Raw genomic sequence first — 72089 nt, 5'->3', positions numbered from 1 at the left:
ACTCTCGAAGTGAACTTTATGGTCGCACACACTGGGCCACAGATAAAACTGATATATATACAGGGGCAGCTCCTCCATTAGGGCAGAGGAGCGTCGCCCCACTGCTTTCTCGCAGTGCGAGAAGCAGAAACATAAAATGGTATTTAAAATACCATTTTATGTTTCTACTTCTCGCACTGCGAGAAAGCAGAAGGCAGGGTATGCCTGGTTGGAGGCCGGCGGGAGGGTATGCCTAGTTGGGAAGGGTGGGTTGGGGAGGAGTGGCTTACCCACTGTTGTGGGTCCTGACTGTTTGGTCGGCCCTTAGGGGCTGACCAAACCAGTCATGCGCACTATATTTTCTCTATGTAGGCTGTATGCAGCCTACATAGAGAAAATGGCCTCCCTACAAACTCCCGGCTGGGTGCTGTCCGCACCAATCACAACGCTGCCATTGCAGCGTTGTGATTGGCTTATGGGAGAGGAGGGAGAATGCCTGTTTCTGTTCCTGTTCAAGAGCAGGAAAACGCCAAACGTGGGACCCGGCCCAGGAGCAGAGGCGGCGAGGGACCCGGTCAGGTAAGTTTTAAATTATGTTTCTTTTGCGCCCCCCGCGCGATCCTCCCACACGGTCGGGATACAAATTAAATCGCTGCGAGTGTGGTGAAAGACTAATGCTGCTTGTTCCCCCCTCCGAGATACCAGTGAACAAGGGGTAAGGAAGCCCGAAACGCGTTTGGTTTTTATTTTTGCTGGAAAGGTGATGCTGTTGTCCCGCTTACCTGCCAAATGAAAGGTGAGTGACACGCCGTGTGTAGCGGCCTGCTAGGACCGCGAGGTGCCCTGCTGCGGATGTTTACGCTCCTAAACGCCGAATGAACTATGAGGCATGAAAGGAACGATGTGACCGATTTGGCGAGGAGAAAATGAAACGGGCCCCAGCCTCACCTGGCTTCAGCGACCCACTGTGGTACTTAAAGACAATTGGGGGTATGGCAGCATCCCACTATGGATGAAAAAACTTTGAAAAGAACTCGTGAGACCACAATGCAGTTAGCGCATACGCCCATCGGGGCGGGATACAAATTGAATCGCTGCAAGTGCGGTGAAAGACTCTTGCTGCTAATTCCCCCTCCGGGATACCAGTGAACAAGGGCTAAGCAAGCCCGAAACGCGTTTGGTTTTTATTTTTGCTGGAAAGGTGATTCTGTTGTCCCACTTACCTGCCAAATAAAAGGTGAATGACACGCCGTCTGTGGCGCCTCAATTGGGAGCTTTTTTCATATGGATGTGTAGCGGCCTGCTCGGACCGCGAAGTGCCCTGCTGCGGATGTTGCAGCTCCTAAACGCCGAATGAACTACGAGGCCTCAATTGGGAGCTTTTTTCATATGGATATATATATATATATATATATATATATATATATATATATATATCCATATGAAAATATATATATACCACCTCCAAATTGTTCTGTGAAAGAGGCCTCTTACTCTGGCAGGGCGGCTTCAATGTGGCAGGCACGGAACTCCTGCCTTCAATCCAACCAAACCTTTCTCTGCAGCAGAAAAAGCCATTGATGCCATGATTCTTGGTAATCCAAAGTGCTTTATTTAAACACAGTATTCAAACTGCCTGCAAACATTATCTGTCCCAATGCGTTTCAGCTCTGGTATCAAGCCTTGCTCACGGAAAATAACAAGCATTGATTCCGGAAATGACCATGTTCATATATAATATTCCTTAATGGCATGATTTACAATGCCAGAGTGTCATTTCATTGGCGCCTGCGTAGTGAATTGAAATCGTCACTTAACCTTTTTTTGCAGCACATTGCTTTCAAATTTTTCATTCCATGCCACTTCAGTACGCAAAAAAAACGAGAAAAAAATAAAAATAAAATATATATATATATATATATAAATATATATATATATATAGGACCTAGTTTCTATAGGAAAAGCGTTTCTTGTTTTGCTAAAAACTTTGGCGCCGTTTGACGAATCTTTATGACCTTTTCAAAACTTGTTTGCCAGTCACTTCAGCTGCTCTCTGGAAAGTTTTGGGGTGATCCGTCAAGTGGGGGATGAGAAAACGGGGGCATCCCAAAATGCATTTTCCCATGTAGTTTCCCATAGGGGTTTTAGACATGACTACAGCCCGAACCACTGAATGTAATTACACCAAATGTGACAAAAAGCTAACTATTGGCCCAGAAAGAAATTTTGTGTAAATCTTTTCAGTAGTTTTGTAGCTATTAAAGAAAAAGATTTATGTATATTTAGATAACTACAAAACTACAAAACTACTGAAAAGATGACTTTGCAACACATACACACTCATGAACATGAACAGTAGCCCTCAAAACACCTCCTACCTCCGACGTTCAAACCGATCAAAATGAACCGCCTCTTCCTTAGTCATCTATGTTTCAAAACGAGTGCACCAACTGCCCTTTATAACGTGAATGTAACCCTCAATCAAAACACGTGCTACTTAACTGGATGCACGTATAGAAATAAACAAAATATGTAAGGGTGGACAGATTAAGAGTACAACACAGTATGGATAATACATACATTACAGTAAATCATACTAAAATGAACTGAACTTAAAATAGTGCTCAAATGAAAAACATAAAAATTGACATTTCAGAACCCTAACCCCTCCAGGTTTTCAACACTTGTGCAATGGTCTTCTCAAGAGTTCAAAGATTGCTCCCCTTGGTATGTTTAAAAAGGTCCATAAATTGACGGATATTTCATTAGTTAAGTGTAATCCACGGGTGCTGGGTACCCGGTGGGACAGACGAGTAGGTCGGTAACCCGCACTTTAGTTTTACTCCAAGTTTTTCACATAATTATTAATTTTAGGGTGCTATCCTGAAGAGTGCTCCGTCCCATGGCACCAAGAAACATTCCATTGTGAAGCTGATGAATGAACATGTATCAGTCCCAGGATGCAACCACAAACAAATAAGATGAAAAAATCATCGTAGGCCAAAGTTTATCCAATTTAAACCATTTTATTCAATCCATAGAAATGCACTGAAAAAAATCAAAGGTTACGGCGACATTATAGTTAGAAAATAGAACTAAAACAACCTTAGCAATTCACTGAAAACAACAAAGGTTACAGGGACTTTATATTTAGGTTCAGATTTTACACACCCAAAACCATAGCTACCAAAAAAAGTTGCGTCAGTTGCCGGTCTACAGGCTGGCGGTGCCTTGACTGGGCGCTTAGACGCAGTGCGCCTCCCCACTCCTCACTCTCCAAGATGAAAAGGCATTTAAGGGTGTTAATCCAATAACAATGGTTTATTCCAGGAGCACTAGAAGTACGTTGCATTTCGGCAGTAGCCTTCCTCAGTCTTGATCCAAACAACACTGCTTTTCAGTAAAAGGTGGTGGGACAAATGAATGTATATGGCAAGGTACAGTGTCAGTTTTTGCTGTGTCGCCGCCTAGTAAATCCAGCAGCTGTGGTGGAGGGGCCTAAGTGGGGGAAGAACAAATAGAGCTCTGGTACAGGCCCCATCTGCCCCCTCTAAAGACGCCACTGTGGGTTCCCCTCACTAAGCCTACAATTCTAATGCCTCTGCTGGATCTGGTCTGTTTCAAGTGAAGTTTGCACGGATGCTGCATGGTGTACAAGATACCAATGGACATCTCACCCCCTCAGTGTGTAATGGGGTGTTCAGACTCCATACCCATTTACATATTTAAATAATGATCTCTGTGCTAAGCCTGACAGCAAAATGCAGTTCCTGTGCTACTGTAAAGTACCTGTTCTGTCTCAATAAAAGTATAGCTGCAGGTCTGAGAAGTGGTATTATATATGGGATAAATTAAGCCCATCAAACATTATAAGGATATTGAAAGTCACTGAGGAGTTCTGTGACCATATAGAGGAATGAGACTGAAGGCTGAGTTCTTTTGTAAGGTCATGGAACTCCAGGGTGACTTGCAATATCCTTATAATGTACCACAGGGGTGCTTTATTTTTAGGTCTCGTCTGAGACAGAGCATACACTGTCCCTTACAAGACATTTTGTTTGCTAAGAGGGAGCATAGAGCCCACCCATTGATTACCACTGGTCTGCTCTGGGAAAAAACCTTTTCAACGCGGATTTTACACTGCAATACAATCACAACGCGGTTGTTACAGCAACCACATTGTTACAACGCAGTGCCATTACTACGCAAGTCGTTACAACGACTTGCACTAGATGACGCTCTAGACTAAGGAATAGTATGATTTACTATTCCAACACCTTCCCTACTGTTGCACACACTGGAGTTGGAAAAGTAAATCATACTATTCCTAAGTCCAGCGCGCCATCTAGCGCAAGTCGTTGTAATGGCACTGTGTTGTAACAACACGGTTTTTGTAATGACTGCGTTGTGATTGTATCGCAGTGTGAAATCCGCGTGGTAAAGTACTATATTTGTTGGCTCCATCATCACTCTTATTTGTTTTCACCTCTTTGGATAGTGTGTCCCGTCTTGACTTCGTCGTCTTGTGTGAGAGGGGGACAAGCATACAATCTTATGGAGTTCTTCAACAATAAGAGTATTTGCAGAAGCGCATGCAGTAAAAGGATATTGGGTTTCGCCATCGACCTTTCAAGCCTAGGGCCCTTAACTAGGACTGTCGATGAATTTTGACCACTGTATTTTTGGCCAATTTGTGCTAGAGGGGCACTGGTGTGGAAACTCATTGAAAGGGATTGAATGTAATGACAGGGTTTAAAAATGAACTATGCCATAGCCCCCTGCTCATCCCTCTTTGATATAGGGAATGGAGCACATCTTCAAAATAGTTTTCATGGACAGTAATCGTGCTGTCAATCCAAGAGATGGAACTGGAAATATGAGTGTGACAGTATACATACATACATATATTTCTCATGTATTGCAAAAGTATTATTTTGCACTAATTTACGTGACGGTAATAACATTTTGCACTGATATGTTCCTTTTGTAAAATAAGTGCGCTTGAGTTCAAGGCATTTTTTTATTTAAATTATGTTATTATTGATTACATGTGCATGATAACTAAAAAATCGCAGGATTGGTTGTAAAATTGTTTAAAAGCAGAAATAAACTTCTTTTTTTGATCATCTCATACATTTACTTTGACCCTGATGATATATAAATAATAAATATTTTCCCCAGAGACTATAACTGTTGTGTTTGTTAATAGTGGTTAAACCTCGCATAAATTTAGGAACCCAACCCCCCCTTGTGTGTCATGTTTATAATACATGGTCACACCATACCCCTTCCAAAAACCCCTAAATCCTTGGTGTCTTGCTCTTTAATATGAAAGAGAAAGGATGTTTGTAACACGAAAAATAAAGGTATTATCTCTGGTCATGCACTGTTTTTTTTTTCAATGAGCACCAGTTACATTACACAAGGTCACATTCCTGTTTTTTTTTTGGCCACTGGGAGATTAGGATCGTAGAGCTGTTGCTGAGACTGGAACCAGGGTCCACAATTTCAAAGTCGGTGCAAAATTAAACACACCAAATCTGTTACATATTTGTTGCAAAAAGATAGAAGAATCAATTTAATACAATTCAGATTAAAAATAAACCTGCAGCTCACAATGTGTAGAAACATGCAGAAACACTTTATCTTTCTTATAATTACCTAAAGTGTGGAAAAAAGAAATATGTTGCCATAAATATCTCCTTTCTACTTATCATTGTTCATGAGCAGAAGAAGGAAAACCCACGTCTGGTTTTCGTCTTTTAAAGTAAAGCCGTAATTATGCTCCGAACCCTTCCTCTCCCCTCCACAGCTGGCTCTGGCAGGAGGCATGGCGATGACGAAATTCAGCTGTAATAAGCTTTTACAGTTGAGCAGCTAGGTCATTTCTTTATTACAAATTACTAGGGAGGCCATAAGTAGCCTGTAGCGTGGAAATTATAGATGGGATTTTAGACATGGATTTCAGGCTCCCCGGTATTATTCTGTTATTAAAATTATGGTGGTGCTGCAATTTTTCTAAATGTCTCAGCTGTAGCACATCATTTAAAATATAGCAGTGATAGTTTTGTTCCCTCAAAGATATATCCACCCTACTGTGATAGTACTGCCCCATGAAAAGTATAGCAGACCTGCCATGAAGTACTGTAATTATCCTATTAAATGTACAGTCGCCCTTCTGGGTAGTGCTGGTGTTGCCCAGTTAAAGGTATAGGAGCCCTGCTGAGAAGGGAAAGTACTGTCCCATTAATGGTATAGCGGACCGTAGGGAGGTGTGTCTACTGTCCCATTGGAAGTGTAGCAGCCTGCTGGGAAGTACTAGTACTGTACAGTTGAAAGTATAGCTGCCCTAATGAGGAATTATAACATTGTCCCACCGATAGGGCAGCGGCCTTGCTCAGAGCTGCTGGATCTGTCCATTTGAAAGTATAGCAGGCCTACTGAGGGCGATAGCACTGTCGCAATGATAGTACCGCATCCCTCCTAGAAAGTAAAGGTACAGTCCAGTTGAAAGTACATCAGCCCTCCTGAGAAGTGACTTCACCGTCCCCCTGATAGTGCAACATCCCTACTGAGAAGTGCAGGTGCTGAGACATTGAAATGACAGCAGCCCTGCTGAGAAGTGATAGCTCTGTCCCACTGATAACAACATCGCTGCTGAGAAGTGCAGGTACTGTCTCCATTAATGAATAGCAGCCCTGCTGAGAGGTTTTGTCAGCTTCTCATTCTACCCACTTGCATACAGCATGCCTGCTCATGAGGTTAGAGGGTGACTACAGGCTTATGGAGTTTTCACTACTAGCAGGTGCCAGTTTCTTGCACACACAGACACACTCTCTCAAACACACACACACACACTTCTACAATTGTTCACATAATACACCTTCATAGTTAAAACACAAAAACGGTCAGTGCTTAGTTTCCTCGTATGCTGAATTCTACAAGAGGCAGGGAGATTGTGTGCTCTCTCAGCTGGCAAACACCGGGAACAAAACTGAGTTTACTTAGCCGGGCTGCCATGAACTGCTGAGATTTGACAAAATATCTTGGAGCGAGGGTTGGTTTGTAGTTGCAAGTTATGTGCAAGAGAGGGATTACAGTAGACCTACTTGATTCATCGGTAAGCTCCAGTGAGAGAAGATCGTTGAATCTGGGGTAGTTTGATGTTATTGACACCGAAGCCTCGAGACCCACACACTTAGGGGTTCACCAGGAGCCCATTTGGGTTAATCAATGGGTCAAAGTAGAAGTGATGGTCTCTGTTGCAATCTGACCACTGGCCAGTACTACAAGAGCCATATACTGTCCTTACTCACTCTCTCCCTGAACTATGCCTACGCTGGTGAGTTATTTTAAATAGACTGTTTGTGAAGTGCAGGCATCACTGTCCTATATTAGCTGCTTTCTACTGTGACGTGTCAGGTTCACTGCCATAATATCGAGAACACCAATATCGTGATACATAAATATCATGTAAAAAATATTATTAGAATGGGCAGTTCTATTCCGTTGTGGTATAGAACCGGTGGTTCCGACTGCACTATTACGATGCGACCGCCCATAGGGTGGTCGCAAACATCCATTTCACAAGGGAAGCTTAGGGGCGGGCGGAAAAGCCCTCATGGTGACTGCCACACGGTGCAGGGATGTCTATGGGGGTGCACTGGAGGGGCGTTCCCAGCCTGCCCCCAGCAGAGTTTTAAAACGTGGTGTAGGAGAAGGTGAGGCAGTGGGGAGCGAGTATACCGAACGCTACGTGAGAGGTCCGGTAAGCGGTAGAATGAATGGCGGATCGGCTGTGGACACACGGGGGGTATGCCAGCAGGAGGCTAGCTTTTACTCCCCCGTGGTCTGGTTAAGCGAGTGTCATTTGGAAATATATCGATGCGGGTGACAGTCGAGTAAAATTCCCGAAGTAGAGGGAAGTAATGAGCCACATTAGGTTCAGCTAACCGTGCGTACGCTTGATGGGGCAGTTGCTTATTTTTAACCAGGAGAGAAATATGAGTGGGCATGCATGCAATGAGGCAGGTGCTCGCTAAAGCCATTACGAGAGAGCCATTGGCTGTTGTTAATGGGTGTATAAAAGTATATTTTGCCTGCAGGTTGACACGGCGCAATTGAGACCTGAATATTGGGAGACTTGGATGCGCACACATTGTCTGAACTGGTGGCTGTTGGTATGCCAGAAGTTGGCAACCACCAGGTAATTTACAATGTCCAATGAGCAATTACAAATGGAATTAACGGCTGTTCATAGAGCAATTACTGATGGGTCTCTCTGTGTTTGTCTTTGTTTATATTGTCTGTGTCTGTGTTCCGCAGGTATTAAGCTGTGAAGTCACAGTGTGGCGTGGACTGACCCCTAGCCCTGAAGAAGTTTCCGATAATTAGTGTTAGGCAATGAAACATGTTGGCTTCATATAAATTAAAACGAAGTACGACAGTAGCTCTTTGTTTTTAATGTGAGCAGACATCCAGCAGTGAATAAATTTGACCGTAATGCCAGGGGTTGTCTAGCTCAGTGGTTACCAAACTTTTGACTCCTGAGGACCCCCATTAAGTCACCACTGAAAGCCGGGGACCCCCAAACAATTTGTAGGATTTAAATTTCAAACATTAAAACAGTAATTAAAAAAAAAAACACGTGTGCACACAAAACAAATACTCAAATTACTAAGGATTTCAGGGACATATTTACAAGTCCCTATCGCCATGGGAACGTCACTTTTAGCGATGTTCCTGTGGCAATAGGGGCTTCACCTTATTTACAAGGCAGCGTTAAGCCACTTATTGTGGCTTAAGCTGCATTGTAAATAAGGCCCCCTATCACGCAATGCTTAGCGTGAAAAAGGTGGGCAGTGGGAGTTACAGTGGGCGTTTCACTCCAACACCCATTGATTTTGACGCTGCCCTCTATTTACAAGGTCAGCTTAAATAGGAGACAGCACCCAAATTAAGACCATGAAAAACCTGGTCTTAACTATGCGAAATGAGGAGAAATGCCTTATTTCTTCCCGTTTTTACTTTTTCCAACGGAAAAAGCAAAACACCTTTGATTGTTTATGTTCAGAAAGGTGACCCTTCCTGCACATAAACAATCTTTAATAAAAATGACGTTTTGTAACTTCCATGTGTGCTGCATTAGGCAGCACACATAGAAGTGACAAAACAGCATTACAAAATTGTTCATGTGCAAGAAGTGGGAACATAGCAGCATCAGGATAATGATAGACTGGGAATAAACATATGTTGCTAACTTTTACCATGCAGTTTGCAAGCAGCTCTTTGATGACAGTTTATAGGACGCTCCTAGATTACGATTGTCCCTTATGAATTGCACAGTGACGAAAGAATCTCTTTGACCTATGCACATAAAATACTGTTTTTTAAAATGCATTGTACACGTTCTTTGCAGTAGGCATATTAACTCTGTGTGTCACATTAGATAAGTCAAAGCTGCCACTGGACAAAACTCTCATCTCTCTCCAGCAGGTACATTAATCACTGGCATTTTCTTGACACTTTTATAGTTGCTCGAAAACTGCTAATTTCACAAAGAACTTTGCAGTGCTTTTAAAATTGCTGGCTGAGGACCCCCTGGGAATGTGCCACGGACCCCTGGGGGTCCTCGGACCCCAGTTTGGGAAACACTGGTCTAGCTCGTTTTTAGTGGCTTAGAACCATACAATTCATGTTGGGAGTTCTAACTCAGGGGTCAGGTTTTTTCAGATTTTTCACTAATTGAGTTGGACACATTATTTGCACATTTATTTGTCAGTGGAAATGTACCAATGATGATAAGTGGAACACACTGATGAGTACCTATCAGTAGTTCCCTGGCGGTTGTTTTCGTGAGGTTCCTTCCTACTTTTCACACATTTTTTCACACACTCTTCACGATGAATGGGTGTTAGGAACCGGTGGTGGAGTCACAGACACAGGCAGGATTGTGTTTTAGAAAGGAGGTAGGAACACCCTGTAAGTACAGCAGGAGTATCGCGTGTACTATAAGTATCCTCACCAGGAAGGGCGACAGGTGATGTTCAGGCCATTCTATCTATTAGATATAGAGCAGGTTTCTTTGTTATGAATGTCTAGGGGGGCACCATAGGAAAAGGCCGACCTGGAATGGCTGTCGGAAACTGAAATCACAATCCCAACAGTGGAGCCGCCGTCATTATGGGATTATGCAGACTTGAGCCCGTTGGAACCACATCAGAATCCCCCTGCAGGTTTAAACTCTGACCCCGTCATCCTAATATGGCAGTCGGACTTTTAATCTACCATGTCGGGAAAAAAACTTCTGACCACTGGTCGAGGCTTTCCACCCAACATCGTAATCAGGCTCTATGTCTGAGCTTGCTTTTAACCCTTTAACTGCTGGGTCTTTTCCCCGTGGCGCTGAGCCCTTTTTTTGGGCTATTTGGGGTAGTTTGCTCTCAGGGCTCCAAACTCTTTTTCCTCATAAGGTATCCACTCCAAATTTGCTTCCCTTTTTTTCCAACATGCTGGGGATTCTGAAGATACTCAAGGTTTGTAGATTCCCCTGGAGGGGTCCGAGAAAATTGGTAAAATATAACTAAATTTTTAGGGTTTTTTCTAAAAAAAGCACCAAAGAACGATTTGCTGTGCGAAAGTCGTCAGCGTTCCAACTTTTAGGAACATGTCAAGCTGAATAAAAAAGACTAACTTTTTACCAGTTTTACAATTTTTCAACAAGGTAATCAATTTTCGCTATTTTTTGTTGATCTTAGCCTAATTCCAGTTTGTGGTGGAAACCAGTGTGAAACCCCTGGGTGATCCAGAAAATCTATAGGTTTCTGAAAAGTAAACAGAATTCCAAATTCAGCAAAGGGTTATCTGTGCAGATCGCAATGGACGATTTACAAAAGCAATATACCATTACATCCCCTATACCCTTCTTGTTGTGGGGATATATAGGGGTTGTAGGTTTTCTAAGAACCCAAGGTACCCAGAGATAACAACTAAGCTGTGTTTCTGTAATGGAAAGGTCTGGAATGTGCAGGCAGCCACAAACTTACTTCCACCCAGCATTCCCCCAAATCTCCTGATAAAAATGGTACCTCACTTGCATGGGTAGGCAGGAAACAGCCCTAAAAGCAAAATGGATACATCAAAGTTTTCCACTCAAAATGAACCCTTTTTTGCAAAGTCGGTAACCGTGTATCTTTGGCCCAAACTTAGGGACCCAGGGAAACCTAGCAAGCTGGTACATTTTTTAAAACTAGATAACCAGGAGAGGATAGAGGCGTGTGACTTGTGTGACTCTCACTGGGTTAACCCAGAAGCCTCAAAGTTTGCCTGAAATCACAAAATGTCCTTACATTTCTGTGATTGAAACTTCTGGAATCTGCAGGAATGCCTAAAATCGTACCACGATACCTCTCCTACCCCAGTCAGTGCTCAGGGGCTGAGATATCCCCTCCATGCACGGCTCATTTTACTTTCACTGCATCAGTGCTATGGGGGAGTTATTTCAGACCCTTGAGCACTGATTGGAGTAGATGAGATATTGTGGTATCTCTGTCCAGTGGATCCCTGCTTCGCGATTGCCATGGGAGACACAAGCGATAAGGGGGAGCAGCCCCTTGGGCAAGACTGGTTCTCCCCCATCCCAATCAGCTCGTTTTACTTTGACTTTAGAGTGATGACATCAGTGCTCCCTGTGTGCTGATCGTTATTACACTAAAATGTAAATAAAACTCAGGCTACTCTGGAAGCTTCTCCCGAGCAGGCTGGATTTAAAATTCAATAAAGGAATACCTCTTGTGCTCTGCACCGGAGGGGATTTTATGTGCCTCCCCAGTGTTGACCAATGGCCAACAGATGCACTGGGGAGGTACTGCGCACTTAATGGGTTAAATAAAGCAATGCTCTTTTAAATGCAGTCCTTCTTAAAGGAAAAAGCGATGCGTTTTTAAAAAAAGATATGTTTTGCAAACATTTTTTAAGATTAAGCAGCGGGGCGCACATAATTTCTTTTTTTAATCAACATTCACAAAGGGGAAAGGGTACCTTGAGGGCTCCTTCCTATTTGTGAATGGTTCAATGCTTTTGTGTAGTTGGCAAAATATGAATGTGTTGCAACTGGATTTCAGTCACAAAACATGCATCCTTCTGAATCTCATTTTGCATGGGGGTATCCTAAATACGCCCCTTCCAAATACCTATTTGGTGTGCAGTCGGAAACCCAAATTGCGATTTGGTAACGTGTTATAGAATTACAATTTGTGATTGATACATATAAAAAGGGCATATTTAGCTGTGGCAAATTGCTGGATTTTGCAAATTGGACCATTTGCAACTGCAATAGGGGTCATATTTACAAGCCCCTATCGCCACCACAATGTCACTCTCAGTGGCGTTGTGGTGGCGATAGGGGCCTCGCCTTATTTACAAGGCAGCGTTAAGCCACTTAACATGGCTTAACACTGCCTTGTAAATAAGGCACCCTTTCACGCTGTGTTTAGTGTGAAAGGGGAGATCAATGGGTGTTGTGGTGGGCATTCCACTGCAACACCCATTGATTTTTACGCTGCCCCCTATTAACAAGGACAGCGCGAATAGGAGGCAGTTCCAAAATTAAGACCAGGGGAAACCTGGTCTTAAACAGGCGAACTAAAAGAAAGGATTAATTTCTCCTCATTTTTCCATGTGTTCTTCCTTGTGCAGCACACATAGAAACAGCAAATTGCTTATGATTGTTTATATGCAGGAAGATCCCCCTTCCTGCACATAAACAATCATTTTAAAAAAATGCAGTTGTGCAACTTCAATGTGTGCTGCATTAAGCAGCAAACATAGAAGTTACAAAACGGCATTCAAAGATTGTTTATGTGCAGGAAGGCCCCCCTTCCTGCACATAGGAAGGGGGGCCTTCCTGCACATAGGAAGGGGGGCTTCCCTGCAAAGCAGACACCCTTGCAGTATGGTGCACGGTGCCTGCGTTTGCACTAGGCAGCTGAACTCAGCGCCAGCGCTAGGGGAAACGCAGGGGTGCGCTGCATTGTTGTGAACGCGGCACATCCCTGCATTTTCAGAATGGAGAAGTGGGGCGTTAGCAATGTTTGCTGCCTCGCTTCTCCATTCTGCTGTAAATAAGTCTCTTAGTTCATCTGGCCTGAGTGCAGCATCCACGTTATCTCACAGGAGGCTTACCGACACCAAATCTCTCCACACCGCACTGCCTCAGTCCCTCCCTCTCTTCTCCTCCCCCTCGAAAGTTGACGGGCAGCGCAGAAAGCCGCGTGCCCCTCTGGTTACAAACAGTGCAATTGTTCAAGTACACGAGACTGCTCATTAAGTTGAACACAATATAATCAGGGTAATGCGGATCAACAAAATAGAGCGCGATTCAAATGATACAACAACTCAGCTGTTTAAAGAGTTTATCAGCGGAGCCTGCTGTAAATGAGTGCCCCAGCGTGGAAACAACCTACGAGTGCCAATGAGTGATTCGACGTCAGTGCTCTGTTTGTGCTTCTGTCTCTGCACACAGACTGGCAGTAGCATAGACAATCATCAGGGCTCTGCCAGCGCTGAGTGCTGCATTTGTCTTTCCTCTGGTTTCCTAGCAGCAACCAATAGGAGAATGTGGAGGTATAAGGCTGGCATGAGGAGCCAACCCTGTTAAGTCATTGGTGGTCAAGGTGTGTGTGTTGGGGTTTCAGCTACCTCTGGCATTCTAGTGAACTGATATCCTTGTTCTTTATTGGTGTGGTGTCACACCCAGGGCAGACATATATACCTAGGCTAACTTTGTGCAGAGGCACACTTCATGTCTTCCTGGCAGGGCACTAGCTCGTGTGTGCTGAGTTGTGATGGCCCTACCCTTAGACGATGTGAGATGTCATTAGGGCCACGCGTCATCAGTAGGCGCCAACAGGGAAAGAGCCATAATAAACTTGTGTATTAATGCATCTCTTGATTCTGCTTGTTTTGTGTTTCACAGCACTGTAACGCGTGTTACTGTAGCACAACTCAGTGGTACTCGCTTTATCAACCTCAGAAACATGAATGTCTGACTCAGCCTCACTGTGATTCGAGCCTGCAAACTTCAGATTTCAGTAAGATATAACTAGACAGATGCATACATTTATAACGCACCCATAAAATGTGGCTGCTATATCTGCAGGTGCTGTACTATCCCATTGTCTCGTGGTAGACTACAGCCAACAGGAGATGATAGATTAATGGTGGGGCATTTGCTCCTGTGGAGGTGGGGGTGCTATCAGCTGAGTGGGACTGGTAGCACAACTGTGTGATGAGGGATTATAGGTAGCATCTGATGGAGATGATGTGACAGGCGAGGGAACATTATTTCACAACAGTGCCTCATGGGAAAAGGCAGACCAGGTCTGTAGAAAGATATATGAAAATCTGCAGAAATGTTTTCTAATTACCCCAGGCAAATAAGGAAAATCTTCTGAACCTATGGAGGAAATCCCAGTGCTTTTAAGCTAATGCTTCATTGCCAAAAGTAATAATAAAAGTACTTCATACTGCACTCTCTGGGCCTTATTAAGAGTTTGGAGGTCCTCAAGCGGTGCCACCACCGATCCGTCTGCTGGAGGACCGCCAAACCGTAGTGTGCCTGCCTGTCAGATTACCAGTTAAATCCTGTTTGGGTGGGCGGTGCTGCAGCGATCTCACAGCGGTGGTATTGTTGGGCTCATAGGAGGGCCTAACAGGTAGACCACCATTGCGAAAGTGCCTGCAGCACCTTCCTGCACGGTGTGGCATGCACCATGTCATACATGCCACACTGTGCAGGAAAAGGGGTGTGACTCCAAAGGGGCACAACATGTGCACCTCTGCATGCACCCCCAGGCCTGGAGTGGCAGCGGATCCTGTTAGGCCCCCCCTTAGTTGCCTCTCCACTAAGAAAAGGGTGGTGGACAGGCAACTCAGAATATGCTTGGCAGTGCCGCAGTGGCCCTGCTAGCCTATTTCTGCTCTTGACCGATGCACGAACGATGCAAGATCCTGAATCCCTAGCAGATTCAGCGGTCTTGTGGCAGTCTGACCGCCACACTCATAATACTGTGGGTGGGCCCGCAGTGATAGTGGTCAAACCGCCACCGTAAGTGCGGCGATCGTATGGACGGCCGTACTCGTAATAAGGCACTCTGCTCTTATTTGCCACTATCTTAAATCCTTAGAAACAAGCATATTGATTCTGAAGGTTTTCAGCTCTCGTTGTGCACATTTCTCCACAGCTTCAGCTTGTGAATCGTTCTCCCTCGCACACACCTCTCCAAAGCTTCAACTTGTGAATCTGTCTGCATTGTGCATATCTCTCCACAACTTCAGTTTGTGAATCTGTCTCCCTCATGTACATCTCTCCACAGCGTCAGTTTGTGAATACGTCTCCCACGCACACATCTATTCACGGGAAACTTCCATTACAACGCAGTCATGACAACGACCTACCTTTACAACGCAATTGTTACAATGCCACTGGCTCTACATCGCATGCCATTACAATGCATGCCATTTTAACTCATCTTACTACAAAGCAGTTCTTACAACGACCTACCTTTACAACGCAACTGTTACAACGCAACTGCCTTTACATCGCATGCCATTAAATGCATGCCATTACAACGCTTGTCACTACAATGCATGCCATTACAACGCATACCATTACAAGCCATGCCGTTACAACGCATTATAAGGTAAGTATTGGAGATTTTTTTAGTATTAGGGTGGGTATGGGCTTTGGGGTATATGGAATAATAAATTGTACCCCTACACTATCCAACACTTTCCCTACTATTGCACTCACTGGAGTGGGAATAGTAATTTTTACGCCTACACTATCAAACAATTACCCTACTGTTGCCCTAAAAGTATTATGCCTTGTAATGCTATGCGTTGTAATGGTATGCATTGTAGTGGAGGTTTTTAAAATGTTTTTTAATGTCATGCATTGTAAAATCATGTAATGTAATGGTAGTTGCGATGTAAAGACTGCGCTGTAAAAGCATGCGTTGTAATTTCATGCGTTGTAAAGTCATATATATTCCTCTTTACAGCTTCAGTTTGTGAATACGTCTCCCTCGTGCACATCTGTCCACAGCTTCAGTTTGTAAATAAGTCTCACCCACGCACATCTCTCCACAGCTTCAGTTTGCAAATGCGTCTCCCTCATGCACATTTATCCCCTGCTTCAGTTTGTGAATCCCTCTCTCTCTCACACATCCCTCCACAGCGTCAGTTTGTGAATATATCTCCCTCATGCACATCTCACCACAGCTTCAGTTTGTAAATAGTACATCTCCCTCACGCACATATCCACAGCTACAGTTTGTAAATACGTCTCACCCACGCACATCTCTCCACAGCTTCAGTTTGCAAATGCGTCTCCCTCACGCACATTTATCCCCAGCTTCAGTTTGTGAATCCGTCTCTCTCTCTCACACATCCCTCCACAGCGCCAGTTTGTGAATATATCTCCCTCACGCACATCTCCACAGCTACAGTTTGTAAATACATCTCCCTCATGCACATTTCTCCACAGCTTCAGTTTGTGAATCCGTCCCTCTCACACATCCCTCCACAGTGTCAGTTTGTGAATAGGACTCCCTTGCGCCCATCTCTCCACAGCTATAGTTTGCGAATCTGTTTCCCTCCTGCACATCCCTCCACAGCGTCCACTTGTGAATATGTTTCCCTCGTGCACATCTCTTCACAGGTTCAGTTTGTGAATCCGTCTTACCTCACATAGAACCCTGTTGTATCACTTAGTAGCAGTGGCGGCTCCCCCATTGGGCCGTTGACCCACTGCTTTTTCGCCGTGCGAGAAGGCAGAAACATAAATGGTAATAACTACCATTTATGTTTCTGCCTTCTCGCACGGCGAGAAAGCAGAAGTGCCTGGTTGGGGGTGGGCGGTCCTGCTCGAGGGCACGGGGGGGAGTGGCTTGCACACTGTTGTGCTTACTGCATATTTGGTCGGCCCCAGGGCCGACCAAACAGTCAGTATGCACAACAGTGGGCAAGCCACTCCCCCCGCCCTCAAGCAGGACCACCCACTCGGCCTTTTTCTCTATGTAGGCTGCTGCATGTAGCAGTCTACATAGAGAAAATGGCCCGGGTGGGGCGCGCTCCCCTGCGCCTCACCAATCACAACGCTGCCATTGCAGCGTTGTGGTTGGCGGAGGGGAGGGAGGGAGACTGCATTTCCTGGCTGATGACGATGCAGGAATTCAATTCGGAAAAGGCAGGACGGCGGTAGTCGGACGGTGGGCCCATCCAGAAGCTGAGGTGGCAGCGGCGCAGGATGGTAAGTTACGTTTTAAATTATTTTATATATTTTTTTTAATTAAACAAACCCCTCCTGCCTCCCCCATGCCCCCAGGACGACCCGATTTCCACCCCCTCCCCCCCACCCGCCCGTCATGCCGGCTGCATCTGAAGTCTGTGTTTGTAGTCTAGTGTGAGACGTAGGGGGTGATTTGTAGCACACTGCTTCTGCGTTTAATGAGATCATCGTGTTTACTGTTGGTGGGGACGTACATGATGTATACAGTTTTGGCTTCTGTCGTGCACAACGTGTGGGGTGCGCGTGTTGGTGGTTTGCACATCAGTCCTGGTTCTGCACCGTGTGCTGTATGAGGCACTAAACAGGATTTCAACATCTTTGTGTGCCTAATCAACGAGTCAGATTTGGGAATCAAACTGTGGTGCGATTTATTTTGGTGCAGCATGTGACGTGTGGTTTATTCTGCACTGTACGTGAGGGGTCTGTGTGCCCTTTGTGTGTCTTCCCTGCAGTGTGTTGCACTCCATTTGTGCCGACGCCGCAGCGTCTCATCTGCCTGTCTCACCCTCCCTTTTATGTTGCCTGTAAACTCGTTTAATATGGGCACAGTCTCCTGCCTCCCCACTGGCACTTTTGTGTCTCTTTTTTTGATAGCTCCACTTCAACAGGAGATGTAAAGTGCTGCAGAAATTCACACTGGAAAAGGGGTAGGGGCAGGCCCGGCTCCAGGAACTTTTATTTGGGTGGGCCAAGGGTGTATTTGGGTGGGCCACTGCAGGCCCGATTTGTCGCTTATATGTCTAGCCAGGCCGGCTTCCTGGCCCTCCTTTATGTCTTCTTAGTCTTACAAGGCCCAGTAAAACGCACTCTTTTCTAAATCTCTTTCTAAATGTTATCACTCTCAAAAAGTTTTTTTTTCATGTACTGTCCCTTACAAGGGTTTTGTCTGGAGAAGCACCAACTCAGGAATTGAAGAGTCAGTGGTTGAGGGTTGGCTTTACTGATAAAAATGTATAACTGCCCAAACAAACTCTTTTTAGCAACAAAAGAATAATGAAAGACTGGAGAAGTTCTAACTTTTTCACAACACAAAAAAGGTGAAGTTTGTATGCAGCTCTTTGATGACAATTCATAGGTCACTGTCCTATGTTAGGATAGTAACATCTGAACTGCAAGTACCACAAGGATATCTGTGACAAAGGCAGTAACCCACTGAGCTATCAACTTAAAATTCAGTTTATCTGCATTTAAAAACTACCAACAGACAAATGATTGCTCTCCAGCAGGATCATAAATCACCAGTTATCTAACCATTTTTTATTGTTGTACATCGGTGGCAGATTCATTGCCAGGGCCAAGGCTCATGTTTGGGTGGGCCTGGCCCACCCGGCCCACCCCCTAGAACCGGGCCTGGGTAGGGGGCTAACATGCCAGCTTTAGGAACACTCACACTCATTTACAGAAAACAGTTGTGGTTGTAGATTCCTCCCATCCATACGTTTCCATCAATGGACTTCGAACTTGGGACGGAGGAGTCAGAAGCAAAGCTGATCTTTAGCTCTGAGACATTCTTCGCTCACGTGACGTGTTATATAGCTCTATTCCTGTACCGGCAGAGCGTCACAGTCTCGTTCAGTACTGGTGAGTGTTCTGACCTTTGTTGTCGTGCATGCCCCAGTCCTTTTTGCTCTGGGCTCGCTGTGAAACACATTCGGGTCATCCGCCGCAGTCAGTCTTTCAGTTCACTGCTGCAGCAACAGGTGCCCGCCTCTTCCCCTAAATGACTGCAGCATGGAGGGCGACGAGGTAACAACGAACACTGCAATCTGTGGCGAGGCGCTTTCTGGTGTTGTAGGCCTGGAGTCCGCTTAGCCTTCGTTATCTGGGCAACTAACAATCTCCTTCACCTAAAAAGGTTCACATTTAAAGCGCTACAATGCCATCTAGTCGAGTTTGCGCTGTATAAAACTGTCAAAAACAAACACAAGAGCCTGCCGTGCCTCAGTGAATTGGACGGCACGGCTGATTGGTGTTGATGTGTATGTGTGTGCGCAAGTGTTTCAGCTAGTGTGCGTGTGCGTGTGTGTAGACTGCATCTCAGTGAGTGTCTTGGAAGGAGGAGGTGGGCTGACTGAGAAAAAGGCCTCTGGCACAGAACTGCCCACCTGAAACGGACACACTGCCTCTTAATCTAATGCAGAATCGAGGATTTAACCATGGAGAACGTGTAGTGTTTCTTTTTCTATATTCTAGTAAACCGTTAAAATAATTTGGAGTTATCACTTAAAATGCAGCCTGCCTGGTGAGAACAACAGAAAGTATCACAAACAGTTTACGCCCCTCCACTTTAAAAAGTCAGCAGCCGCCACTGCTTAGTAGGGTGACTTGAATGACTTGAGCTGGGTAGTTCCTAAGGGCATAACTATAATCGGGTACAGAGACACTATGTCTGAGGGGCCCATTGTACCCCATTCATGCCATGCAAACTAGTGGTAGACGGACTCTCTTTCCCTGCTTGCATTATGGCGCACGAGCCACTGCCTACACTACTACACACCCCCCTTGCTCACCCGACGCTGCACCCCGGCTGAGCTGCGATTACAAGTAACCTCCACAGCATAGAGTGCCTGCACTGTGGCTGCTCTAAGGTAGTGGCTGGCAGGGTGGCTGCGCCTGATTAGCCCCAGTAATTCCGGCAGTTAATTTCCACAAATGTGCTTTTATAGAAATGCTGGTGCCATCCGCTGATCCTTGCTGTGCACAGCCTTTGGCCCTGCGCAGCAGTGGTTGGGAGCAGGGTCTGGCCTGGAGCCAGGCCCTACACCGAGTCCCCTGGTATCAGTCACCTACACAACGCTCGGCCTGTGGCTGTGCACAGTGAGGGTTGGCGCTTGGCTCGGTCACAGGCTCGGCTCTCTGCCTACCCCCTTGCTATCAGCTCATCCCACTGCACACTTCCCTATCACTCGTCCTTACATGCTGTCTGTCTTTCTTTTTTAGCCCTTTTTTTTAAACTCGTGAGTCATATGTGACTTGTAATTCTTCACAAAATCCACGACTTAAACGCTGCCAGCATGACTGCGATCTCCCTTTGACCAGTAGTGTAAAGAAACCTCTGCAAAGTACATGGAGGGACCCCTCCCCCAACCCAGTCGGGAACTCTGAGGCTAGGGCCCCACTATCCCCGCACAGTACCAGAGAGAGCCCCCAGGAGCTCAGGGACCCACTGTCCGTGCACAGTACCAGAGAGAGCCCCTTGGAGCTCGGCCCCCATCGTCCGTGCACAGTACCAGAGAGAGGCCCCTGGAGCTCGGGGAACCACCATCCCTGCACAGTACCAGCGAGAGCCCCCTGGAGCTCAGGGGCCCACTGTCCACGCACAGTACCAGAGAGAGCCCCCTGGAGCTCGGGCCCCACCATCCGTGCACAGTACCAGAAAGAGCCCCCTAGAGCTCGAGGGCCCACCGTCCCTGCACAGTACCAGAGAGAGCCCCCTGGAGCTCGGGGGTCTCACCGTCTGTGCACAGTACCAGAGAGAGTCCCCTGGAGCTCCGGGGCCCACCATCCATACACAGCAACAGAGAGAGCCCCCTGGAGCTCGGGCATCACCGTCCGTGCACAGTACCAGAGAGAGCCCCCTGGAGCTCGAGGGCCCACCGTCCCTGCACAGTACCAGAGAGAGTCCCCTGGAGCTCCGGGGCCCACCATCCATACACAGCAACAGAGAGAGCCCCCTGGAGCTCGGGCATCACCGTCCGTGCACAGTACCAGAGAGAGCCCCCTGGAGCTCTGGGCCCCACCGTCCGTGCACAGTACCAGAGAGAGCCCCCTGGAGCTCAGGGGCCCACTATCCGTGCACAGTACCAGAGAGAGCCCTCTGGAGCTCGGCCCCACCGTCCGTGCACAGTACCAGAGAGAGACCCCTGTAGCTCGGGGGCCCACCATCCCTGCAAAGTACCAGATAGAGTCCCCTGGAGCTCGGGGGCCCACGGTCCTTTTACAGTACCAGAGAGAGCCCCCTGGAGCTCGGGGGCCCACGGTCGATGCACATTACAAGAGAAAGCACCCTGAAGCTCGGGGGCCCACCGTCCATGCACAGTATTGGGGGGCCCTGAGACTCACCCCCGCACCAGGGGGGCTTTGGGGGCTAATGTTACACCACTGCCTTTGACTTGTACATCACCATCTTTTTTCCTGGCATAGCACTCACATTTTCCACGCCTGTGGCTTACCTCCTGCACTCACCTGAAGTGAAATACCTCTGCGGGTGGCTCCCTATGACAAAGCACCTCTTCTTTTCCACAGCACAAGATGCCCCAAAATGTTTTGGGAGCCCTTCCCCAGCCATTCATGTTTAAAAAAAAAATCAATTTGTGACTCCCAGGGGCTACGCTGCTATTGCTGCGCCATCCGCGCCACTTCGACCTCTGAGGTGGACTGCAATCCCCAGAGTGCACCGCTGTTCTACACACCTGCCGTGAGTGAGGGGGAGGTGGGGCCAGTGCGCTCATAGCGCAGTCTCTCCCCGCGGGACGCAGCCCGGTCAAAGCCCGGACCAAGGGCGGGCCCGACTGTGCCCATCCGGGACCGTCAGAGGCCAGGCCGGGTCACCCCTCTGACATCTCTCACCATTCGTGCTCTGCAGTGGCGAGTGCTCTGCAACGCACATCGCATTATTGGGACGATTGCCGCTGGGGTACCCGAGTGCACGTCGCACCTTGTGCCTGCCCCCTGGACTTTGTTATCTTTTCTAGACATTTCCCAGGTAACCCAGGATGCTTGGGGGCCATCTTAGCCCGTTAGAGGAGACATACGATTGATCTGGTTGAATAACATTACGTGTAAGATATAACTATATTCAGAGGGGGGTTTAAACAAGATCACAGATATGAGTAAAAGGAAAATGAACCAGACAACCAAAGCGGCTAATACTAATTCGAAATTAGCCGGCCGAACATCACTGCTGACTTTCCTATCTGGTGCTATGGGGGCCATAGAAGACCAAATAGTTACAGTAGAGGAGGCGATTACCAAAGGGGGTGGTGGGTAATATCGGAAGACTTGTTGCACCTAAGAATATTTCTACCCCCTCCCTAAATGAGAACTAAGGTGCACAGGAAAGTTTGAATGGGTGCATACAGGAAATTTACGATCACATAGAGACGAGTGATCAAGATGTGGATTCTCAACCACCCCCAAAACATATTAAGAATTCGGGTGTGAGCGAGGATGTACAAATCACGGAACTTGCAGGAAAGAGCATGATAGACCGGCCCAAAAAACTATTATCTAAGAAAAGAAAAACCCCTGTACATAAATCATCTGCACATAGAAATCAGGGCAAGATAGGAAAAGTAACATTGAACACGCTAATCGAGAGGCAAACATTGGCCTTAGAAAATATTTCAAACAAAATTGATGAAATGTATGCCCACATGTTAGGAGCACTAGGGAAATTAACTGATAGAGTGGCGACTCTAGAGGGCTGTCTAAATGGTAGAAATATAACCACTGCAAGGGTAACGAGTATCCAAGGCAATGGGAATTTATCTAATTTAAATGTACGAAACATCTCAAGTGGGTCAAATGATATGAACCCTTCCGCTACCCCAGTTTTAGATCAGGTACCCAGACCGCCTCCTCAAAAAAACATTCCCAGTGGAAAAGAGCATCTGGGAAAATTTGGACACAAAATACAGGATGCAGGAAAAAACACTATTTCAGGGAGTAGTTCAGGGGCACTAGAGATAATGATGAAACATCCATTAGCAATCCCAGTGGCTGATTGATTAGACCTACCCCGGCGGCCACACCCTACATAGTAATCCTAGCCAATGTCCCCAAGATGCTTATATCAGGGCAGGAAACATGGGAAGAACTTCATAATAAATCATTGCTCTAGTTAGGATGACACACAGACCTTAGTGAAGCACTGTTTAAAACTTTTAAAATGGCAAGACGGGTCATGTGGGTGGGAAAAGAACGTAAAATCCTAGAGGGTGATTGTATAGTCTTAACATTCAGTGACCCCAGATTAGTTCGTACAAACAGGAGAGGGAACTCATCTTTTAATCATAGTGAAATAAATGTCTTACCATTGGGGGCTTTTTATCCCCCTTCACCCATGTACCCGCAAAGAAATCAAACTAGGAATCTGAGCAATGATGCTATCAGACCATGGACCATGCCACTCCAAAATCGATTTGAATTACTAGGGTCGATGGAAGACTTAGATTGACCAAAAGCACAGTACAGGAGGAGGAGTGGGGTAAGGAGGGAGACACGGTCTTTGACAGAGGTTAATACCTCGGGTGCACAGGTATATTATCACCATATTATACTGGTGAAAGCGAGACAAACTATATTGAACACTGAAGACAGCCGGGTGGGGGGTACATATTGAAGGATGTAATTGAAAGGCAACATACTAATGAACACAGATTTAATAAAGAAGCAATCCCGAGAGAGATAGGGAGTACGTTAGGAGATAGTACAACTGCAGCGGATTCAGGGGTAGGAAATAAGAAGCCGAAAATAAGTAAAACGTGTAAAATAGTATCTTGGAATATTGCAGGGCTCTCGTCCAAGGTGAGAGACCCCTCGTGGTTAACGTTCATAGAGGATTATTCCATAGTTTGCCTACAAGAAAGGCTTCCGTACCTTCCATACCCCTGCCAGTTCTAGTAGGATGGGGTGTAACAAAGGGGGTTTATGTACTTATGTGTCTAATATGGCGGGGGAAATGAATGTGAAGCTTGAGAATGGGTCTGAGTTCTATCAGATATTGTCAGTGAGTTTTGGGGGAGAAAAGGGCACAGTTTTAATACATTTTTATAATAACATTCCGAAAAGTCAAATTACAAAGGTCCTAGCGGATTTATGTCAAATGCTGAGACATATAGAAGAACATTTGCCAGGGGATATGTGTATCATATGGGTTGGTGATTTTAATTGTTCCTATGTCCATATAGCCAACAGGGCATTTGTGGCCTAGGCAAAGACAATGACACTAACCCATTTCTCTCACACAACTATGGGGGATCTGTTGAATGAAATAACCTTCCAATTTGACTTGGGCTATGCAAACGAATTATGCATACCCCCTGTACCCTTTGAACCCACTTTTAATGGGGGGGGTATAATTCAGTAATTGATTTCGTCCTTATGTCAAATAGATACTCCTGTAAGGTCTGTACCTGCAAAACGTGCGAAATAGTGATGAGTGATCATTACCCGATGAGGTTAGACCTCTATGTAGAAGGGGACACAAAATCTTCCAAAGTGAAAGAAACAACTTATAATTGTAAAATACATCTCGCAAGGATAAATGGATATACTTTAAACTGGGCTAAAGTGGACTCCACGGTATTCCTTGAAACCCTAGTACATAAGATGAATGGGGATTTTGAAATCTGTCTCTCGCAGACAGGCGATGATGTAAAAATCTTTGAAGCCTTCCTTAGGATAGCAGAGGAAATACGAAATTTACTTACAAGGGAGCAGAAACAGGGAGTAAATAAGGCACAGGGCTGGTTTAACAGGGAATGCAGCAAAGCCCATGCCCATTTAATGAAAGTCCTAAATAATGTAATTAGAAGTAAAGAAGAGGTGAGACTGGCCAGAATAGATTACCAACTAGCAATAAAAAAGCGAAAGATCCAACTGAAAACGGAAGCATGGCAGGCTTTGCACCAGGCATGTATAACTAAGGATAATACTGGTTTTTGGAAGTCAGTTAATGCTCCCTTTTTCGTAAATAGGGAAACTGATCTTATTGATGCGGTAATCACTGAAGACAAATGGGTCAATTTCTTTAAGGACCTTTATAAGGATGAAGTTTTAAATCAGAGCGAGGGAATTGTTGCTGCAGTAGAGGGAGATGCTAATGCACATCTCACATCCTCTCCCCTGGATATTGTATTCTCCTATGAAGAAGTCACAACGGCCATTAACGAGAGTGCCGCAGGGAAAGCTCCAGGACCTGACTGTGTCCCCGTGGATGTATACAAGTCTAATATTGAACTATGGGCCCCGCTCCTAACAAATGTTCTGAATAGTTGTAACCGCCATAGGTTTATCCCCACTTGGTCAGATGCAATTGTCATCCCTATTTTTAAAAAGGGAGATGGAAATGAACCTAGTTGCTATCGCCCAATCTCTTTAATGGATGCACTCATGAAAGTTGCCGGGAGGGTTATCTTAAACAAATTACAACTCTGGGTAGAAGAGACAGGCTTATTATCCGAATTTCAATATGGGTTTCGGGCAGGGTTGGGAACGACCGAACAGGGATTAAACCTAGCATTAATTATAGGCAAATACTCATTAGCAAAAAGGGGAACGCTTTTCTTGATGGTTGTTGACTTAAACTCAGCCTTTGATTGTGTAAATCATGACAAACTATGGAGTACATTAAGAGAGATGGATGTTGATCCCAATTTGCTACTATTCATTAAGGAATTGTACAGGGGAGCGGGGGCGAGGGTTCGGTATGGGAAACAGGGGGAATGTTCAACTAAATTTAGTATAAAAAAGGGGGTAAGACAAGGATGTATACTCGCCCCTTTTTTGTTTTCCCTATACATAAACAGCGTGGGACTTTATTTGACAGAACACAGGCAGGATTACCCAATCATTAGTATGCGTACGATGCAGTCATCATGGCGCGGACGCAGATAGGCCTCCAAAGAGCTGTTACCAAATTTACTACCTACATGAAAGATAGAGGTTTAAAAGTAAATATAAGTAAGACCTATACCATGAACTGTGTGGTAAAGAAAAGCAAAACATGCAAAATCTTAATTGAAAAGAAAAAAAAATAGACAATACATATAGATTCTCCTATCTGGGAATCAATTTTGATAAGTCGAGTTCATGGACAGCGGCCGTGAATGCGAGAAAATTATCTTACTCCAGAGCAATTGGTGCAGTGTTTAATTTCTCCAAAACATTGGGTTGCAGACCAGTCCCGGAGCTATTGGACATTTACAAATCTAAATGCGTATCTACTGCGATATATGGGACAGGGATCTGGGGAATAGCGGATGGCCAACAAATTCAACGCTGTGAAAACGCTTTTTTGAGTTATCTTCTAGCAGTCCCTGGTTCTACTGCTACGTTTGTCTGCCATAGGGAACTTGGTTTGTCTTACATATCTGATATCATCAAAGTAAATCCCCTTTTATTGTGGCATAAGGTCTGGACTTCCACCGAGACTGGTTTTACTAGGGACGTAATTGAGGATTGTCTCAAACTAGACGGGGTAGCCAGCATACCATGGATTAATTATGTAAAAAAACTATCGTATGATATCGGCCATCCCGAATACTTTGATTCCCCAAATAGCTTGGAAAGGATATCGAGAAAAATTCTGAAAGTAAATTGTTTAAACCACCTAGAGAACAAGCGTTGGCTTTCTGAAAAAGGGAAGAAATCAGTCATGGAGAATCATTTGATGCTGCGATGTCAAGCTACACAACCCTATCTGTTACAGGTTCAGAGTAGCTTTTCCCGCATACTTTTAACACGGTTTCGCTGTGGGTCCTTTTTTAGAATGGTTACCTTCCCAGAAACAAATACTTGGTCTAGAAATCTGTCATTATGCCCGTGTGATGATATTTCCACACAATCCACTCTACACTGCATGTTTTTCTGTAAATGCTATGACTTACCAAGGAGAAGGCTTTTAATTCCTATTCTAAAGAAGTGGGGACTTAGACAATGTAGAATAGCATTTCTGAGGTTACAAACCCTAGAAAATGAACAGATAATCATGGCTACTTCGTCTTTTTTAAAAGCTATTATCAGATATAGGAATACTATGAATTAATCTGTTTTTTAGCATTTTTTGTCCGTGTTAAAGATTTCTTTTTTAAATATCATGAGCTGCTTTTATAAATTTTACAAATTTGGTAATATAGTATTAAGATGTGTAATATAAATGTGTTTGTTATTCTGTACTGTGCTTTTATGGTTTTTAAGGTACAAAAATCGAATAAAGCAGATTTGAGTTGATTTGATTTGACTAACAGGAGTCCTGAGAATATCACCTATCTATTTATCTGTCTGTCCGTCCATTCGTCTATTTCAGATTGTATATGAACATGTATATAAATTGCAAGTTAGCTTCAGATTCCTGTGCAATGATGTATTAATGTATAATGGGATAACCAGTGCTTACTTTGTAAGAACAAGTGCCAGGGCTCCCGTCAGGAGGCCACTGCAGCGTGCATTGCACATTGCCCCCCTCAGCGCTGTCAATGATAGTAACAACACAACTGCTAATCATATCACTCCTGCAAGTGTGACAATTCAGATTGTTTCAGGCCCCCAAAGCTATAAGAATGGCTTGGGCGACACGTTGTAGGCATTTTTTAATGTAGATTGACTTACTAATTAGCTGTTGTTGTGGTCACATCTAAATTAGACAGACAGCGCCACCTTGCGGCAGACTTTTGAATGCCAGTGCCGAGTAGAGGAAATCACCGGCTCAAATTAAGCACTGGGGGTAACATCATACTCCATAGCAATTATACAATTTTTTTGCATCTGTGCTTTTTCGCATATTTCTGGATTTACCATACTAGCCATTTAATCCGCTTTATGGTGAATAATTTGGAGATTTCAAAGGGAAAAAAAATTCTAGCTCAAAGTTAATTAAAAAAGCACCACACGTTATGCTGCGCCATGGTGCAGTGGCAGACCTTATGCAAAGATCAACTGGTCACCGTTAAGTTGCTGATTACTATACTTGGGTGTTAAACTGTTACTATGGAGTTGAAACATTTACCCAGACACTATCAATGGCGCTCCCCTAATTCTGGGGCCCAACGATCTCCAATGTTTTAAGAGCAGCGATTGTAGGCCCACTAGTACCGACTTGGCAGGAGGCAATAATTGTCCCCATATTTAACAAGCATTGGTAAATGCATTAGGTTTCATCTGTGTGATTAGTAGGCTGTTTTTTGTTGTAAGTTGTAGCTTGCTGAGTAGTTGTAGAATATAAGTTACAGAAAGTCTGTTAAAGTGTTGTGACTTGTTTATGTTCAAAAAGGCAATATATTGTGCTGTTTCTAGTGGTATAGTGCGGATAAGTAATAGCAAACATTAAAAAATTAAATAAAAGAGGGAAATAACAAAATTAATATATGTAATAGCAATATTATGTGTTTAGAGGAGTTCTGACAACTTTTGGGCCCGGTGCCACTGCACCTGCTGCACCATTCAAATCATGTTCCTAGTGCCTGCAAGATAAATGCATTTGTGACGGTCTGTTTAGTAATAAAATATAGCAATATTTGGTGTTTAGAGGAGTAATTACAACGGTTGTCCCCGGTGCCACTGCACCTGCTGCACCATTCAAATCATAACCCTATTGCCTATAAGGTAACTGTACTTGTGACAGACTGTTTAGTAGTACCATATTGCAATATTTGGTGTTGAGTGGGGTTCCTAGAACTTTGGGCCCTGGTGTCACTGCACCTGCTGCACCATTGATATCATGACCCTAGTGCCTTCAAGATAACTGCACTTGTGACTGCTTATTTAGTAGCTAAATATTGCAATATTTGGAGTTTAGAGGAGTTCTGACAACTTTTGGCCCCGGTGCCACTGCACCTAGAGCACCACTGAAATCATGGCTCTAGCGCTTGCTAGATAACTGTACTTGTGACTGACTGTTAGTGTAACATTTAGCAATAGTCTGCGTTTAGTGGGGTCCCTCATCTTTTGGCCCCTGTGTCACTGCACCATTCAAATCAAACTTGTTTTAAGTGCAAGATAACTGCAATTGTGTTTGCCTGTACAGTAGTAAAATATAGCAATATTAGGTGTTTAGAGACGTTCTGACAACTTTTGGGCCCGGTGCCACTGTACCTGCTGCACCATTCAAACCATGACCCTGTTGTCTGCAAGGTAACTGCCCCTGTGACTGCCTGTTTAGTAGTAAAATACAGCAATCTTAGGTGTTTAGTGGGGTGCAGAGAGCTTTTGGTCCTGGTGTCATTGCACCTGCTGCACCATTGAAATCATGATCCTGTTGTCTACAAGATAACTGCACTTGTACCTGCCTGTTTAATAGAGAAATTTAGCAATAATCTGGGTTTAATGGGGTCCCTAGAGCTGTTGGCCTCGGTGCCACTGCACCTGCTGCACCATTTAAATCAAGCCCCTTCTAATTACAAGATAACTGCAATTGTGCCTGCCTGTATAGTAGTAAAATATAGCAGTAGTAGGTGTATAGAGGAGTTCTGACAACTTTTGGGCCCGGTGCCACTGTACCTGCTGCACTATTCAAACCATGACCCTGTTGTCTGCAAGGTAACTGCACCTGTGACTGCCTGTTTAGTTATAAAATACAGCAATATTAGGTGTTTAGTGGGGTGCAGAGAGCTTTGGTCCTGGTGTCATTGCACCTGCTGCACGATTGAAATCATGATCCTGTTGTCTACAAGATAACTGCACTTGTACCTGCCTGTTTAATAGAGAAATTTAGCAATAATCTGGGTTTAATGGGGTCCCTAGAGCTGTTGGCCTCGGTGCCACTGCACCTGCTGCACCATTTAAATCAAGCCCCTTCTAATTACAAGATAACTGCAATTGTGCCTGCCTGTATAGTAGTAAAATATAGCAGTAGTAGGTGTATAGAGGAGTTCTGACAACTTTTGGGCCTTGTGCCACTGAACGTACTGCACCATTCAAATCATGACCCTGTTGTCTGCAAGTTAACTGCACTTGCAGCTTCCTGTTTAGTAGTAAAATATAGCAATTTTAGGTGTTTAGTTGGGTGCCCGAAGCTCTTGGTCCTGGTATCATTGAACCTGCTGAACCATTAAAATCACGATCCTGTTGTCTGCAAGGTAAATGCACTTGTGGCTTCCTGTTTAGTAGTAAAATATAGCAATTTTAGGTGTTTAGTTGGGTGCCTGAAGCTCTTGGTCCTGGTATCATTGCACCTGCTGAACCATTAAAATCATGATCCTGTTGTCTGTAAGGTAACTACATTTGTGACTACTTGTTTAATTGTAAAATATAGCAATATTAGGTGTTTAGAGAAGTTCTGACAACTTTTGGGCCCGGTGCTACTACACCTGCCTCACCATTTAAATCAAGCCCCTTTCAACTGTAAGGTAACTGCAATTTTGACGGCCTGTATAGTAGTAAAATATAGCAATATTAGCTGTTTAGAGGAGTTCTGATAACTTTTTGGCCCAGTGTCACTGCACCTTCTGTACCTTTAAAATCATGATCCTTGTGCCTGAAACATATCTGCACTTGTGAGTGCCTGTTTAGTTGTAAGATATAGCAATATTAGGTGTTTAGAGGAGTTATGACAACTTTTAGCCTTGGTGCCACTACATCATCAAACCATGATCTTGTGTCTGCATGGTAACAGCACTTGTGGCTGCCTGTTTAGTAGTGAAATTTAGCATAGCTCTTGTATATTAACTTAAATTTTAACATGCAATGTTTATTACAATATTTAGAATTTGACCAAATAGATTAAGTCAAAAAAATGAGTCCGATAATGCCTCCAAAGTGCAAAGAAAGGTACTGAAGCATGAATAGGAAATGCCACAAGCGTTCTAAGGCTAAAGCATCTGCTTTACACAAGTAAGTAATAAAAGGCAACCATTCCAGTATACTGTTGGAAGCTGTCTGCCTTTTCCCTCAGAAGAGCTTTCGTGGAAGTATCGTAAATGTGTGCAGCCAGGGGAAGTTAACAACAAAAAAGTTCCACACAAAAGTGAATGAACACAGTAATTTGACAAAGGGAACTGATAAGAGCCCCCTTTTCAGACATATTACATACAAAAGATTTCACAAGCACAGTGCAAGCGCTGTGCAGGTGGAACCTAAAAAGGGGGACAAAAATCAACCCCATTACTATCGCCCCATTTTGCTTTTATACAGTACTTTAAAAAAATACTGAGCAGGGTCATACTGTGTGTGTTGGAAACATGAGTCACTGAAAACGTGGGGTTTTCTGATGCACAGTTTGGGTTTTGCCCAGGTTTGGGTAAGGTGGAGCAGAGCCTTAAACTATATCTCATCACACAAAAATATTTTAGGACCAAAAAAGGCAGCATACTTCTGGCCTTTATGGACCTAACATGCATTTGACACTGTCCAATGACCAAACCTCTGGAGTATCATGAGGGAAAAAGGAATAGAGAGAGCTATTGTTAATTTACTCCGTAGGTTACACACATATCGTTCAGCTAAGATTCCTTATACCAGGGAGGGTGCTCTTTCATCCAAAATCAATTCTGTAACAGGGCCCCCTTGTGCCTCTTGGCCTGGGGGTGCATGCAGGGGGGCACATGTTGTGCTCCCTGTAGATCTGCATCCCAGTTCCTGCATGGAGCAGCATGCACCGCATGATGCATGCCGCACCATGCAGGAGCGTGCTGTGGCAGTGTCCCGGCAGTGCCTGTCTAAGGTTCTCCTATGAGCATTAGACAGGCACCACGTGACACCGCCACAGCATCCCCTGGCCGCTAAGGATTATATCTTAATCAGGCAGGTGGCCTCACTCTGGGTTTGGCGTTCCTCCAGCAGGAAGCTGGCTTGTCGGCCAGCAGGAGGACGCCAAACTCAGAATTAGGCCCAAAGACCCATATGGCATGACACTGGTCCTAATAGATGTGACATACATAACACCAGTCTCTATAGATTCTGCATACAGCATCACCCAGGTGAGATATATAATATCGTGCAGGTACCTATAAATGATGAGAAATTTTATCTCTCAGGTATCTATTGTTAATGAAACACGTCAGCGCTCAGGTCATTATAGATGAGCCATATTATATGACATAGATCTTTGCAGATGGTGACATATGACATCACAGAGGTCTTTATGAAAAAAGTACATACAACATCACACAGTCACTACCGACAAAGCTACATATGGCATCACACTGGTCCTTATAAATGCGACATACATCTCAACAGCCGCTGTTTACAACATCGCACGGGTCTTCATAGACGATGAAGCATGCATCAAGCATGTAAAGAGAGAGTCTCCTTCCACGTACCCAAAAGGAACCTCTGCTCCGCCTTGAGACCCTCAAGGATGAGTAGCGCGCTTTATCAACCTCTGATTGATTGATTGATTCATTCATCACAGGGTTCTTTATAGACGATGAAGCATGCATCAAGCATGTAAAGAGAGAGTCTCCTTCCACGTACCCAAAAGGAACCTCCGCTCCGCCTTGAGACCCTCAAGGATGAGTAGCGCGCTTTATCAACCTCTGATTGATTGATTCATTCATTCATCACAGGGTTCTTTATAGACGATGAAGCATGCATCAAGCATGTAAAGAGAGAGTCTCCTTCCACGTACCCAAAAGGAACCTCCGCTCCGCCTTGAGACCCTCAAGGATGAGTAGCGCGCTTTATCAACCCCTGATTGATTGATTCATTCATTCATCACACAGGTCTTCGCAGGTAATAAGACGTGTGACGCCACACGGGCCTTTGTAGAGCTGGTGAGCTGTGAATGTAGTGGCATCACTGGAGGAAGTGAGCATCTCAGAATAAATGAAGACTGAACGGTGCTTTTCCTGCTGCAGGTGTGCCTAGATTGGCCACTGGCTGTGTTCCAAGGGACTGTCATCCCTCATACAAGGCAGTGAAGGCTGCGTGATGCGCGCGGGTGCTACCAGGAAGTATATTTAGCTCTGGCTGGTTGCCTGCTTGTCCTATAGAATGCAAGTTAATGTCGCTCATCATGTCTGTATTGTTGGCCTGACGCTCCTCTTATTTACACAGCACATTAAACCTTCCCTCAAATCACCATGGAGCAGAGAGGAAGAAAGCAACAATGCGGCGGCTGATAAATAGAGAAAATGAGGCGCATTTAATCTTCTGCTCGGCGCTGCCGTTTCAGGCGGCGCTTAAGCATGCAGGTTGTAACTCTGAATGCCTGGCCTTGTAATCTGCCATCTGCCAGGCTAAGGCTCGCATCCATTCCGATATGTCTGCTCAGGAATTAAAGGCAGACTCCTCCCCCCCCCCCCGCCCCCACCTCCTGTGCGATTGAGTTCACCGCTCCATTAATTCATTTTAGGATGTCACAGAAGTGGACAGCACTCACCAAGAGCGTTGCCATAGCAACAGACATCAACAGCATAGCTGCTGGCAAGTGGTCGCAGTCTGTTTCCATGTCCCATATCTGTTTTGGTGTCTATTGAATATTTTTCTGTTGCTTTATGGGGTAATAAACCTGTGCCATTTAAGAATCTACAACCGCAAACAATACAAGTTAGATTCCAAAAGGTATCGACTCACTCAGATAAAGAGATAGGTTATGGAATGCATGAATCCATAGCAGCCGCTGGTAATCACTCAGTGCAACCCTCCAGTCTGCTGACTGCGCCTCTACAAATCGGTACAAACCATATACAGACGTGTCTTGGTTACGACCCAAAACGGACAGTCCAGCCTAAACTGGCACAGCGCTTAATTTGCACACAAAAACTAAGTTACAGGGGCCTTGTCAGGAGCCCTCTGCAATTTTCACTGCCCATTGCCCCTGCCAGCTCTGCCAATGGCAGCACTAACACAACTACTAACATCACACTCCTACAAATGTGACAATTCAGACGATTCCAGGCCCCCGAACCAATAAGAATGGCTTAATCTTCCTTGCTAAAAAATGAGGCGGCAGGTATTAGCCATTTTAAATGAATAATCCACACTCATGTTGTGCTCTTCTATAAATGAGACCATGAGTACTCACAAACATTTGCCCAGGGGCCACAGAGTACGGTCTGTAGTGTGACCGAGGGCCGCACCCGCACTGATCCGGCAGGGTGGCGATAGGGGTCTGGGTGGGTCAGAGATTGCGTTAAGAGGTCTTCAAAAATGTTAAATAAACAGAAAAGCATTCTTTGCAGGTTAATAAATGCTAGACCGTTTATTCAACTTTTTTTCTGGATATTAGTGCTCAGCATCTAAGCAGCTGCCCAGTGCTGCTGTTCACCAGGGGGGCCGCATGTAAAGGTCAAAAGGGCCCGCAAGCGGCCCCAAGCCGTGCTTTGAGTAACGCGGAATTAGACAGACACCGCCACCATGTGGCAGACAGTGATAAGCGCTGTGTTGACAATTAAGTGCTGGTGCTAATGGCCTGAAGCTACAGGCTTAAATTAAGTACTGATTACTGTTAGGCCACATTCCCTCTGCACGATTTCAAAGACAGACAACTGAAAGCTCCAGTTTTTACAGTGATCCTACCAGAGCAAAATACATGGGCAGTGCTGGACCAAATCAAATATTACAAAGGGAAACAACGCAGAGAGATCCATTCCTACAACTTTGTGCAGAGATAAATTAATGTTATATGTACAGATGCCCCATCTGCAATGCGCCCATAAATAACAGTGTCTTAATAATATTAATCCACATTTGTAAAGCGCGAACAATCACCCGTAAGGGTCTCTAGGCGCTGGGGGCCGTCGGGAAGATGAAGCAAGCTATTGCCCAGAGTCACATGGTGCTGGGCAAATCTGCCGCCGGCGCCTGGAATCGAACCGTGATCCCCAGACACATCAGGAACTGTGCGTTTTTTGGCAGGAACATATAGCACTTATGACTAACTACTCTCAAACTTAGGACTTTGTGAATAGCCCCAATGTTAATTATGTGGGTATGTTGGGGAAGAGGGTCCCCAAAGGCAGATGGAAATGTTTGCTAAGTCTATCAATCCATCAATCAGGGTCTTGCATAGCGCAGCTACTCATACGCAAGGGTCTCAAGGCGCAGGGGGAGGGGGGCTGCTGGTCAGACTGGGTGTAGGATCATTAGAAGAGCCAGGTCTTGAGGTCCTTCCCGTATTGGGTCAGCGACACGGATTACCAGAGGTGGAGGGGCAGGGTGTTCCAGGTCTTGGCGGCGAGGTACGAGTACGACCTTCCTCTGGTTCTGGTCTTGTGAATCCTGGGAATGGAGGCAAGGGCAAGTAGGGGGGATTTGTCGGGCAGGTACCTGGAATGTGAGGCAGTGGTAGAGGTATGCTGGTCCTTCATCGTGTAGAGCTTTGTAGGCTTGAGTGAGGAGCTTGAAAACAATTTGAAGAATTATACATGCCCAATTACACATTTACTCTAACCCTCTGCCTACATATTTTCCACTGTGGACAGTCCTCAGTTGTAGAATTTGGACCTGCCAAAGCACAGAACAGTAAGTTTTACGAATTAAAAAACAGAAATCTAAGCTAGCCCTACAGATCAATGCCATCAAACAAATATTAATGATGGCAACCAGCGATGGTGAATAATAATAGACAAGACGATCACCATTGTATGGCTATCAACAAATTAATAAACAACAGAAATCCGTATACGATTAAAAGGAATATTTAAAACAAAACAAAAAAAGAAACAATTTTAAACCAAAAGGGAAAAATCTTAATGGGATCAACCTTATCTATATCTGGGCCTTACAACTGACAACAAAAGTCCCACTGGTCCACCCACTGAACAAATGATGAAGGCCCATAATGGAGGAAATGAAAGCAACACGTATACCAGTATCATAGAGCGTAACTCCGCGTACTTCCTTAACAAAGCAGCGGATTCTAGAACTGTAGGTACAGTAGATTACAGAGTTGAATTGCAGAGTTCCAAAAAGGGAATTGGCTAAAATGGAGAAATTGAAGGAAATAGTTGCAAATAATCCCATGTGATGGTCAAAGGGACACTGATCACAATGTTGGAAGTGGATCTAGCCTGCACCTTAGTGACAAAGAGAGTGAGAGCAAGACCAGGAACTTTTGTTATGTCATGACTTGCGAATAACAAGGTGAGACGCTACTAGATAGAATAAACTTCTTCTCACCCGCATTCCTCCGGACTATGACAAAATTTAATCACCGCTATGTGAGTTCAACCTTGACCCATAGTCACATTGTGCGTTCAGATTAGCACTATCACTCATTAACCCTACCTTGTGTTTCATCAGCATTCATATATATTTCAGGCCTTAATATATTTTCAAATGGTTTGTGCATTGTGTGTCCATTTGGCATTCAGACTCAAAAAGGGACCTTAAAACGAATGTGAGTTGCTTGTTTCATTTGCGCAAAGTGAGCAGAACAATCTTTCTTTTGTGTGTGCAGATTACCACATGCCACATTACCACATGCCACATTACCCCATGCCTTCTGGCTTGGGCTGGCCTGCTTAAACTGAACGGGAATTTTACATGTATTCACTAATTTGTATTACCAAAAGCTGCAGTTATGAAGTTAAGCTGTTTACTGCAGAATTAACTTGCTGAAGCGTTGGTTGCTGCATGAATGGGGTGTGGTCATAGATTATACTATTGACATGAAAAACCCTTGTGTTGCTATTATTATATTACAGCAGACTTTTATTTTCATCTTCTGCTCTTCATCATGTGTACCCAGACCTTTCTGATAGATTATAGTCATGTCTCTCACAACTTGCAGATTTAGCACACTTATTATTACTTGTTCTCTAGTACATATTTTGACACAAGTTTGGAACCAAATCAATTCTATTTTCAATTCATTAGAACCTTTATTTTTTGTTAACATTTTCTTGGGAAGTAGATCTAGCAATTAGTACGATATTTAACCTCACACAAAGTTTATAGATCTATTGTTGGCAGTAGCTTTCCAACAAATAATGAAAAATTGGAAAGATTTTACTCAGTTATCTCTTCAATCCTGGTGGTATGCAGTTTGTTACAATCATAGAATCGACACAGCACACATTTATCCCCTCTCACTTGTTTTTAAGCGTTCTATTTTATAGTCTCTTTAGAACAACACGCCAAATCGTTTTTTCACAGTTAACCTCTCACAGAAGAAGTGCTTCAAAATCCTTGATTTCCCTACTTCGTTTATAGACAACTTATATACATTTTTTAAATTGCTTGACTGTTTAAGACTTGCCTTATACTGGTATCAGATTTATTTTTATTTTTGGACAATGTATATTTCTCTTATCATATCATCCCTAATTTATATATGCTGGCCCTCCTTCTGCCCCATAACTGTATTTTACTTTATTGGTTTGAATGCATTACCATATTGTACTTTGTTTACCTCTAATAAACTTCTTTTAAAGTAAAAAAAAATGAAGATTATACTATAGCTTCTGAATGCTTTAAATTAAATCATTGTATTCACCTGGGTGTTTCAAAATGGGGTTCTGAATGATATGACCCCGCTACCTCCTTATGTATATAAACTCTCCTTGATTAGGGGGTGGACCTAAGGGAAACCAGATTCTTGGGGGTATGCCCATGTCAAGAAACTTAAGGGAGGCCCCCCTGTTCACCAGAATATATGCAGGGGGTATTACATCCCCAACAACAGACTAGATAGTAATATGATAGCGCAAGACAAATAGTGAGTTCTAGACTAATTCATAGGGGATGTTTGGGGAGATATTTATTTTACTTTGATAACATTTAGAAATGCTGAGTTCGCTATTATTATGGTAATAACAGCAATTAATATGCTTTACATTAGATTATCAAGTTATAAACAGCATGTAATAAAAAATACGGAATCTTGTATGTGTACTAATTTTGGGGGTTCATGGCCAAGCCACTAACCTACACCCTGCATGAGTAAGAGTTTCTCAGGCAAGTTTGTCAGATTTTATACACTCCCATGCTCCAGAAAGCAAAAGAGAGGGTTTCGCAATAACCTGCAAGTTTAGATTTGCTCCATTGTTCACCTATTATTGCTGTGTATTTAATTTTACAGAGACACTCAGTAATCCTTATTGCATTCAAATGTGCACCTTCGCTTATTCATCTTAAATGCATAGTCAGATCTGCACTCAGAAATCTTGAGTGTCAGCTGCATTTGAATCATTACTTAAGAGACTTGTTGTATGGACACATTTCATCATCACTCAATAATTGTCAGGGTCTGACCTTTGCGCCTGCCATATCCGGATTTGAGAAGAGGCGCTCATGAACTACTGATCCCAGAAGGCCTAGGGAGGAGGGGCCTCTCAGTAATTCAGGCAGAGGCGCACATCAGCCGGCGCGCGTAATTCCATTTGTGAGGAACTGTGTTTCCTCGCTGCTACAGGATTTGATGTTCGTCTGTTCTTGAAGGAAGGAACGATTCCTGTGGGTTTCCTTTTCTAAGGCCGTCTGCTGGTTCGCAGTGTGTGCCGTTCTTCGACCTGTGGCCGACTCGCGGTGGGATTCTGTGAGAAGTTGGCCTGATGTATGATGTCACTAGTTATAGTGTACACCTTATATCAGTCCAAATACCCTTATGGTGATTGGTTGTAAAGTCAACCTTATAGACCAGCTATCCTAGTGGTAGCATGGACAAGAGCAGTCTTAGGCTAAACTCTGAATGGCATGTGAAGCCAGCTGTGATACCATATATAATCCCTTGAATACCAAATGAAAGGACACCACAACAGATATATATATAAAATAAAGGGTATTTATTCTAAGCAAACCCTCAGCACTCTTTATGAGTTTAGAGGTAAGTACAACACAGTCTTATTTAAGCATACATTAAGTCACACAGGTAAGTAATACAGTTAGGCCCTAGGGGCCACGCAAACCATATACTAAGTAAGTGGTATAAGAACCACTGTCACGGAAATAGAATAGGCCTAGGCCTAGGGAATCGCTGGGGCTACACTACACTAGCGTTAGTTAGGAAGTGGGAGGCCCACGGGATTCGTGTGCAGAGTGGAAACTAGCAATAGTACAGTTTAGAAAACGGTAGATTTAGGACACTTCCGGAGTAGCTAGGAAGTTGAGACTTGAAAACTAGACACTAGGATAGTCACTATCCTGATGAGCACCGGAGTACCCAAGTTACCTAGCCCACAGGCTGCGGGTGCATAGGGGTGAAGATGCGTCGTTTTCGTCGTCGACTCCTATGGATGCCTGAAGAAAGATGCTGACAGGCAGTCAGGGAAGAGTGTCCGGTGGATCCCAAGGCTGGGATCAAGAAGAGAAGAAACCTGCAAGCAGAAGGGACAGAGTCAAGGTCACTAGCCAGTGACCACGTGGAACCAGGAAGGAACCAGGCGATGTCGTGAAGATTGCAGGTGAAGGTGAAGCTTGTCGCTGCAGCCAGGAGGACCAGGAAGCGTCGAGGACGACCAGGACCAGGAGGCGAGCTGTCCCACGAAGGCTCTTGCTGTCGGCGGCGTCGAAGTTGGACTAGGACTCACCAAGCCTTGGCAAGCGGAACCCACGAAGAACGAAGGACTTGCTTCTGGTGCAGACCAGGAAGGTCTGGGGTGCTTCTTCTTTGCAGAGAAGCGGGAGCCAGTCTGGAGGAGCCAAACCAGCGCAGAAGATTTCAGGGTGCGTCGTCACAAAGGCCACTAGCCAGCGGGCAAGCAACCGGACAGACGCGGCAAGCAGGAAAATGCTGAAGGGCCCCACGCAGGACTCGTGGAGTGTGGGGGGCTGATCTTCGGTGCAGATGGTGCTTGGGGTTGGGGCTTCTCAATCCCCGGTGCACAACTTCGAGGGTACCTCAGAAGCTGCGCTTTAAGTTACTAGCCACTTTTCCCAGGTAGCCGGTCCCACGTCGCTCGTCGCCTCCACGGATCTCAGCTTTGCTGTCGATGTGGATCAGGGTCGGAGAAGTCTGGAAGTCAAGGCTCTGGTCAGGCTCTGCAGTCGGTTCCTCGTAGAACGTGGGCAAAGCAAAGGGTAGTCTCTTGATTTTTTTTTTTTTTTTTTTTTGAAAACCTTTATTAACCATAGTTGCATCAATTGGCAATGTACAGTTCTGCGCCAGAGCATCAGGTCGGCAATGTTCGAACACATGCAGTCAAATGATTAAACACAGCCGTTTAGCCGACAACCCGGAGGTCCGGCGGCGGAGTTCAGTTGAACATAGATAGAGGATTCAGGTGTGTGCATTGCGTATAAGCGAAGCGATGGTGCTTTTCTGGTATGTATCGCGTCGTTTCTCAGCTAAAGCGCATTGTCTGCGTGTGAGGGGGGCGCTGTGTAGCAGCCCGCTGCGCAGCATTGTCAGCTAGCCCCTAGGGTCACAGGAGGATGTGTGCTGGGTGCTGGGTTGTCTGTCAAGTGCCCTGAGTTGTGGGCATCGGAGTCCCGGTGGCCCGCGTGGAGCGTGGGTTGGAGCGCGACAAGGAGGTTGCAGCATAGCTCGCAAGGATGAACGTGGCGACCGTTGTTGTGATGGAAAACGTGCTCTGCTAGGGAGCGTAGCCAGTCGCCGAGCTGTTCCCCGGGTGTGCAACATAAACTTAGGGATCAAGGCCAGGGTCGAAAACTCGGGTGGGGGCTAGAATAAGAGGGGTGAGGGGGGGGGGGGAAAGTGGAGATCCGCTTGCAGCAGTGTGTGAGGAGATAGGGGCTGTCCAGCGGGGCGAAACCGGGCCGCCCGGGGAGCGCGCCGAGCGGCTGGTCGCGGGGGGGGGGAGGGGGGGTCACTAGTGTGCGCGCCCTCTCGAGCAGCAGCGGCGGTAAGTCCCGCGCGCGCGCCATGACACAGCGCAGGAAATATCCGACATTGGTAGCCTGTCGCGCAGTACACGAGATGTGCCAGGGGAATAAACAGACCGAGAGGGCCGGGAGCTATCCCCGCCAGGGTCTCAGATATGTCGCCATCGAGCTAATAGTGTATCGGTGCCCACCTAGTGTTTAGGTTATCCCACGGGTTCGGCAGGCCGTCTGAAAGGTGGCAAGGAGGCCATCCCAAAGGTGGGCGATGGGGTACTGCCTGAGTCCCGCAGTTTCCTCACGGAGGAGCACTGCACTTTCCGCCTGCGCCCAGTTGACGAAGGATGCCCTCCAGTGCCTGATGTGCGGAGGGGCCGTCGCCTTCCAATGCTTGGTGAGCAAGCGTTTGGCCGTAACAAGCCCCATGTCCCAGAAGCGCGCCTGTACTCTATTCGCTTTTGTGCGCTTGTACAGGCCCAAGATACATGCCTCCCACGTGCGTGGCAGCCTTCCATCCGCACCGCGCTCTATCAGTGACAGCACGTCGCTCCAATATGTCCGCACGTCAGCGCAATGCCAGAGCATGTGCAAAAGGTCCGCTCCTGGTGACGAGCACCGTGGGCAGGCGGCATCCGTCCGCGAGAAATATCTATTGATCTTCTCAGGAGTGAGATACGCTCGCTGTAGTATGTAATATTGTATGAGTTTGAAGCGGGGGTTGCGTGGAACATTAGTCGGGCTGGCCAGTATCATCGCCCATTCTTTATCCGTCCAGTCTCTGCCCCTGTCCGTCGCCCAGCGCTCCCGTAGTATCGAGGTGGACAGTCGCGAATGTGCGAGGAGTGCCTGCACCAGCCAGTGTATGACATGTGCGCCGTTTCCCATAATATGTAGATATTGGATGAAGGTATGTGTCGGCAGCTCCGTCGTCATGTCACCCCAAGAAGCCGAGAGCGTCTGCATGAGGGAGGCATGCAGGAGGAACTGTCCTGCCGGGAGCGCCGTGCCGTCAGCCAGGGCGGCAAACGTCAGCAAGTCGCCATCCTCATACAGGTCACCTAGCGTATCTACACCTGCCTGTTCCCACCCTGCCAAATGGGCCTCCGTGAGGGGTCCCGTCGGGCCAGGCATGCCCAATAACGGTAACTCCAGAGCGTACGGTGTGGTCGCGCGTGTGAGGCGAAGGCACCTCTGGAAACACCTGCGCGCCACCGCCAGGTAAACCTGGGAGGGGCAGGGCGCGCGAGTCAGCGGATGAAACAGCGTGTGGACTTGCGTCCGCGTCCAGGCAGCCACACACGAGGCAGTGTCCTCTAGTTGCTTGCCGCTCAGCCATCCCGCCACCCATTGCATCTGCGCTGCTAGATAATATAGCTCCATATTGGGGACCGCTAGGCCCCCAGAGTCAGTGGGCATGTACATTTTGGCCAGTGCTACCCGCTGCCTCCCCTTGTTCCAGATGAGGTTGCGCAGCAATACCTCCAGGTCGCGGAATAATTTGGCGGGCACATACAAGGGCAGGTTTGCGAAGTAGTACAATAGGCGGGGCAGCACTATCATTTTAGTCAGTGCTACCCTGCTAGGCACGCTGAGGGGCAGGGTGTTCCAGTAGCTAACCTGCGTACGCACGGATGTGATCGCTCTGAGGAGATTCCCATCTAGGACGTCCGCCGGGGATCTGTAGATCCGTATCCCCAGGTAGCGGAAGGTGGTGGGGTACCACCGCAGCCTGTCCCCCCCCAGTCGGACGTCGCACTCAGGTGTCTCCGGGCCAAAGGGGTAGGCTCCCGACTTGGCCCAGTTAACCCTCAGGCCCGACAGTGCCTCGAAGGTGCGGAATACGTCAGCGAGGGAAGCAGGGATGGCGGTCATGTCTCTGACGTATAGCAGCAGGTCATCTGCGTATAGGGACACCGTGTGTAGGCCATCCGGCAATGGGATTCCCCATTCCAGTCCGTGTGCCCGAAGTGTCGCAGCCAGGGGTTCCATTGCCAGTGCAAATAGCAACGGTGACAACGGGCAACCCTGGCGGGTGCCTCTGCGGACCCGGATGGCGGCCGAGAGGATGCGGCCCGTGCGGACCCGGACGGTCGGCTCACTGTAAAGCAGGGCGATCATGGCGTTATAGCCCCCCCCCAGCTGGTATTTCTCCGTTACTGCCCTCAGGTACGGCCACTCAACGGAATCGAAGGCTTTCTCCAAGTCCAGTATAAGGCATCCCGCCCTTGGCCACTGCTGCGTGGCGTATTCCTGTACCCGGAAGAGCCTGCGGATGTTGTAGGAGGTATGGCGTGTGGGGACGAACCCATTTTGGTCCCGGTGCACAAGAGCGGGTACGTGAGGGGCCAGTCTCCTAGCCAGTGCAGAAGCAAGGATCTTATAGTCTGTGTTTAGTAGAGCCAATGGGCGGTAAGAGCCCACCCGCGTGCCGTCCCTGCCTGGCTTAAGGATAGAGACCAGTGTGGCTTCGTTCAGCGTTGGGGGCAGGGCAGCTCCCTCCGCCGCCGCCGCATACATTCGCAGGAGCTCCGGGACTAGGATATCCGAGCCAGCCTTGTAGAATTCAGCCGGTAGCCCGTCCGGGCCCGGGGTTTTCCCGTTGAAAGATGGCCTCCCTAAGCTCGTCCGCCTCCAGTGGAGCGCCGAGCCCATCTTGCTGAGCGATAGTCAATTGCGGCATCGGCAGAGGGGAGAGATAATCTGTGATAGCAGCGTAAGGAACCGCGAGTCGGGAGCGGTACAATGCGGTATAGTGGGTAGTAAAAGCGTCATGGATACCAGCTTGCGTGTACACCAGTTCCCCCCCCTCGCTCAGTAGAGCCGTCACTGGCGTAGAGCGGGCATCCCGCGAAATCAGCCACGCTAAAAGCTTGCCTGGTCTATCACCAAGGCGGTGAGTCCTCGCCGAGTGCGCCGCAAAGTTGACGTTGCGAAGTCGCTCCAGGAGGCGCGCATGTTCCGAGCGGGCATCATGCAGCGGGCCCTCGTCCCCCTCCGCAGCCTCCCCCTCCCGCGCAAGCAAACTCGTTTCCAGCCTGGTGAGGTCTCTCTCTAGTTGATGTCGGATCTGCCCCTGAGTGCGCAGACAGTGGCCTCGTATCACGGCCTTGAAGGCCTTGAAGGCGTCCCACTCCACCCTCGAGTCAGTTGCTGTGCCAGTGTTGTCCTCAAAGTATTGCACGGTACGCTCGAGTAGGGCAGCGCGAAAAACCCGCATCTAGTAGCAGCGCTGGCTGCAAGCGCCATGTGGGGACAGGGGGGTGTGGGCGGGCCCAGGCTATGGACATGAAGTGTGGATTGTGGTCTGAGTGTGTGCGGCCCATGTATTGCGCGTCTGTCACATGTGGTAGGAGATCTGTGGATGCCATGAAGCGGTCGAGGCGGACATGTAAGTCGTGAGCGCCCGAGTAATAGGAGTACGACCGCGTCCCCGGATTGCTCTGTCGCCAGACATCGTGTAAGCCCCATTGCGCGGCCCACTCCTGCAACGCCTTTGTGGCTCCCCTGGTAGGGGCGTTCGCGGGGGCGGGAAGGAGCGATCCAGCGTGGTGTCTAAGGTGCAGTTATAGTCGCCCCCTATAATCCACGAAGTATCATGCCAAGGTGCCATAGTCGATGATAGCCGCGCCAGGAAGCCAGCTTGTTCAATGTTTGGGGAGTAAAGGGAGTAAAGGGATATCAGTGTGATAGAATGACCATCTAGCCTGCCTCGTGCGGCCGTGTATCTGCCCTCGCTGTCTATCGCAGTGTCTGTGGCCTCCCACGGGGTCCCCGGGCGAATCCATATCAGTGTTCCGCGAGCGAATGAGGAGTATTCCGTAGCGTAGAGTTGTCCTCGCCATCTACGGTGGAGTGCCCTCACCTCAGTCCCGTTCAGATGGGTCTCCTGGAGCAGCGCTACGTTAATCTTGTGCCGCTTTAGGTACGAATAAATATGGTAGCGCCTGGCCGGTGTGTGCATCCCTCTGACATTCCAGGTGCATATTTGTGTGCTAGCCATGACAGTCCTGTGTGTGGGGGTCTCCCTCAGCCCCCAAGAGCGCATCTCCCATCTCGAGGGCCCCCCAGGGCCAGCGGCCCGCCCCCGCCGCGCAGCTAAAACTAGTGATGTGCGTGCAATGTCGTGATCTCCAGCAGGGTGAGGGGAGAGGGAAGAGAGGGTGCATAGAAAGCCGAAACATGGCAACTAAAGAAAGAAAAAAAGAAAACTTGTAGAATACCAAAAGGTCGGCTGTACAACAGGTCGCCGTCCAAACACTCAAGCGAGCTTACGAACTATACAGTCTCGGGGGGTGGGTAAAGTATCTTCTGAACAACAATGGAAACAATGCAGGTTCGGAAGCGCTTCGTATGTCTCCCGGGTGTTGCGTATATGCTGCTGTCGGCCGGCGGGCGTCCGATGGCCATAGTTCAAGGCCGTAGCAGCTGTGTGCCTGGCCATCAGGCCAGCGGGGGTTGGAATGCCTGCGGAGAGGGGGGGGAGGGGGAGGGCGCGGGCATGTCCCCCCTCAAGTCTCGCCAGTAGCAGCAAGTCGATTATGCGGCACTAAAAGGTGTCTCTGCATGTCTGCAAATCAGGTGTGCAGGCCGTGCGGCCATAAGCAGAGATTGTACTCACAGTGTCTGGCTCCATGGGCGGGCCCCCCGCAGCGCCGCCAGCAGAGACGCCAGGGTCCGTCCAGCAAGTTCAGTGTCGTAAGGGGCCACCCAGCAGGGATTCCGGCAGGTGAGCGGTGCGCGTCAGGTGGCAGCCCATCTCCGGGGCGCCTCAGCCGAAGAGGTCCGCTGTTTGCGGTGTGACCTCCGGGGGTCCTCCAGAGTCTTGTGTGTCTGGGATGCCGTAGATCGCCTCGTCGTCTGTTGATTGGGCCGTCGGGCTGGCGTCCGGCCGAGCCGACGACGCCGGGGAGTTGCTAATCTCTGCCACCCTGCGCAGGGCGTCCCGCTGCTCCTGTTGAACAAGGTCCACTGGCGGGGAGTGGCCCGGCGTCCCACCGGTTGGCGGCGGCGCGGGCGACCCTCGGTGGCGTCGTCGCCTTGATCCCCTCGGTCTCTCCATCGCGCCTGTTCCCGTCGTCCGTCGTGGCGCGGCTGGCATTCCGCCATCAAGCCAGGCCTCCGCGTCCTCGGGGCTCGTGAAGAAGTGGGTTTTGTCGTGCGCCACCACCCGCAGTCTGGCCGGGAAGAGCAGCGAGTACTGGAGGGCCGCTTCGCGTAGTCGTCGTTTGATCGGTAGAAAAGAGTGCCTTTGCCTCTGTACTCGCGCCGTGTAGTCTGGGAAAAACATCACCGTCGCATTGTCAATGGTAATGTCCCCTAGGGTTCTGGCCCCTCGCAGGATGGCATCGCGGTCCCTGTAGTTGAGGACTCGGAGGAGAAACGGCCGAGGGTTAGAGCCCAGAGGAGGTGGTTTCGTGGGGACGCGGTGGGCCCTTTCCACCACGAAGTGTGGGGAGAGTGTGTTGTCCGGTAGTAGGTCTCGTAGCCAGTCCTCGACCTTGCGGACAGGGTTCGCCCCTTCCCATCGCTCCGGGATGCCCACCAGGCGGATATTGTTCCTTCGTGCCCGGCCCTCCGCGTCCTCAGCCCTGCCTTCTAGTAGTTCCACCCGATGTAGAAGTTCTCGTACCCCGGCGTCTGTCCGTTTCGTCGCCGGCTCGACCTCTGCCATGGTGTCTTCCAGCGCGGTGGTGCGCGTTTGCAGTTTTTTATGATCGGCTCTGAGGTGCGTCAGGTCAATTGCCACACTGTCTATGCGGGTCTCCAGGGAGGTGCGTGTCTGCTGCAGCGATTCCTCCATTCTCTCCATGGCCGCCAGGACGCTGTCCAGTTTCGCCGTTACGTGGTCCGTATCCATCGCGGGCGTCGTTGGCACGTGTCGTCTCCTCTCCACTGTCGCTCCCGGTCTGGAGCGGGTTCGCGCCCCTCTAGGCATGGATCCGGCGGCGTGTCGGAGACGTCCCCTCCGTCGTCGAGGGGTAGGGGGGTGTTGCTCCGTCGATGCCCTGCTCCAGTGGAATGGGAGCGGCTCACCTCGCCCCGTCTCACCGCCTCAGCCAGCCAGGCCTGGCCGCCATCGTCGCGTGTTCAGGGGTTTCATCCAGTGGGGGGCTCGGTCGGAGCTGGATCAGCGCTCAGTGTCCCCCTCCAGTCCGCAGGGCACCCCTGAGTCCCTCCTCCCGCGCCGTCTCGCACCTCAGCTCGTGGCGCAGGGGCCACGTCGTGCGTGTGTGTCTATGAGGCCCAGGCCGGCACTCCCACAGCGGCTCCAGGGCCCCGCGGGCGGTGGCAGCGTGTGTTGGCGCGTCGTGTTGCTGAAACACCAGTTCCACCAAGAGGAAAACCGCCTCAGTGCATCGTCTGTCCCGGCAGGGTGTAGTGCGGGGGGCAGGTCCGTGCGTGTCCTCCCAGAGCCGGGGGGCTGCCTCCGCCGCTCCCCCAGTGCACCCCCAGTCCACGTAGGGCGTTACAGCTACCTGTGGTGCGTAGGCTGTCGTCGCTGGGGTTCAGGCGCACGTCCTACCCGTCGCCAGTGGTGCGGTCACGCTGTCTCGGGGGTGTCTTTGTTCGTCGCCGCCCTTTCCGTGGCGCCACAGGGGGGTCCCCAGACGGGTCCAGGCGCGGTCTTCACGTCACCAGGTCGCCCCCGCCGCGGTCGCAGGTCACCGCTCAGTGCCGCAGCAGCCCCTCCGCAGATTGTAGCTTTGGGCCCAAGGGACAGGGCAGCGCCTCGGGCTTGCGTAGCCGCGAGCCGCGGCCGCGCGTTCAGCAGAGCGGCCGCGGTCCCGTCTGTAAGGTCGGCGCGGTGTTCCACCGCCGATTCGTTGCAAATTCGGCCCGGTGACGGAGAAGGCTCCGTGGAGGGCCCGCCGGCCAAAACAAGCAGTTTCCAGGATCGTTGCAGCGGAGAAACGGCCCGGGGCAGAAGGGCTCGATCGGGAGCTCTACCCGGGCACGTCCGCTTCCATCGCGTGCTTAGCCACGCCCCCGCAAAGGGTAGTCTCTTGATGGTGCCTGTTTGCACAGGGTAGCCACTCCTTGGCCACAAGGGAGATTCTTCAGTCTTCTTCTTTCGTTGAATGTCGAAGGTCCAGAGTTTCTGTTCAAGTTTGCAGGTTCAGGATAATCTAAAGTCTTGAGGCCCAACTCCCACTCTTATACTAATCTGGGGGGCTGGGATACCTGCTAGGTCACGCCTTATGGGTGGGACCTGGGAGGGGGTGGTTACACCCACTTCCCTTTGTCCAGTTTCGCGCCAGAGCTGGGGCTGGAGTGCCCCAGCGCCGGTTTGAACTGGACTATGCAAGGAACACCTTGTGTGCCCCAGGCATGTCTCATTCCTTTCAGCCCACCCTGCCCCAATACACTAAAGGCTGTCTGGGGAGGTGCTAGCACCTCCCCAAGCAGGAAACCTATTGTCCAGGCCTCCCTGGCTGGGATCACTCCCAGCAGCAGGAGGTCAGACTTGTGTCTGTGGCAGCAGCATCCATTTTGTGATGCTGAGGCTTTGGTTAGAGTTAAACAGCAAAGTAGGATTTTAACATGTCTCTCCCTCTAGAAGGGAGGGATAATATCCTCATCACCAGAAATGGTATGGGGGTATTATTCCAAAGTGTTAGACACCTTACACGACATGTTTTGATAAAGCCAAACCATAGTTACCATAACCGTTTAAGATTATAAGGCACTTTAAGAGTATATGGTAGGCTATATCATAGAACAGCTATAAGGACATGGTTCCGAAAGCTGCAAACAGGCTCAGCTCATGCTAGAGCACCATCTCACATGTTACCAAGCACTCTGCCTCCAGGATTGTTAAGGCCTGCCATAGGAGTGACTGATAGGTACACATGTGTCTATATATAAGGGTAGATATAGGCATACTATATCTAAGCAAGGGGTGATTACACGACCTTGCCCCAGCTGAGTGATCAGCCAGTTGTGTCTGATTGGAAGGCCAGACCAGGGGTGGCATAATACATGCTGCAGCCCCTGGGAGGCCTAGGGTACACCTATGCCCTGGGTACCTAGGGTACACTGTACAGGGTCCAATAAGGTGATCCTTACCAATTGTGTATGTACCTAGGGTACATGGAGTCCATTTTACAGAGAGAGCAGACAGCCTGAGACCCTGAATGGCAGGATCTCAGGCCAACTAAGTCGAAAAACCAGCTAGACACTAGGCAAAAAGTTGGGGGTAACCATAGTCAGATATCCACCTTCCTACACAACCCCCCCCCCCCAAACGAAAGGAGATAAGGCTGGCCTTGACAAGGTAAGCCTCTATTGCCTGAGTGGCCATATAAGGAAGAACCAGCACTGGCATGGTTACCCCCTGTCTCATGGTCCACTAAGCAATCCCTCATCCTAAAGATATCATAGGGTCTCCACCATAGGGAATCTCTACCTATGGTGTGTCTTTGCAAAGTAAAAGGCTGGTGTTGAGATGGAGTACTGAAGTGAGTGTCCTCAAAGTGAGGCCTCAGCTTCCTCCAATCATCCTCCACCATGGATGCCTTTCTTTCTCTAACTGAGTTGCACTGTGCTCTCAGGGTCAGCCTCTGGCTACCTAAAGCTGGAGGCTGGGTCCCTTTTGTGGGCTTACTGGAGGGAAAGGTCAGGTGTGGGGCCCTAAGGTCCCATGTTTGCCTGTGCCCAACAGAATCCCTCTGGGGGAGGTCCCTAACTACCTGTGAAGGGGATCCCTCAGGAATGTTTTTACCCATCACCTGGCTAGGGCTACTAGCCAGGCAATCCTCATTCTTTTGATGGGGGGGTTCTTGTGGACAGGGGCCCTCTTGGGGTCCACTGGCCTCCCTGACCTCTGCAGCCCTGGGCTGACTGAGGCAGGGTAGAGAGAGGCAGGCTACCTGCACCAGACTGGGTCCCACCTTGGAAGGGGCCACTGACATCAGAGGCTCTGCCAGGCCAGGCCTGGCTACCTCTGGGGCAGTTCCTTCACAAGGGGTGAGGTCAGATCCCTGAGGAGGCTGACCTTTTCCTAATGTCTGGGGAGAGGGAGACTTTTCTTCCTCCCCACTACTCTCTGTTTGTGTGGAGTGATCCATAGTTTCAGGCTTCACTACACCTATATCAGTCTGAGTATGGGCTGAGACCATTACAGCCTTGCCAACCTTTTCAGGAAGGCACTCAGTTTGTGTTTGAGCTGTGACTGTCACAGCTCTGCCAATATCTACAGGGAAGTCTGTCTGTGCCTGGGCTGTGGCTACCACTGCCCTTCCAACCTTTTCAGGGAGGAAATCTGCTTGGACAGGGGTTGTGACTGGCACAACCCCACTACCCTTTTGGGAAAGGCCTACCATTTTGGAATGGGTGTCTTGTTCAACTCCAGCCCAAGCTGAGAGTTCTAAGTCATTCCCCAGTAAGCAGTCCACAGGCAAGGTTGGAGACACTGCCACCCTTTTAGGGCCAGTGACCCCTCCCCAGCTGAGACATACCTCTGCCATGGGATGACTGTTCTGTTTGCCATCAATGTTAGTTACCTGGTATGAGAAACCAGGCAAAAGCTGCTCAGAGGGAACTAGCCTATGGGCCACCATAGTGATGCTAGCTCCAGTGTCTCTGTAGGCCTCAGCTTTTCTACCATTGATGTAGGGTTCCTGTCTGTACCTACCCAAAGTGTTGGGACAGGCAGTGAAGTTGGCAAACCCCATGCCACCATCACAGACAAGAGTAGCTGCTGTAGGGGAATTGGCTAAGCCAGAGTCCCCCTGTGTTCCCCAAGAAAACCCAACCAAATTTTTGGGGGTACTCCCACCACCTGGGGGATTACTGCTGACAGTAATAGGTGGTGTGACAGGAGTAGTTGGAGGAACAGTTTTGTTTTTAGCCTGTGGACAACTGCTGTCAGTTTTCCAATGCCCAGAAGTTTTACACACATGGCAGTAAGGCTTTTTAACTGTGGTAGAGGAGGGAGCTTGGGACCCACCACCCTGTGTGGAGTTTTGGGGCCCTGAGGAAGATTTCTCTTTTGCTTTATCCCCACCCTTCTCTTGAGGCTTGGTGGTATCTTTCTTTTGGTCACCACCCTGATTTTTAGGCCTAATCCTGGTCCTGACCCATTTATCTGCCCTCTTTCCCAATTCTTGGGGAGAGGTCAAATCTGAGTCTACCAGGTGTTGATGGAGAAGCTGGTTCCGACAATTACTAAGGATCTGCTCCCTCATAATCAAGTTGTACAATCCTGTATAGTCCTGCACCTTGCTGCCATTTAACCAACCTTCCAAAGCCTTAGTGGCACAATCCACAAAATCAGACCAGTCCTGTGTCTGTGTCTTCTGGGTGTCTCTGAACAACAACCTATATTGCTCAGTGGTTAAGCCAAACCCATCTATCAGAGCACTCTTCAGGACTTTGTAATTGTTTGCATCCTCATCACTGACTGTGAGGAGCTTGTCTCTGCCTTTGTCAGAAAAGGAGAGCCACAAGATAGCTGCCCACTGACTTTGGGGTACCTGCTGTACTTTGCAGGCCCTCTCCAAAGCAGTCATCCACTTGTGGATGTCATCCCCATTCTGATATGGGGGGACTATCTTGCTTAGGTTTCTATGGTCATAAGACCTATCCCTATCTCTAGGAATGTTGCTGCCACCAGTGGGTTCTGACCCACACAATTTTTGCTCTCTAGCCAGAGCAAGCTTCTCCTTGGCAAGGGCAAGTTCTTCCCTCTGAATCCTCAGATTAGCTTCCCTCATTCTGGCTTCATGCTCCTTTCTCTCAGGTGAAGTCATTCCCCTGTGAGAGGAAGCATTAGAGATGCTAGAGACATGGGAGTGGATGGATTCCCTTGAAGGGGATCTGTCCCTCCTGCTTCTCTGTGTAAGCCTACTTGGGGGTCTGTAAGGGTGGACCCCATGCAAACTCCCATGTAAGCTTAGGTTAGCCTGGCTAAGTCTTCCTACTTGGCCCTGGCTGTCTACCTCTTCATCTGAAGTCTCCTCTGACTCCTCTGTGGTGGGTAGACCCTCCTCTGTGCCTAGGGTACCTGCCTGAGATGCCCTAAGAATGTCATACTCCTCTAGGAGTTGTCTTAACTGAAGGAGGGTAGGGTTTGCACCCTGTTTTATTCCTCTGGAGGTACACAAGTGTCTCATCTCCTGGAATGTTAAGGTATCATATCTAGAGGGGGTCTTTTGCAGACCTGATCCTCCTGAGAGAGCATCCACTTGATCTCCTCTCAGAGACATGATCTAGTGAGGGTGTGGTGTGTGCACCTACCTACACTAGTTGTATCTACTAAACCTCTCTAGTAGTTGTAGTCAGGGTGTGTTACTCCCTTCAACCTACAACTACAAAGTCCAGTAGGACTTAAGTATTATAATCTATGTTATATGTACCTAGACAATATCTGTGTGATCTTTCAATTTAGTATCTCAAGATTACAATGGTATTACAACAGCAAGCTCAGATCCCAACCGCTGCTCACCAATGTGAGAAGTTGGCCTGATGTATGATGTCACTAGTTATAGTGTACACCTTATATCAGTCCAAATACCCTTATGGTGATTGGTTGTAAAGTCAACCTTATAGACCAGCTATCCTAGTGGTAGCATGGACAAGAGCAGTCTTAGGCTAAACTCTGAATGGCATGTGAAGCCAGCTGTGATACCATATATAATCCCTTGAATACCAAATGAAAGGACACCACAACAGATATATATATAAAATACAGTGTATTTATTCTAAGCAAACCCTCAGCACTCTTTATGAGATTAGAGGTAAGTACAACACAGTCTTATTTAAGCATACATTAAGTCACACAGGTAAGTAATACAGTTAGGCCCTAGGGGCCACGCAAACCATATACTAAGTAAGTGGTATAAGAACCACTGTCACGGAAATAGAATAGGCCTAGGCCTAGGGAATCGCTGGGGCTACACTACACTAGCGTTAGTTAGGAAGTGGGAGGCCCACGGGATTCGTGTGCAGAGTGGAAACACTCACGCGTAATGCGTAAAAGTCAATAGCAATAGTACAGTTTAGAAAACGGTAGATTTAGGACACTTCCGGAGTAGCTAGGAAGTTGAGACTTGAAAACTAGACACTAGGATAGTCACTATCCTGATGAGCACCGGAGTACCCAAGTTACCTAGCCCACAGGCTGCGGGTGCATAGGGGTGAAGATGCGTCGTTTTCGTCGTCGACTCCTATGGATGCCTGAAGAAAGATGCTGACAGGCAGTCAGGGGAGAGTGTCCGGTGGATCCCTAGGCTGGATCAAGAAGAGAAGAAACCTGCAAGCAGAAGGGACAGAGTCAAGGTCACTAGCCAGTGACCACGTGGAACCAGGAAGGAACCAGGCGATGTCGTGAAGATTGCAGGTGAAGGTGAAGCTTGTCGCTGCAGCCAGGAGGACCAGGAAGCGTCGAGGATGACCAGGACCAGGAGGCGAGCTGTCCCACAAAGGCTCTTGCTGTCGGCGGCGTCGAAGTTGGACTAGGACTCACCAAGCCTTGGCAAGCGGAACCCACGAAGAACGAAGGACTTGCTTCTGGTGCAGACCAGGAAGGTCTGGGGTGCTTCTTCTTTGCAGAGAAGCGGGAGCCAGTCTGGAGGAGCCAAACCAGTGCAGAAGATTTCAGGGTGCGTCGTCACAAAGGCCACTAGCCAGCGGGCAAGCAACCGGACAGACGCGGCAAGCAGGAAAATGCTGAAGGGCCCCACGCAGGACTCGTGGAGTGTGGGGGGCTGATCTTCGGTGCAGATGGTGCTTGGGGTTGGGGCTTCTCAATCCCCGGTGCACAACTTCGAGGGTACCTCAGAAGCTGCGCTTTAAGTTACTAGCCACTTTTCCCAGGTAGCCGGTCCCACGTCGCTCGTCGCCTCCACGGATCTCAGCTTTGCTGTCGATGTGGATCAGGGTCGGAGAAGTCTGGAAGTCAAGGCTCTGGTCAGGCTCTGCAGTCGGTTCCTCGTAGAACGTGGGCAAAGCAAAGGGTAGTCTCTTGATGGTGCCTGTTTGCACAGGGTAGCCACTCCTTGGCCACAAGGGAGATTCTTCAGTCTTCTTCTTTCGTCGAATGTCGAAGGTCCAGAGTTTCTGTTCAAGTTTGCAGGTTCAGGATAATCTAAAGTCTTGAGGCCCAACTCCCACTCTTATACTAATCTGGGGGGCTGGGATACCTGCTAGGTCACGCCTTATGGGTGGGACCTGGGAGGGGGTGGTTACACCCACTTCCCTTTGTCCAGTTTCGCGCCAGAGCTGGGGCTGGAGTGCCCCAGCGCCGGTTTGAACTGGACTATGCAAGGAACACCTTGTGTGCCCCAGGCATGTCTCATTCCTTTCAGCCCACCCTGCCCCAATACACTAAAGGCTGTCTGGGGAGGTGCTAGCACCTCCCCAAGCAGGAAACCTATTGTCCAGGCCTCCCTGGCTGGGATCACTCCCAGCAGCAGGAGGTCAGACTTGTGTCTGTGGCAGCAGCATCCATTTTGTGATGCTGAGGCTTTGGTTAGAGTTAAACAGCAAAGTAGGATTTTAACATGTCTCTCCCTCTAGAAGGGAGGGATAATATCCTCATCACCAGAAATGGTATGGGGGTATTATTCCAAAGTGTTAGACACCTTACACGACATGTTTTGATAAAGCCAAACCATAGTTACCATAACCGTTTAAGATTATAAGGCACTTTAAGAGTATATGGTAGGCTATATCATAGAACAGCTATAAGGACATGGTTCCGAAAGCTGCAGACAGGCTCAGCTCATGCTAGAGCACCATCTCACATGTTACCAAGCACTCTGCCTCCAGGATTGTTAAGGCCTGCCATAGGAGTGACTGATAGGTACACATGTGTCTATATATAAGGGTAGATATAGGCATACTATATCTAAGCAAGGGGTGATTACACGACCTTGCCCCAGCTGAGTGATCAGCCAGTTGTGTCTGATTGGAAGGCCAGACCAGGGGTGGCATAATACATGCTGCAGCCCCTGGGAGGCCTAGGGTACACCTATGCCCTGGGTACCTAGGGTACACTGTACAGGGTCCAATAAGGTGATCCTTACCAATTGTGTATGTACCTAGGGTACATGGAGTCCATTTTACAGAGAGAGCAGACAGCCTGAGACCCTGAATGGCAGGATCTCAGGCCAACTAAGTCGAAAAACCAGCTAGACACTAGGCAAAAAGTTGGGGGTAACCATAGTCAGATATCCACCTTCCTACACAACCCCCCCCCAAACGAAAGGAGATAAGGCTGGCCTTGACAAGGTAAGCCTCTATTGCCTGAGTGGCCATATAAGGAAGAACCAGCACTGGCATGGTTACCCCCTGTCTCATGGTCCACTAAGCAATCCCTCATCCTAAAGATATCATAGGGTCTCCACCATAGGGAATCTCTACCTTTGGTGTGTCTTTGCAAAGTAAAAGGCTGGTGTTGAGATGGAGTACTGAAGTTAGTGTCCTCAAAGTGAGGCCTCAGCTTCCTCCAATCATCCTCCACCATGGATGCCTTTCTTTCTCTAACTGAGTTGCACTGTGCTCTCAGGGTCAGCCTCTGGCTACCTAAAGCTGGAGGCTGGGTCCCTTTTGTGGGCTTACTGGAGGGACAGGTCAGGTGTGGGGCCCTAAGGTCCCATGTTTGCCTGTGCCCAACAGAATCCCTCTGGGGGAGGTCCCTAACTACCTGTGAAGGGGATCCCTCAGGAATGTTTTTACCCATCACCTGGCTAGGGCTACTAGCCAGGCAATCCTCATTCTTTTGATGGGGGGGTTCTTGTGGACAGGGGCCCTCTTGGGGTCCACTGGCCTCCCTGACCTCTGCAGCCCTGGGCTGACTGAGGCAGGGTAGAGAGAGGCAGGCTACCTGCACCAGACTGGGTCCCACCTTGGAAGGGGCCACTGACATCAGAGGCTCTGCCAGGCCAGGCCTGGCTACCTCTGGGGCAGTTCCTTCACAAGGGGTGAGGTCAGATCCCTGAGGAGGCTGACCTTTTCCTAATGTCTGGGGAGAGGGAGACTTTTCTTCCTCCCCACTACTCTCTGTTTGTGTGGAGTGATCCATAGTTTCAGGCTTCACTACACCTATATCAGTCTGAGTATGGGCTGAGACCATTACAGCCTTGCCAACCTTTTCAGGAAGGCACTCAGTTTGTGTTTGAGCTGTGACTGTCACAGCTCTGCCAATATCTACAGGGAAGTCTGTCTGTGCCTGGGCTGTGGCTACCACTGCCCTTCCAACCTTTTCAGGGAGGAAATCTGCTTGGACAGGGGTTGTGACTGGCACAACCCCACTACCCTTTTGGGAAAGGCCTACCATTTTGGAATGGGTGTCTTGTTCAACTCCAGCCCAAGCTGAGAGTTCTAAGTCATTCCCCAGTAAGCAGTCCACAGGCAAGGTTGGAGACACTGCCACCCTTTTAGGGCCAGTGACCCCTCCCCAGCTGAGACATACCTCTGCCATGGGATGACTGTTCTGTTTGCCATCAATGTTAGTTACCTGGTATGAGAAACCAGGCAAAAGCTGCTCAGAGGGAACTAGCCTATGGGCCACCATAGTGATGCTAGCTCCAGTGTCTCTGTAGGCCTCAGCTTTTCTACCATTGATGTAGGGTTCCTGTCTGTACCTACCCAAAGTGTTGGGACAGGCAGTGAAGTTGGCAAACCCCATGCCACCATCACAGACAAGAGTAGCTGCTGTAGGGGAATTGGCTAAGCCAGAGTCCCCCTGTGTTCCCCAAGAAAACCCAACCAAATTTTTGGGGGCACTCCCACCACCTGGGGGATTACTGCTGACAGTAATAGGTGGTGTGACAGGAGTAGTTGGAGGAACAGTTTTGTTTTTAGCCTGTGGACAACTGCTGTCAGTTTTCCAATGCCCAGAAGTTTTACACACATGGCAGTAAGGCTTTTTAACTGTGGTAGAGGAGGGAGCTTGGGACCCACCACCCTGTGTGGAGTTTTGGGGCCCTGAGGAAGATTTCTCTTTTGCTTTATCCCCACCCTTCTCTTGAGGCTTGGTGGTATCTTTCTTTTGGTCACCACCCTGATTTTTAGGCCTAATCCTGGTCCTGACCCATTTATCTGCCCTCTTTCCCAATTCTTGGGGAGAGGTCAAATCTGAGTCTACCAGGTGTTGATGGAGAAGCTGGTTCTGACAATTACTAAGGATCTGCTCCCTCATAATCAAGTTGTACAATCCTGTATAGTCCTGCACCTTGCTGCCATTTAACCAACCTTCCAAAGCCTTAGTGGCACAATCCACAAAATCAGACCAGTCCTGTGTCTGTGTCTTCTGGGTGTCTCTGAACAACAACCTATATTGCTCAGTGGTTAAGCCAAACCCATCTATCAGAGCACTCTTCAGGACTTTGTAATTGTTTGCATCCTCATCACTGACTGTGAGGAGCTTGTCTCTGCCTTTGTCAGAAAAGGAGAGCCACAAGATAGCTGCCCACTGACTTTGGGGTACCTGCTGTACTTTGCAGGCCCTCTCCAAAGCAGTCATCCACTTGTGGATGTCATCCCCATTCTGATATGGGGGGACTATCTTGCTTAGGTTTCTATGGTCATAAGACCTATCCCTATCTCTAGGAATGTTGCTGCCACCAGTGGGTTCTGACCCACACAATTTTTGCTCTCTAGCCAGAGCAAGCTTCTCCTTGGCAAGGGCAAGTTCTTCCCTCTGAATCCTCAGATTAGCTTCCCTCATTCTGGCTTCATGCTGCTTTCTCTCAGGTGAAGTCATTCCCCTGTGAGAGGAAGCATTAGAGATGCTAGAGACATGGGAGTGGATGGATTCCCTTGAAGGGGATCTGTCCCTCCTGCTTCTCTGTGTAAGCCTACTTGGGGGTCTGTAAGGGGGGACCCCATGCAAACTCCCATGTAAGCTTAGGTTAGCCTGGCTAAGTCTTCCTACTTGGCCCTGGCTGTCTACCTCTTCATCTGAAGTCTCCTCTGACTCCTCTGTGGTGGATAGACCCTCCTCTGTGCCTAGGGTACCTGCCTGAGATGCCCTAAGAATGTCATACTCCTCTAGGAGATGTCTTAACTGAAGGAGGGTAGGGTTTGCACCCTGTTTTATTCCTCTGGAGGTACACAAGTGTCTCATCTCCTGGAATGTTAAGGTATCATATCTAGAGGGGGTCTTTTGCAGACCTGATCCTCCTGAGAGAGCATCCACTTGATCTCCTCTTAGAGACATGATCTAGTGAGGGTGTGGTGTGTGCACCTACCTACACTAGTTGTATCTACTAAACCTCTCTAGTAGTTGTAGTCAGGGTGTGTTACTCCCTTCAACCTACAACTACAAAGTCCAGTAGGACTTAAGTATTATAATCTATGTTATATGTACCTAGACAATATCTGTGTGATCTTTCAATTTAGTATCTCAAGATTACAATGGTATTACAACAGCAAGCTCAGATCCCAACCGCTGCTCACCAATGTGAGAAGTTGGCCTGATGTAGGATGTCACTAGTTATAGTGTACACCTTATATCAGTCCAAATACCCTTATGGTGATTGGTTGTAAAGTCAACCTTATAGACCAGCTATCCTAGTGGTAGCATGGACAAGAGCAGTCTTAGGCTAAACTCTGAATGGCATGTGAAGCCAGCTGTGATACCATATATAATCCCTTGAATACCAAATAAAAGGACACCACAACAGATATATATATAAAATACAGTGTATTTATTCTAAGCAAACCCTCAGCACTCTTTATGAGATTAGAGGTAAGTACAACACAGTCTTATTTAAGCATACATTAAGTCACACAGGTAAGTAATACAGTTAGGCCCTAGGGGCCACGCAAACCATATACTAAGTAAGTGGTATAAGAACCACTGTCACGGAAATAGAATAGGCCTAGGCCTAGGGAATCGCTGGGGCTACACTACACTAGCGTTAGTTAGGAAGTGGGAGGCCCACGGGATTCGTGTGCAGAGTGGAAACACTCACGCGTAATGCGTAAAAGTCAATAGCAATAGTACAGTTTAGAAAACGGTAGATTTAGGACACTTCCGGAGTAGCTAGGAAGTTGAGACTTGAAAACTAGACACTAGGATAGTCACTATCCTGATGAGCACCGGAGTACCCAAGTTACCTAGCCCACAGGCTGCGGGTGCATAGGGGTGAAGATGCGTCGTTTTCGTCGTCGACTCCTATGGATGCCTGAAGAAAGATGCTGACAGGCAGTCAGGGGAGAGTGTCCGGTGGATCCCAAGGGTGGGATCAAGAAGAGAAGAAACCTGCAAGCAGAAGGGACAAAGTCAAGGTCACTAGCCAGTGACCACGTGGAACCAGGAAGGAACCAGGCGATGTCGTGAAGATTGCAGGTGAAGGTGAAGCTTGTCGCTGCAGCTAGGAGGACCAGGAAGCGTCGAGGATGACCAGGACCAGGAGGCGAGCTGTCCCACGAAGGCTCTTGCTGTCGGCGGCGTCGAAGTTGGACTAGGACTCACCAAGCCTTGGCAAGCGGAACCCACGAAGAATGAAGGACTTGCTTCTGGTGCAGACCAGGAAGGTCTGGGGTGCTTCTTCTTTGCAGAGAAGCGGGAGCCAGTCTGGAGGAGCCAAACCAGTGCAGAAGATTTCAGGGTGCGTCGTCACAAAGGCCACTAGCCAGCGGGCAAGCAACCGGACAGACGCGGCAAGCAGGAAAATGCTGAAGGGCCCCACGCAGGACTCGTGGAGTGTGGGGGGCTGATCTTCGGTGCAGATGGTGCTTGGGGTTGGGGCTTCTCAATCCCCGGTGCACAACTTCGAGGGTACCTCAGAAGCTGCGCTTTAAGTTACTAGCCACTTTTCCCAGGTAGCCGGTCCCACGTCGCTCGTCGCCTCCACGGATCTCAGCTTTGCTGTCGATGTGGATCAGGGTCGGAGAAGTCTGGAAGTCAAGGCTCTGGTCAGGCTCTGCAGTCGGTTCCTCGTAGAACGTGGGCAAAGCAAAGGGTAGTCTCTTGATGGTGCCTGTTTGCACAGGGTAGCCACTCCTTGGCCACAAGGGAGATTCTTCAGTCTTCTTCTTTCGTCGAATGTCGAAGGTCCAGAGTTTCTGTTCAAGTTTGCAGGTTCAGGATAATCTAAAGTCTTGAGGCCCAACTCCCACTCTTATACTAATCTGGGGGGCTGGGATACCTGCTAGGTCACGCCTTATGGGTGGGACCTGGGAGGGGGTGGTTACACCCACTTCCCTTTGTCCAGTTTCGCGCCAGAGCTGGGGCTGGAGTGCCCCAGCGCCGGTTTGAACTGGACTATGCAAGGAACACCTTGTGTGCCCCAGGCATGTCTCATTCCTTTCAGCCCACCCTGCCCCAATACACTAAAGGCTGTCTGGGGAGGTGCTAGCACCTCCCCAAGCAGGAAACCTATTGTCCAGGCCTCCCTGGCTGGGATCACTCCCAGCAGAAGGAGGTCAGACTTGTGTCTGTGGCAGCAGCATCCATTTTGTGATGCTGAGGCTTTGGTTAGAGTTAAACAGCAAAGTAGGATTTTAACATGTCTCTCCCTCTAGAAGGGAGGGATAATATCCTCATCACCAGAAATGGTATGGGGGTATTATTCCAAAGTGTTAGACACCTTACACGACATGTTTTGATAAAGCCAAACCATAGTTACCATAACCGTTTAAGATTATAAGGCACTTTAAGAGTATATGGTAGGCTATATCATAGAACAGCTATAAGGACATGGTTCCGAAAGCTGCAGACAGGCTCAGCTCATGCTAGAGCACCATCTCACATGTTACCAAGCACTCTGCCTCCAGGATTGTTAAGGCCTGCCATAGGAGTGACTGATACGTACACATGTGTCTATATATAAGGGTAGATATAGGCATACTATATCTAAGCAAGGGGTGATTACACGACCTTGCCCCAGCTGAGTGATCAGCCAGTTGTGTCTGATTGGAAGGCCAGACCAGGGGTGGCATAATACATGCTGCAGCCCCTGGGAGGCCTAGGGTACACCTATGCCCTGGGTACCTAGGGTACACTGTACAGGGTCCAATAAGGTGATCCTTACCAATTGTGTATGTACCTAGGGTACATGGAGTCCATTTTACAGAGAGAGCAGACAGCCTGAGACCCTGAATGGCAGGATCTCAGGCCAACTAAGTCGAAAAACCAGCTAGACACTAGGCAAAAAGTTGGGGGTAACCATAGTCAGATATCCACCTTCCTACACAACCCCCCCCCAAACGAAAGGAGATAAGGCTGGCCTTGACAAGGTAAGCCTCTATTGTCTGAGTGGCCATATAAGGAAGAACCAGCACTGGCATGGTTACCCCCTGTCTCATGGTCCACTAAGCAATCCCTCATCCTAAAGATATCATAGGGTCTCCACCATAGGGAATCTCTACCTTTGGTGTGTCTTTGCAAAGTAAAAGGCTGGTGTTGAGATGGAGTACTGAAGTGAGTGTCCTCAAAGTGAGGCCTCAGCTTCCTCCAATCATCCTCCACCATGGATGCCTTTCTTTCTCTAACTGAGTTGCACTGTGCTCTCAGGGTCAGCCTCTGGCTACCTAAAGCTGGAGGCTGGGTCCCTTTTGTGGGCTTACTGGAGGGACAGGTCAGGTGTGGGGCCCTAAGGTCCCATGTTTGCCTGTGCCCAACAGAATCCCTCTGGGGGAGGTCCCTAACTACCTGTGAAGGGGATCCCTCAGGAATGTTTTTACCCATCACCTGGCTAGGGCTACTAGCCAGGCAATCCTCATTCTTTTGATGGGGGGGTTCTTGTGGACAGGGGCCCTCTTGGGGTCCAATGGCCTCCCTGACCTCTGCAGCCCTGGGCTGACTGAGGCAGGGTAGAGAGAGGCAGGCTACCTGCACCAGACTGGGTCCCACCTTGGAAGGGGCCACTGACATCAGAGGCTCTGCCAGGCCAGGCCTGGCTACCTCTGGGGCAGTTCCTTCACAAGGGGTGAGGTCAGATCCCTGAGGAGGCTGACCTTTTCCTAATGTCTGGGGAGAGGGAGACTTTTCTTCCTCCCCACTACTCTCTGTTTGTGTGGAGTGATCCATAGTTTCAGGCTTCACTACACCTATATCAGTCTGAGTATGGGCTGAGACCATTACAGCCTTGCCAACCTTTTCAGGAAGGCACTCAGTTTGTGTTTGAGCTGTGACTGTCACAGCTCTGCCAATATCTACAGGGAAGTCTGTCTGTGCCTGGGCTGTGGCTACCACTGCCCTTCCAACCTTTTCAGGGAGGAAATCTGCTTGGACAGGGGTTGTGACTGGCACAACCCCACTACCCTTTTGGGAAAGGCCTACCATTTTGGAATGGGTGTCTTGTTCAACTCCAGCCCAAGCTGAGAGTTCTAAGTCATTCCCCAGTAAGCAGTCCACAGGCAAGGTTGGAGACACTGCCACCCTTTTAGGGCCAGTGACCCCTCCCCAGCTGAGACATACCTCTGCCATGGGATGACTGTTCTGTTTGCCATCAATGTTAGTTACCTGGTATGAGAAACCAGGCAAAAGCTGCTCAGAGGGAACTAGCCTATGGGCCACCATAGTGATGCTAGCTCCAGTGTCTCTGTAGGCCTCAGCTTTTCTACCATTGATGTAGGGTTCCTGTCTGTACCTACCCAAAGTGTTGGGACAGGCAGTGAAGTTGGCAAACCCCATGCCACCATCACAGACAAGAGTAGCTGCTGTAGGGGAATTGGCTAAGCCAGAGTCCCCCTGTGTTCCCCAAGAAAACCCAACCAAATTTTTGGGGGCACTCCCACCACCTGGGGGATTACTGCGGACAGTAATAGGTGGTGTGACAGGAGTAGTTGGAGGAACAGTTTTGTTTTTAGCCTGTGGACAACTGCTGTCAGTTTTCCAATGCCCAGAAGTTTTACACACATGGCAGTAAGGCTTTTTAACTGTGGTAGAGGAGGGAGCTTGGGACCCACCACCCTGTGTGGAGTTTTGGGGCCCTGAGGAAGATTTCTCTTTTGCTTTATCCCCACCCTTCTCTTGAGGCTTGGTGGTATCTTTCTTTTGGTCACCACCCTGATTTTTAGGCCTAATCCTGGTCCTGACCCATTTATCTGCCCTCTTTCCCAATTCTTGGGGAGAGGTCAAATCTGAGTCTACCAGGTGTTGATGGAGAAGCTGGTTCTGACAATTACTAAGGATCTGCTCCCTCATAATCAAGTTGTACAATCCTGTATAGTCCTGCACCTTGCTGCCATTTAACCAACCTTCCAAAGCCTTAGTGGCACAATCCACAAAATCAGACCAGTCCTGTGTCTGTGTCTTCTGGGTGTCTCTGAACAACAACCTATATTGCTCAGTGGTTAAGCCAAACCCATCTATCAGAGCACTCTTCAGGACTTTGTAATTGTTTGCATCCTCATCACTGACTGTGAGGAGCTTGTCTCTGCCTTTGTCAGAAAAGGAGAGCCACAAGATAGCTGCCCACTGACTTTGGGGTACCTGCTGTACTTTGCAGGCCCTCTCCAAAGCAGTCATCCACTTGTGGATGTCATCCCCATTCTGATATGGGGGGACTATCTTGCTTAGGTTTCTATGGTCATAAGACCTATCCCTATCTCTAGGAATGTTGCTGCCACCAGTGGGTTCTGACCCACACAATTTTTGCTCTCTAGCCAGAGCAAGCTTCTCCTTGGCAAGGGCAAGTTCTTCCCTCTGAATCCTCAGATTAGCTTCCCTCATTCTGGCTTCATGCTGCTTTCTCTCAGGTGAAGTCATTCCCCTGTGAGAGGAAGCATTAGAGATGCTAGAGACATGGGAGTGGATGGATTCCCTTGAAGGGGATCTGTCCCTCCTGCTTCTCTGTGTAAGCCTACTTGGGGGTCTGTAAGGGGGGACCCCATGCAAACTCCCATGTAAGCTTAGGTTAGCCTGGCTAAGTCTTCCTACTTGGCCCTGGCTGTCTACCTCTTCATCTGAAGTCTCCTCTGACTCCTCTGTGGTGGATAGACCCTCCTCTGTGCCTAGGGTACCTGCCTGAGATGCCCTAAGAATGTCATACTCCTCTAGGAGATGTCTTAACTGAAGGAGGGTAGGGTTTGCACCCTGTTTTATTCCTCTGGAGGTACACAAGTGTCTCATCTCCTGGAATGTTAAGGTATCATATCTAGAGGGGGTCTTTTGCAGACCTGATCCTCCTGAGAGAGCATCCACTTGATCTCCTCTTAGAGACATGATCTAGTGAGGGTGTGGTGTGTGCACCTACCTACACTAGTTGTATCTACTAAACCTCTCTAGTAGTTGTAGTCAGGGTGTGTTACTCCCTTCAACCTACAACTACAAAGTCCAGTAGGACTTAAGTATTATAATCTATGTTATATGTACCTAGACAATATCTGTGTGATCTTTCAATTTAGTATCTCAAGATTACAATGGTATTACAACAGCAAGCTCAGATCCCAACCGCTGCTCACCAATGTGAGAAGTTGGCCTGATGTAGGATGTCACTAGTTATAGTGTACACCTTATATCAGTCCAAATACCCTTATGGTGATTGGTTGTAAAGTCAACCTTATAGACCAGCTATCCTAGTGGTAGCATGGACAAGAGCAGTCTTAGGCTAAACTCTGAATGGCATGTGAAGCCAGCTGTGATACCATATATAATCCCTTGAATACCAAATAAAAGGACACCACAACAGATATATATATAAAATACAGTGTATTTATTCTAAGCAAACCCTCAGCACTCTTTATGAGATTAGAGGTAAGTACAACACAGTCTTATTTAAGCATACATTAAGTCACACAGGTAAGTAATACAGTTAGGCCCTAGGGGCCACGCAAACCATATACTAAGTAAGTGGTATAAGAACCACTGTCACGGAAATAGAATAGGCCTAGGCCTAGGGAATCGCTGGGGCTACACTACACTAGCGTTAGTTAGGAAGTGGGAGGCCCACGGGATTCGTGTGCAGAGTGGAAACACTCACGCGTAATACGTAAAAGTCAATAGCAATAGTACAGTTTAGAAAACGGTAGATTTAGGACACTTCCGGAGTAGCTAGGAAGTTGAGACTTGAAAACTAGACACTAGGATAGTCACTATCCTGATGAGCACCGGAGTACCCAAGTTACCTAGCCCACAGGCTGCGGGTGCATAGGGGTGAAGATGCGTCGTTTTCGTCGTCGACTCCTATGGATGCCTGAAGAAAGATGCTGACAGGCAGTCAGGGGAGAGTGTCCGGTGGATCCCAAGGCTGGGATCAAGAAGAGAAGAAACCTGCAAGCAGAAGGGACAAAGTCAAGGTCACTAGCCAGTGACCACGTGGAACCAGGAAGGAACCAGGCGATGTCGTGAAGATTGCAGGTGAAGGTGAAGCTTGTCGCTGCAGCTAGGAGGACCAGGAAGCGTCGAGGATGACCAGGACCAGGAGGCGAGCTGTCCCACGAAGGCTCTTGCTGTCGGCGGCGTCGAAGTTGGACTAGGACTCACCAAGCCTTGGCAAGCGGAACCCACGAAGAATGAAGGACTTGCTTCTGGTGCAGACCAGGAAGGTCTGGGGTGCTTCTTCTTTGCAGAGAAGCGGGAGCCAGTCTGGAGGAGCCAAACCAGCGCATAAGATTTCAGGGTGCGTCGTCACAAAGGCCACTAGCCAGCGGGCAAGCAACCGGACAGACGCGGCAAGCAGGAAAACGCTGAAGGGCCCCACGCAGGACTCGTGGAGTGTGGGGGGCTGATCTTCGGTGCAGATGGTGCTTGGGGTTGGGGCTTCTCAATCCCCGGTGCACAACTTCGAGGGTACCTCAGAAGCTGCGCTTTAAGTTACTAGCCACTTTTCCCAGGTAGCCGGTCCCACGTCGCTCGTCGCCTCCACGGATCTCAGCTTTGCTGTCGATGTGGTTCAGGGTCGGAGAAGTCTGGAAGTCAAGGCTCTGGTCAGGCTCTGCAGTCGGTTCCTCGTAGAACGTGGGCAAAGCAAAGGGTAGTCTCTTGATGGTGCCTGTTTGCACAGGGTAGCCACTCCTTGGCCACAAGGGAGATTCTTCAGTCTTCTTCTTTCGTCGAATGTCGAAGGTCCAGAGTTTCTGTTCAAGTTTGCAGGTTCAGGATAATCTAAAGTCTTGAGGCCCAACTCCCACTCTTATACTAATCTGGGGGGCTGGGATACCTGCTAGGTCACGCCTTATGGGTGGGACCTGGGAGGGGGTGGTTACACCCACTTCCCTTTGTCCAGTTTCGCGCCAGAGCTGGGGCTGGAGTGCCCCAGCGCCGGTTTGAACTGGACTATGCAAGGAACACCTTGTGTGCCCCAGGCATGTCTCATTCCTTTCAGCCCACCCTGCCCCAATACACTAAAGGCTGTCTGGGGAGGTGCTAGCACCTCCCCAAGCAGGAAACCTATTGTCCAGGCCTCCCTGGCTGGGATCACTCCCAGCAGCAGGAGGTCAGACTTGTGTCTGTGGCAGCAGCATCCATTTTGTGATGCTGAGGCTTTGGTTAGAGTTAAACAGCAAAGTAGGATTTTAACATGTCTCTCCCTCTAGAAGGGAGGGATAATATCCTCATCACCAGAAATGGTATGGGGGTATTATTCCAAAGTGTTAGACACCTTACACGACATGTTTTGATAAAGCCAAACCATAGTTACCATAACCGTTTAAGATTATAAGGCACTTTAAGAGTATATGGTAGGCTATATCATAGAACAGCTATAAGGACATGGTTCCGAAAGCTGCAGACAGGCTCAGCTCATGCTAGAGCACCATCTTACATGTTACCAAGCACTCCAGGATTGTTAAGGCCTGCCATAGGAGTGACTGATAGGTACACATGTGTCTATATATAAGGGTAGATATAGGCATACTATATCTAAGCAAGGGGTGATTACACGACCTTGCCCCAGCTGAGTGATCAGCCAGTTGTGTCTGATTGGAAGGCCAGACCAGGGGTGGCATAATACATGCTGCAGCCCCTGGGAGGCCTAGGGTACACCTATGCCCTGGGTACCTAGGGTACACTGTACAGGGTCCAATAAGGTGATCCTTACCAATTGTGTATGTACCTAGGGTACATGGAGTCCATTTTACAGAGAGAGCAGACAGCCTGAGACCCTGAATGGCAGGATCTCAGGCCAACTAAGTCGAAAAACCAGCTAGACACTAGGCAAAAAGTTGGGGGTAACCATAGTCAGATATCCACCTTCCTACAGATTCAAACCTGAGGCGGAGGATTATCCGCACCATGCACCTGGAGTAGCGTTCTCGTGGATTGAGATGCGTTGGTGCAGTAAGCCGTTACTTTGTTTCCGCCAAGGCTGGCTCCAACGGCTGTTGGAGTTTTGAGGCTGCACGGGCTCGTGTGGCTGCTCACCGGTGAGGTAATCAGTGCTGGACAAGATCAGACTTTCAGAGCGACGCTGTCTGAGAAGGTACAGTGGCGGGTGCTTTAGCTATTAACAATTAACTATGGTATGGTTCATTCGGAGTGTAAAGAGAAAACTCTGGTGTGTACTATTTTTGTTTTCTTTTAGTTTTCTGTTCCAAGGAGCATTTGTCATAGGTTGCGTTACCCTAATGGAGTATGGTCTGTTCATGGACTCTTAAAGCTCTATAAACATCTGAAGACCTACACAAGTATTTCTTATGCTTTATTCTTAAAGAGCTTCTGGTAGCAAGGAACAGGACTTTGGTTTCAGACTCCTTACTATCTACCTTCTAGCTGAAGTCTCTTCCTTTCTGCTATTTTATTGCTCTTGGTTTACTATGGAATGGGAAAGACATACACAAGGGTATGTATGAGTAGGGGAGGCGGTTCAGCATAAGTGAAGGGGGGCTGATTGTGGTATTCACCTACGTGTTCTGTGTTGTAGGTGTATCCTCCTCAAGTGTGAGAAGTATCATCACGGAGTAGTGTGTTGGATATTGGAACACCGCTGCTGGTGGAACTTGGTTGACAGGTACTAGTTCGCTTAGTGAGATTATATGAGAGTAGCTAGGAAGTAGAACTGTATTAATCATTGTGTTTTCTGTTTCCAGGTATCCCGTTCCCCGCTGTTCCTACCCTTATTCCTTTCCCTCACTTGATCACCTCAATACTCTGTACGTTATGTGTTAGCGTTGAGGAAGTCGAGAGGTGGACCCCTTTGAGCATCGCCCGGATTCTGAGGAGTTCCTCTGGACGCGACAATAATCCTCAGTACACCCCCATATTTGCACCATCCTCTAACGCTGCCACATTACCTTGGAAGAATGTTGAGAATGCTAATTTTCAGAAGTTTAATGTTTGTAACCTCAGAAATTGTGCTTTAAGTGAACTGGGCTAATTAATCTACTGTCGCCCTTCTTTAATGTGACGTTGTACTACACCACATTATTAACCTTGCTGTTTCATTCTCTGCTTGAGTAAAGGAGTACTAGGCTCCACGGAACACGCCGAAGACTTTGCACCATGTCCTGGTTGAAATGTCATCTTCTCAAGGCTGAGTGTAGCTGTCTCAGACTGAATAACTAACTCTTTAACAGCTGCATCCTCGTGTACCTGACGCTGTGAGCACAGAACCCCATGCAGTGTAACAGTGAAAAAATCCTTGAATGTATTCTGTTGCAAACTTTTCTCTTTGCTTGATTTCTATTGGTCATGAGCCTGAGAACCATGTTTTAATGTAGTGAATTTATAAACCTCTAGTTTAGAATCTCATTAAAGCGTGTTGTTTTCCAATGGAAGAAGGGGTCCTTTCCCCACTCTAACAAGGCGAATCTCTGTCAGTTTTGTCTCTGAACTCTCCTGAGTTCATGAGTGTCTGTTTTTTGGGTTTAGCACTATGACTGAATTTCTATTTGACTAATTGCAATTTATGTCTTTGTACTTTTAATATTTTCAAAGTAAGTATTCAACCTTCAGATTTTCGTGTCTGTCGTTCTTAAGGTCTCCAGTGTGATTAAGAGACAAGGTACCACTGGATTTTCATCATAGGAGTTACGGGTACAAAGGGGTGCACCAAAGTACATCTAGGGACTACACCGCTCCCGGTCTGAGAAGATCAGCTCAGACAGGGTAAAAAGATTGGGGCGAGTTTGTATACAGGTTGTTTCTAGATGCGCCTCTGTAGTGAGCGAAGATAGTGGTGTACATTAATAGAGGCCCAGTGAAGTCACCAGAAGGGGTGCAGTAGCTTAGGTCATTAATTGAGGTCCCTCTAGAGTCAGCAGAAACGGTGCAGTACTACAGTCAGGTACCAGACACCCTATGCACTCTTTTTGGACTCACATATGCATAATTTTAAAGGCAGCCCTGCACCACGAAAACAGTCCAGCACATACAATAATTTGTACAGCATACATTATATACCCAGTGCCTTTATTAATAAAATAACAAAAGACCAGCTATACTCTTAAGGGAAGGAAATGCCTCACTGCAGAATGGCTGGCAGAAGGGCTTTAAGGAGCTGCCAGGGCAGGTACCCTGAGGAGATTGGACCTGACAGACTTGCATCTGCTGTATTCTGGGTGTAGGCTTCATGACATTTACAAAATCATACACTCTCCCTCATTTGCTATATATGCCTGCCCATGAAACGATGGACACTTAAGCTCAGATGCAAAATGAGAACACATGTCTGCAAGAATACCGACCCAGTGACAGTAAGCAGGAATTAGATATATGAATGTGATTTTCATAAGGAGTTTTTTTTTTATTGAAATTAAACGTGGGAAACCCTGATAGTAAACAGAGAGGATAGAAGTAAATGTAAGTGGGAGTAGGGTAGACAGAATTGGACATCTGCATAACCACGATTAGGTGATCGTTTGTTATTCTGGATAGTGTGTTACAGGGTATTGGACCGGGCTCTTTCTGCAAGGTTACCCTATTTGTTTCCTTCCTTTGCTGAACCTGTTTTGTTGCTTTAGGACTCTGTGCACTTTTCTCCCGCTAATCAGTGGTAAAATTGCTGTGCACCAAACTGGCACATTTAATGTACTTATAAGCCTCTAGTAAACTACACTACAGGTACCTAGGGCCTGTAAATTAAATGCTTCTAGAGAGATTGGTCCGAAGAATAGCCCTGGTTGACAAAGTACTGGCCATAGAAAAGGCAAGGGAAGAAATGGGTTTAGCACCCATGAATGGTGGCAGTAATATATTACCTAGGGACAGAGCGGAAACCTTTGACCCTAAAATCCCCGAGGGGATTGTTTCAGTATACAGAAGGTGATGACATCACAAAATGGTTCACAGCGTTCAAGAGAGCCTGTGGAGCTAGGAAGGTCAGACAGAATTATTGGGGCTCTCTCCTTCGAGTGCTGTTCTCTGGTAAATGTGGCGATAGGCTCCTGCCATTGAACGGGCCGAAGGACTTCATCAAAGACAACGAAGCAAAAATGCACATCATCCTGATGCAGGGAAAAACTTTCTTGTGCAAACTGCACTCTATCCTCACAGACAGTGGCGGCTCCTCCGCTAAGGCAGAGGTGCGTCACCCCACTGCTTTTTGGCAGTGAAAGACAGAGAAAACAGAATGATAATAACTTGGGTCATTATCATTTTATTTTCTCCTACTTCTGCCCACAGCTTCGCGTGAGGGAGGGGGACAGGGGAGGAGTGCTAGGAGTGGTAGCACCATGGTCCTCTCAGTCTTGCACACTTCGGATGTTCTCCATGCAGGCTGCATTACAGCCCATGTGGAGAACATGCACAGGCCTCCAGTCAGCGTCTCAGCACCGAAAAACAGGGCTCAGACCAATCAAAATGCTGCTACGGCAGCATTATGATTGGCTGACTGGGAGTCTGGGTGTGCTTCCTGTGGGTGAGCGAGGGAGGCCTACGGTGGAGAGACAGGCAAGGAAGCGGCGAAAAGGTAATTTTAATAATGCTCATTTAATTTTTACATAGACGCTTCCCACCACGTCCCCCGCATCCTTCCCCCCTACATCACGCATCCTCCGCCCCCTCCTGCACCTGCCCCCTACCTCTGATTGGTGACGACCCCACATGCTCACAGAGGACACAACACCGTTCATGCAGTACAAGGCCTCCATGCATACCACATGGAAATAGGATCACACAACACACCGTCAGGAGAACTGAATGATCACAATTAAGGGAGGCTACAGGGATTCTGCGATGAGTGGCAGTTGTCACCTCTCTCAGAGGTAGGGGTAAAAGGCATGTGAAGATTCAGCCACCACTAGCTCTCTGTACCCCCATTGCCGGGTGAGGGGTCAGTAGTGAATCTCTTTTATAAGTAGGAGTAAGCTGTGCCTTGACCCTCACTTCAGAAAGAGCAAGCACTTAGCTGTGGGAATCAAAAGCACTGCTGTATCATACCTGTGGGAAAGTCCCCCTTTTGACAGGGTTACCCCCCCACACTTTTTCCCTGGTATCTGGTGCAATCTTGACTGAAAACGTGCTGGGTTCCTTCCAACCAGGTCACCAGCACCAGTGTTCTTTGACTAAACTTTATGATTATTCAATCAATCAAAATAATCTTTATTTCGGTCATAGACCATAAAAGATAAGCAATCCACAAAGACATACAATTATACAAAAAGAAGAAATGGGAATTGCAATTCATAAAAAATAAGTACAATAAAGATTAGATTAATTGACAGTTAATTCATTAAAACAGTAGAAAAAAGATTAAAAGATTAAAATATCATAAAAACAATAAGAAATAGCATCAATGGGTGTTGATTTATTCCAGGGGATTAGACAATAAAAGGGAACTTCTCCTGCGCCACACAGCATACCAGAAACGTGATACCGAAAAAACTATAGGTAATGCGGTGTCTGTCTTCAGAATTCTGTAGGCAACTTTACAGTGTGTGGTCCCCAAATTTCTACAGAGTTGAAGAAGCCATCATTTTCTGATAAGTTTGTATGTGGGGCAAAAAAAGAGGACATGTAAGTCACTTTCACTAGAAGCTCCACAGGTTGGGCAGTCAGAAGGATTATTTATCAACCATTTTCCTGTGAATGCTCTCAGGGGCAATGTTCCATACCTGAATTGCATATATAATTTCCTAGAGGCGTTAGGCTCCATCAGGTCTAAAACTGGCTCTATTTTAAAGTCTTCTTTAATATTAAAGAAGTCCATAGTCAGTGAGCCTAGCTTGTTATTGGTTAGCATCCTGTTTTTGTTATTTAACCAAAAGGCGTTTGCCAATTCAGCTCTAGAGAGTGTAGGGGCGTTTATTTCAGGATGGTGCCATAGAGCAGGAAACCCTAATCTAAAGAGCTCCCTCTTTATATAAAGTAACCACGGTATATTGTCTATACCACGGGGGGTCAATAGCGATTTTAAGTCATTTTGATAATCCTCTAACTCTGGAGTTGCCCACAGCCTGCGCCAATACAATAGTGGCCTTAAAGCAATTTCGTCTTGGATATACCTTACTCCCAGGTCCATTCTGAGTGGTATAAGGGGAGTGCTGGATGGTAGGGACAATAACGACCTTAGAAACTGGTTCTCAGATCTGCCAATGTCTCCGG

General features: G+C 47.9%; 1 long non-coding RNA gene across 1 annotated transcript; it reads left to right on the top strand.

Moving 5' to 3' along the window:
• Window positions 1-21819: 21819 nt before the first annotated feature.
• Window positions 21820-68500, top strand: LOC146859186 (uncharacterized). Its single transcript, XR_014979747.1, has 3 exons — window positions 21820-22034; window positions 67471-67557; window positions 67637-68500. It is a non-coding gene; the product is annotated as an uncharacterized LOC146859186 (long non-coding RNA).
• The last annotated feature ends 3589 nt before the right edge of the window (window positions 68501-72089 follow it).

Source organism: Triturus cristatus, chromosome 3_2 (assembly GCF_964204655.1).
Source record: "Triturus cristatus chromosome 3_2, aTriCri1.1, whole genome shotgun sequence".
In the NCBI taxonomy this organism is placed as follows: Eukaryota; Metazoa; Chordata; class Amphibia; order Caudata; family Salamandridae; genus Triturus; species Triturus cristatus.
The sequence above is the reverse complement of the archived record's forward strand: the minus strand, read 5'-3'. Positions and strand labels throughout refer to the sequence as shown.